Raw genomic sequence first — 72,089 nt, forward strand, 5'->3', positions numbered from 1 at the left:
TATAAACATAAGCAGTACCATTGACATAGCATACTGTTTCGCCCATGATACCCCTCATGCGTAGCTATTCCTGAGGATTCAGGTGTTATATTATATATATTACATGTACGTCGATTTGGTTGGATATTGCTAGCAATTGGGCTCTTAGTCTCCATTACTAACAATACCTTCTCCCTGATATATGGACCAGTCAGTCAACATACTCTTTTATATATATAAATATATACTTCCCAATTAGCGTATACACCAATAAAGCAAGTGCAACTTACACTGAAATTCAATCAACACGTTGTTTAGACGTTAGTCAACAATGATGGATTCCCTCGCTTGTAATTTACTGAATGCAGCAGCCGGCCTGAACATCGCTGTACTAATTATTTCGCTGCAAAATATAGCTTGAACAGCATTGAAATTGTAATAGAAAGTAAGGTGGCCTTACTTACTTTATGACCTTACAGTATAAGGTCTACTATATTATTATAAATGTAAGTGTTTGTTACTCTTTTATACAAAAACTACTAAACAGATTTGAGTGAAATTACCAAATTTGATCCGCGTGAATTCTATCTGTATATTACGGATAGGATTCTTTTTTCTTATGGATGAAAATGGCATGGTAGCCTCCGCCAGTGTATTCCGATAGCATCAGTGAGAGATGATAGGTGAGGATGAAGGCAGTCAGTTGGCCCATCGTGACGAATTCAACAGAAATTAACCAGGGGAAAAAGGGATTGTTAGTAATGGGCTCTAATTGACCCTCTGCTAGCAATCAGATCGACCTCCACGCGGTTTCCCCCTGAAAACCATCGTGGTTAATTCTAGTGGAATTCATTACGATGGGTTAACTGACCTGCCTTTTTATCCTCACCTATCATCCCTCACTGGTGCCCCGCCAGCGTATCCGCACAGCGTATAAGGCGGGCTTAACATACCATTAGCACCCAAAAAATAGGTTTTCAGGAGGTACTGCGTGGAGGTCGATATGACAGGGTATATTGTTAGCAATAGGGTTGTTAAAATCCATCATTAACAATCCCTTTCCCCCACGGATAGGATTCACAGGTGTGAAGCTGCAAGAAATAGCTGGTGTTAATTAAAAAAGAAGGCACAACACCTTAGTCCTTAAAGTATAAGGCTTGGGATATAAGGAGTACCGTGAATATCACAGAATATACTATGATGCCCACGGTAATCCGTATACCTCATACGGCATTATTAATATTTATAGCTGACAGTGACCTTTTTGATCATTTGATTAGGTCATTAAATAATCTGCCACCCTTAGCAGTATTAAAAATAAAATATATCTTTATTTATTTTCAGATCAAATTACGGTAAATTAATCTTAAATTAATTACTTACCTTCATACAAAGTTTACCTGGAACAGATCGCTTTTAATGATAAGCTCGCCCATTGTTTTCCATGGTCTTTTTCTTGTAATTTTTGTTTCTGCTAACTTTTCTATTGTAATCTTTTGGAGGGAATAATAATAATAAAAAAAAAATCTATAGTTAACTATTTTGTGGGTGATAATTAATGGTTACAATGTTATGGTAAAAAAACACAAAGTTACAAACACAAGACACAATGGGCCCCACACTAGGCGAGCCTGTATCGTGGGCACCCGACAAAGTTTAACAAATCACAATGTGTTATAATAAAAAGTACATAGTGGGCGGGTATTAATATAAAAAGGAATATGTAATTAAAATTGTGAAAAAAGTAATAAAATCAACAATATAAATACACAAGCAATTATAAAACACTAATAATAATATGCCCTTAAGAGAAGCGAAGTTGAATAAATGAATGTGGGTATGTTCGTGAGTATGTGTGAATGTGTGTAGTGTAATCCATGTGAAAGATGTGTACTGTATGTTATTACTTTCCAGATCATAGTTCCTCAGTTGCCTCGTAACACAGTGATAAAAGATAATTATTTAATTTGTGTTTCATAATATGTGTACCATGACCTATCAGTGGACACACTTTGTTAACTTTATAGTACATTGACGGAAATGCAAATGCACCAAAACGGCGGGCAAAGAAAGATTTGATGGTAGGAATGTTTCGCTTGAGCCTCCTGTAATGTAACAAGGAAGAGTGTGAAATATAAAATTTACGTTTTGTTCGGTTCCGAAATTTCGGAAAACAATTCATGGTAGGCCTTCAAGTTAGTTAATATGTCGCAATGTATTCACCTTGAATTACCTACGGTGTTTTCCAGAAGGGACCGCGTGGAAAATTGCTAGCAATTGGCCTATCAGACCCCATTATAAGCCATCCTCACACACTTAGTTATATAATATTTAGACTATCTGGTTGATACCGGCCGCACACCTGCAATGCCGTTGGTGTTGTAGGTGACCATGGGCGGCGGTAGTCACTTACCATCAGGTAACCGCATGCTCGTTTGCCCCCTGTGTTGTAAAAAAAAAAAACAAAAAAACTATCATCATATCAGCTGTTAGTTGTCCAGTGTTGAACACAGGCCTCTCCCATAATGGGAGGTTTGCCAGTAGTTGCCACTTTTAGCAGGCGAGTTAGTAACCGCAGTTAGGCTTTTGGTGATGTTTTAAGAGTGACTCTATTGACCATCCCTTATACAACTTAGAATGCCAAACAAATTGACGGCCCACCTGATGGAAAGTGGTAACCGTCGTCTATAGACATGAGCAGTACCATGGACATAACAGAGTGTATTGTTTCACCTATTATACCCCTCATGCGTTGCCATTCCTGAGGACTCGGGTGTTATTCCTCTGTACCCTGTAAATTCACTGCTATATCTCACCCTTCAAACCGAAACACAGCTATGCAAACACAACTGCTTTACGGTTGAAACACGAATGGGACAGAGGTACCCAAGCAAACGACCCTTTTGTGTCACCCTCTGGTTAATTAAGTTGACCCGTTTTTGAGGCTCAATGCTCTAACTTCATAATCTAAGCATCTAGCATTTTGGAAATTGCTGAAAAACATATGTATACACATATAACTTATAATTCGCGTAACTGAATGTTGGCCAATATAACACGTTGCGCCATCATACATCTTTTTGACATTCCATTTGGATGAATGTGTTTCAGCAAGTTAAATTGTGAAGCAGGTGTGTAATCCCCATTCCTGTAGCCCGGCGTGGAGCAGCCTAAACACGCAGTCGGGTCAAATTGTGAAATACGTTTTTGATATGTTACACACGAATCCGCGTTACAACGTGGCGACGAAGTTGCCTGCCAACCTGTTAATGGTATTTAAAGCCTTACTAATATTATAAATGTGGAAGCGTATTTGTTTATTACCTTTTGGTGTGATAATGGCTCAATTGATCATTGTGAAATTTGGAATACACAGTATTTTAAATGGAGAAAGATATAGGCTATCTTTTATGTCGTTCAAATTCAGACATATGTGCAAGTAAGTTTTGTTCTAAAGAAAATAAAAGAAAATAGCAACTTCAATAATCGTATATTTTATCACCAAAATACACTTGAATAAATTAATTAATGAATAACCTGATTTTTCATTAATATATTACATTTAAAATATTTGAAATTGGAATATGGTATTGTATGTCCACAAGTAGATTTTATTTTGTAATAAATGGTTTTTTTTGGTCCGTAAAAAAAGTAAAAAAAAAAACAGCTAGACTCATTAAAAAATTAATATGGGACTAAGACGGAAGTAAACTCTACACTTGTTAAAAAATCGCGCAACACAGCCAACAAAATATAGACGAATTGTAAATTTCCCTCTGTTTAAAATCTCTTATAATTAAATATAACAAAACCATAGAGAGAAGTGTGGACTGAAAGACGATGTAGTGGCAAAAATCGAAAAAGGAATGTTGCGTTGGTTTGGCCATTTGGAGAGGATGGATGAAAGAAGAATTACGAAAGAGATTTATCGAGCAAGACTGAATGGAGATGTCGGTAGGGGCCGCTCTAGAAGAACGCATATCGACCAAATAAGCGACGTGCTGAAGAAGGGTCAAATTAAAAGTACCCATAACCGGCGAGCGTGTTTAAAAAGATTAATGAATGTGGAAGAAGCGAAAGAGGTTTGTTTGAATCGAAGCATTTGGTGTTCCATTGTTTCTGCCTACCCTAATGGGAGACAGGCGTGACAGATATGTATGTATGATACAAAAAAAAAAAAACAATAAAAAACATACAAGTGATAACATAAGAATACTTAAAACATAGAATTATTAAAACAGTGCACACAGAATTAAAATTATTAGTTGTGGAAAAATTATAGTGAATAATATCAAGCTACGGTTATATTTTGCAGAACATAATCATATTAAGCACAGCCAGATGTGAGCCTTTCACCATTACTGAGCTTAGCTGCCATGACATACTTTAGTTCTCAGAAAAGGCTATATGGCTTTGCCGTGACGTAATAGGATTAAAGTATCCTATAATTTGATAATTTAGGATACGGTCTATCAAAGTATGAAATTTCATTAAAATTTGTTCAGTAGTTCATGTCTAAAGATTATTGTTCGTTGGAATATTGCAAGTTTTTATTGTAAAAGAAGAGGATTTTTTTATACAACTTAGACAAGCTGACGGCCCCCCTGATGAAAGTGGTTACCGTCGCCTATAGACATGAGCAGTACCATGGACATAACAGAGTATACTGTTTCGCCCATGATACTCCCCATGCGTTGCCATTCCTGAGGACTCAGGTGTTATTCCTCTGTACCCTGTAAATTCACGCCATATCAATTTTGCGTGATAAATAGTTATGAGTCATTTATCGTATTATTTTTGCACCATATATGTTATGTTTTATATATAAATCCTTTACATACTTTCTTCTTTCGGGTTCTCAAGGTTGATTGACAGAAATCCCTTTAATATTATAAGTCCGCCTGTTTACATTTCCGTTATAACCTGATGTCTATATTAAAAGCGAATGTACAAAAGAATTTAATTAAATAAATTTGTAAACGTTCTAAATTAATTTTAATTTTTTTTTATGTACATACTTATTTGTGGAGCAAAATCCTGCTTATTGCGGAGTAAAATGAAATTTTATATATATATATATATATTTATGACACGGTGTCATGTAGTGTCCAACTAATGTTATCCGTGCCCATGAATATATGGCGTAATGGCGTACATTCATTTAGGTTATATTTGAAATATTCTCGCGTGATTTGTGGTTTAAGTACGTTAGTTGCTATTAATTTATCGTAACGATAATGCAGCTTGGTGATCGGCGGTTTATAATTCTATTCTGTTTTTTTTTTAATATTTTTGTGAATATTTATTTGTATTTATCGCTATTTGTGTGTTGAAGTAATTAAAATAAATTATCTATCTATCATTTGCTACCAATTGTTTTGAAACGGATTGAAGGTAAATATTTGGTCAAAGTATACAATAAGTATAAAAGTATGGAAATAAAATCTATAAAAGTAATGCGTAACAATTAAAAAAAAACTGGTTAAAGTGTGAGGTGAATTCACTCGTTGAAGGATCAATACATAAAACGTAACTAAAAAATGTCATATCCCATCCTTTAAATCAAAACAACAACGCAAGAATAGTTGCTTTGTGGCAGAAATACGAGTGGAAGAGAGGTAGGTCGTTGGTCCAAATCCGGTTCGAAGGACCAAAATCTTCTGGTTAGTCCAAGAAGAAAATTATTTTATTTACCCGAGTATTTGTGTGGATAGTTTTAATTCCGGAATTTTATTAAATGAAATATTATCCGATTCTTTTTCGAACGGATTTTTTTCATCATTTTTTAATATTTTTTTTACAATACTTAGTATTATAAAGGAAAAACACACATTCCTACAGAACAGTATTAAAGTAAATTACTTTTGTAATAAGGTCTCGAATATACATACATACTGTCACGCCTGACTCCGATTAGGGTAGACAGAAACAATGAAATATAAATACGTCTCGAATATGAATTTACCAAAACGAACCACTTTTATAAAAAGTCTTCCTCTGGTTTTTGTACCAATTGTCTGATATATCCAGAGACACCTTAACCTTTCGCTTGTAATTTGATGAACTCTAGTAATGATATATATATATATATATATATATATATATATATATATATATATATATATATATATATATATATACAGATATGAATATAGTACATTAACACCTACGCAGACGTACCTTAATGATATTACCAATTTGCGACGCTCCCGGTAATTATGTACTGCTAACTAAATCAATATACGTAGAGGGCGCTTTCGAGTGTGAAATATGACGTCGTTGTGACGTCACTTATAAACTAGAAAGACGTTACTGATAATGACAATAATTGTAACAACCTATCAAGTCCCACTAATGGGTATAAATAAAGATGAGGGGAAAATGGGCTTATAGGAGTTGGATATGAGTATACGAGTATGGTGCTGTCCATGGTATCCCTCAACCATACCATGCTCAGTTAAAGCCAGTTGGCCCATAATAGCGAATTCACACAAATTAACTACAGTGGTTTCCAGAGGGCCCGCGTGGAGGTCGATCTGATAGGGTACATTAGTAAGAGGGACTAATATCTCCATTATTAACAGTCCCTTCCTGGAGGGGAAGGATTGCTAGTAATGCGGACTACCAGTCCTATAGCTAGCACTATATCCAGTACGATGTGTTCCCTCTGGAAAACATCGTGCTGAATTCCAGGTGCATTCATCACGATGGGCTAACTGACCTGCATTTTCATTTTTACTTATCATCCCGTATTAGTGCCCGGCCAGTGTATACCGTTAGCGCAGGCGGAGTTACCATTCCATTATCATCCATTAAAAGAAAAAAACAGTCTCTTCCCCCCAAGCGTTTAATTTCTTAAATTTGTCACCGCTAATTGAATGACTTTCGTTCCAAGATACATTAAGCTGATGTTTCAAACAACGAAAATTTATTTAGAAGTTACAAGTAAGCTGAACTCAATTTGTTTTTATCGCAACAAACGCATCGCATTGACCTAGTTACCGTGGTCTATCACAAAAACGTTCAAGGGGCAAACTTGCCAAGACTGTACACCATTTAATCAAGCACATCACCGTTAACCGACTTACTAGAGGCTCAAGAGACTGGCTACTTGTATTTACTCAACTTGGCCGCAACAAAAGGCTGTATATATAATATGGACCCTTATAAACCGGTGTTCTGATACCCGTGACGCGGCGTCGGTAGGGAATATCATTGCCAAGGATATAAATGTGTATGGATGGTGTTGGCAACGTTATATTTATCCTTTTATACATCTAACGTATGGCAACTCCGGTTTTGTCTTGTGGTATTTTCTATTGGTAACAACATCACACCGCCGCCGTTCAGCCAAAAAATATTTCGTTATAATTATTGTGAAAATTATGGAATGAGCTTTCTGCCGAAGTTTTCCCAAGAGACTACAACATGGGGTTCTTCAAAAGGGTGTCCCCGTCAGGGTCGGCAACGCGCGCGTAATACCGTAATAAAGTTTCACTGTTCCGCAAGTACTCATCTACTAAACACGCAGGGAAATACAAATCTAAGAAAAAACGTCCCGCATTGATGGAATAATTTATTTTTTATAGCACAAAGCTGGCATTAAAGACAAGCATACAGCTTGTCTCTAAATGGGCACTGTAGCCTACGGGTGCCTGCAACACTAGGGATGTCTCGTACGCGTTGTCGACCCTGAAGAAATCTTAATACACTCTGAAGAACTCTATACTGTAGTCTCTATAGAAAACCTCGGCAAACAGCTCATCCCACGGCCTGAGCGTTCGCGGGAGAAAATTTCTTTGAAACAGTACTGTATGTGATCATTTAGTTTCAAACATGTGAGGATGAAATCCCTGTCGATCTTAGAATGATTCGGAGTTTCAATTTAACTTTTTTTTTTGTACAACTTAGAATTGTAAACAAGTTGAAGGCCCACCTGATGGAAAGTGGTAACCGTCGCCTATAGACATGAGCAGTACCATGGACATAACAGAGTATACTGTTTCACCCATAATACTCCCCATGCGTTGCCATTCCTGGGGATTCAGGTGTTATTCCTCTCTACCCAGTAAATTCACGCCATATCCCACCCTTCAAACCGCAACACAGCCATGCAAACGCAACTGCTTCACGGTTGAAACACGAATGGGACAGAGGTACCCAAGCAATCGACTTTTGTACAAAGTCTCCCTCTGGTAACAAAATTAAAATGGGTGTAATAAGGGAGTACACTCTATCAATTGATTAAAGGATTATCTAAATAGCTTTAGGATTTTAAAGAGGTTCAGAAAAAAGAATTGTAAAAATGTTTAGATTTGTTGTGTTAACAGTTTCAAGAAAAAAAGAAAGAGACAAGATTGTTTCACAAAAAAAAAAAATTGACTCCAATTGTAGCAAAATATTTTGATTTAAAAACTAAATTACTAAACTATTATACTATAAATAAACTAACTGTATTTCTGATACAATTTCATGGGATCATACTGAAAGTATATCTTTCCAGATAAAAATAGAATTTTCGAAATCGGTTTATATCTAATTGAGTTATTAGGTAACAAACATTAAAAAAATAAATACAATCGAATCGAGAACTTTCTTCATTTTGAAATCGATTGAAAATTTAAAGAGATAAAGAACATTTTTTTGGGGGTCGTTTAAAAATAAATAATTTATTTATTCATTCCATGTTTTCCGTCTTATATCCGTGTTGGTTACTTATTTTTTATGTGAGCACCGAAGTGTTCGCTTGTGCATGACCAAGATCCTGTGGGCTAGTTTTACTAAGCCTTCTGAAATGTTATCGGGATGTGTTATCCGTTCGTATATTATATTAGATATTTACGAATTTTACTATTATAGAACAATATATACCGTTTTGGTACAAGTGAATTTATAACGTAATGACTACCCTCAATATTTAATCAATTAATAGAGTAAGTAATAATTATGTTAGCGTAGTGTAAAGACCGATTGGGAAGAAAGATACTTGAGTGGCGACCGCGTACGGGCAAACGCAGTATAGGACGTATAACAATAAATACAGTAATACGCATAACAAAAAAATCTACATTGTTACTAGTAACATAACTTTTTTAATGTATTCTCCTCTGTCGGAGCAAGTAAATAGTGACTCGCAAGAAGCTGTCGGATGGATCAATATTGATACAATTACCTGCCTAATACAACACACAGTTGACATAGTAATATCATTTAACCATAGTGTTGGGAATTCAAGCGAACGGGGATGATAATCGGATTAGACGTGTTGATTAATGTGAGGCTGTGAAAGGAGATCGTACGAGTGCGTACGTATTTAGTGAAGACATAGTGAAATGTCTAATTTAATATCAGCACGCCAGGTGGCGTGTCTGAAAGTTCCAACCCACTTTGAAATAGAAGGAGGTGTAAGATGAACGTACCTAGTTTAAATATGTATAAAAGGAACGCATCTTAATTGACAGATGACATTAGTTGACATGTATGTACTAGGGGATTTTCCGGTTGGTTTCCCACTGTTGTTCATTGTCTTTGAAGTAAATAAATATATGTTTGCAATTGAATAAGTTTTATTTAAATATAACAGGAGGTACCCAATTCGGTTATATTTTTTTATGTTATTTACTTCATAACTCCGTCAATTATGAATCTATTGGAAAGATTTTTTTTTAAATAGTTTAGTTTTTATAACATTTTTAAATACTTTAGTTTTTATTTCATTCAATTTTATTTATTTATTTTGTAATACATAAGTAACAGTATATAACAATAGAAGTTAAAACAAGATAAGTCCTCTATGAACAGTCTCATCTATCGAGGTATACAAATCGCAAATATATACATTAATAAAAAAAAAAAAAACCAAAACAAATCCAATGTTATTTAAAATATAAAAAGAATACTATTAGCATTATATTAAGGGAATTTATTGCGTTTATCTCTAAGGAAATCGTCCATTGAATAATATGTTTTGTTCACTAGGTATTCATATAGTTTAGTTTTGTAATTTTTTAATTCAAAATAACTGGTTTTTACTATGATTGACGTCGATTTTTTTATGAAACACGATCTTAAATTAGTTTATACATACAATCATTAAGGTTTATTTCAGTGTCGGCCCATTTTTAATACTGTGACGACTGAAGCGGACGTTTTTCTTTGCGGGGCAAAAATCTGCTGGTTGCGAAGCAAAATCTATTTACGATTTTCTTTTATGATACATAGAATGGCAAACAAGCAGACGGCCCGCCTGATGGAAAGTGATAGCCGTCATCTATAGATGTAAATAGCGCCATAGTCGATTGCTTGGGTATCTCTGTCTCATTCATGTTTCAACAGTGAAGCAGTTGTGTTTGCATGGCTGTGTTTCGGTTTGAAGGGTGAGATATGGCGTGAATTTACTGGGTACAGAGGAATAACATCTGAGTCCTCAGGAATGGCAACGCATGGGGGGTATCATGGGCGAAACAGTATACTCTGTTATGTCCATGGTACTGCTCATGTCTATAGCTGTCAGCTTGTTTGCCATTCTAAGTTGTATAAAAAAAATCAACGTTATGCGCTGCTCTTTCTGAAGACTATGTTGTTTTTTTAGTGGATGATAATGGAATGGTAACCCCGCCAAACGGTATATGTTGGTAGTTCGCATTATAAACAAAACGCCCTCCCCCTAACTATTGCGCTGTTTCTATATCTAGTAACTTTATTGCCAAATCCCATCCTTTAAACTGAAACACAGCTATGCAAGATTAGTTGCTTCACGGCAGAGATTTCAACTTTATGTGCGTATTGCTATTATTTTTGCAAATCTGAAGTTGTTATATTTTTTTATTTAGAGAAAAATGAACTTATTGTTTTTTTTTATATGAAATGAGAATGCAAATATTCAGCAAAGAATAGCTGCTGCGTTTCGAATGTGCAGGAAGTAATTGGAGTGACTTGTGAGTTGCGACCGGAGGATGCCATGACGGCGTCGCTCGGACGTTAAAGGATCTCGTTAAAATATATTAAAAGACTGGTTTTTCTAAGGATATAATTATATTTTTCCCGCATCAGCCAACCGACAGTACACTCGCCTTCATTACAGTGCAGGTTTTTAATTCAAATGCATTATTTTCATTCTTTTTTTTTTTATCTCTATACATCATTTATATACGAATATATACTGGGGAGTGCTCTGAGGAATTGTTCGGATTGATACTTGATGCTGATTTTCACCATCGTCCAATTTGCCACAAACTAAAGTTTCATCCCAACCATCTGGATGAGTGGCGGTCCTCCACCGTGCGTTTTTCAATGCACTTGCATTTATGTACAGCCACGCTTTGGAATCAACTTCTAGCAGCAGTATTTCCGAATCGATACAACATCGTAACCTTCAAGAAAAAAGCATATTATTCCTTTTTAAATGGCGGACAGCACACTTGCAATACCTCTGGTGTAGTGGGTGGCGGTAGTTACTTACCATCAGAACGCCAGGTTCCTTGCTAGATAGGTAGGAACCGAGTGACAAAAACCTCTGTCTTTACAACAGTTTTTGCTTCCTACATTTTCATAATTCGTATAATGCAAAACTGATGTTCATCAGTTTTGCCACGTATTTTTTATACCATAAAAGTGGCAAATAAGCATACAGCCCATTTTATTGTAAACGGTCTCTGTAGCCAATGGACGCCTGCTATATTATGCAAGTGCATTTATCGTCTTTGATAAATTCGAACCAAGTTTTAAGATTTTGTTTGCTTTCTGTACTTTATATTATGTATTATTTAATAAATTACATATATTATTTTATTTAAGAACTTTATTGATGGACACTGAACTTGGGTTTATGTAGGGTTTATTTATTGCATTGTTTTTTTTTTAAACAAAATATTAAATAACTTACATTGAATTATTTCATTGTATAGTCTCGGCATAGAATGAACGTACTATGTTTTTTTTTTTCTTTTATATTACTAATTTATATATTTAGTAATTTAAGAATAAAACATTCTTTAAAATTATTACAATAATTACTTTAATTTTACCATGTATGTTAGTAGGTGATTGCCGTTATTTTGTTTATATGTAAAGTAGTTTTTTTAATGAATGATAATGGATGGGTAACGCCGCTTGCGCTAACGGTATACGCTGGCGGTACCGAAACCGAAATCGAAACTTACTGAAACATATTTCAAATTTCTCTTCTATACTGAAATCTTGTGTATATTTTACACAATTATTTACACAAACACACGGATAGTTATAGGAGTAATAAAAACACTAATGAAAGTATGTAACAAATATGTCATATATATTTATATGTAAAAACATGTTTAAATTATGACTTACTCTTGGAAGTAAATTAAAAAAAAACAACTTTCAGTTAGACACACACACAACACAACACACACACACACACACACACACACACAAAGTTTCGACGCGGCCGAAAGTTTCGGCAAATTTTTGGCTGAAACCGAAACTAAGGCCGAAAGTAGAATTTCTGGTCGAAACTAGCCGAAACCGAAACCGAAAGTTCAGTCGGACACTACAGTTTATTGAACATTAACCTAGTAACGTACTGTCTGTAGGTACGTTTAAGAGCACCGGCATTGACTAACGACATCCGTCCACCATCCGCGACAGCTATTATCGTAAATCGAAATCACCATTACCATTCACTGCAAGTTATAGGAGATAGCGTTTAAGAAATTATAATTGTAACACCTTTGACCTTGCTCTTATTATGTATCATATTTACATTTAGTATTAAAGGTAGTTATTGTGTGGTCCCGGCATAGAATGGACAACACCTGCCTTTTCTAGCTACAAGTGTTCGTAAACAGATGTTTACGAAATACACTGAGGTTTTGCTAGCTACGAACTATCTTTAATGAGAGACTGTGGGAGTCAGCAGACCAAAAATCAATGACCAACAGATACTTTGATGGAGATGGAGTTAGACTGGAGACGTGATATCGATACCAGACATATAACCTAACAGAGTCTTTTTTTTATACAACTTAGAATGGCAAACAAGCTGACGGCCCACCTGATGAAAAGTGGTAACCGTCGCCTATAGATATGAGCAGTACCATGGATATAACAGAGTATACTGTTTCGCCCATGATACCCCCCATGCGTTGCCATTCCTGAGGACTCAGATGTTATTCCTCTGTACCCTGTAAATTCACGCCATATCCCACCCTTTAAACTGAAACACAGCCATGCAAACACAACTGCTTCACGGTAGAAACACGAATGGGACAGAGGTACGCAAGCAATCGACTTTTGTACAAAGTCTCCCTCTGGTAAGTAGCAGGCAGGTGGTAAAAGAAGACATGACCGTCTTAGAATGTCATGGAAGCGGTTGAAAAAGAGGCAACATCAACCAGTCGGTGCTGGGAAGAACTGGAACTTGCTGTTTTATACCGTCAGAAATGAAAAACCTTACTATGAGGCCTGTGTCTCTGATGTCTTCCTTTCATCCTGATAAAAGGCAGATGTCATCACCATCATCTAAGTTGTGATATAAATAATTTATGTATATAAATTATTTTAAAAGTAATTTATCGCTTGTCGCTTATCACTTGATTATCGGTACTTTGCTTACGACTTCTAGTATTGCTAGTGGTATTGTAATATGGTTATTGTATTCCGCTTTACTTCCTATAATAATATGTTATTACATACGATACATATGTTATTGTTATTAATATATACACTTTAACATCGTGGTTCATCAGACTTTAACAGTCCACTGTTGACCATAAGCCTCCCCCTTGGGGGATATTGTAGTTGGCAAGTTTGTGTTCTAAAAAAAAAACTTTTTTTTTATACAACTTAGAATGGTAAACAAGCTGACGGCCCACTTGATGGAAAATGGTAACCGTCGCCTATAGACATGAGCAGAACCATGGACATAACAGAGAATACTGTTTCGCCCATGATACCCCCCTATGCGTTGTCATTCCTGAGGACTCAGATGTTATTCCTCTGTACCCAGTAAATTCACGCCATATCCCACCCTTCAAACCGTCAACTTATATCAACCGTCAACTGTCGGGGGGAAGGGATTGTTAGTGATGAGGAGATTAGTCCCCGTTGCTATCAATGTACCCTATCAGGTCGACCTCCACGCGGTTCCCTCTGGAAACTGTCGTGACTAATTTATCGTTGAATTCGTCATGATAGGCTAACTGACCTGCCTTTTCATCCTCACCTATCATCTGTAACTGGTACTCCGCCAGTGTATACCGATCGCGGAAGCGGGGTTACCATGCCATTTTCAACCATTAAAAAAAAAAACCGTCAACTGTCCACTGCCGAAGATAGGGTCATAGGCTGTCACAAGGAATCGTCTCGAGTCATTTGCATCCACCGGCTCCCTGTATTGCATATGAGGTAGATTGTTTTAAATTTTATGAGAAAAATCTGTAAGTATATTCTTTCAGATAAAAACTATTTTCAGATATAACTTACAGATTAAATAGACATTAAATAAAAAGTAACATAAGTCTTAAAAATAATAATAAAATAAAAAAAAAATATATCTGATAGAATTATAAGGTAATAATCATACAATAAGTACGATCTTCTTTTTTAAAGTCGGTTGAAAATAGAATGGTTACACCGCACGCTTTGTTGGTCCTACACTAATAGGGTTACCATTAAATTCTCATTCAAAATTTTTTTGATAGATGATAATGGAATGGTAACCCCGCTTGCACTACTTTTACACTGGCGGGGCACCAGTGAGAGATGATAGGCGAGGATGAAAAGGCAGATCAGTTAGTCCATCGCGACGAATTCAACCATAAATCAGTCACGATGGTTTCCAGAAGGAACCGTTTGGAGGTCGACCTGATAAGGTATATTAATAGCGATGGGAACTAACCTCCCCGTTACTAACAATCCCTTCCCCCCTAATTTTTATTCAATTAAAACGGACATGTCGATCATGGTAAAACCGTGTGAATGATACCCATATATAGCTACCGTTACATGGTTGCGATTACGTAGCTCTAATAATTTATACATGAGTTTTTGTTTTCCACGCGATCCATTGTTCATTTCGGCTAACCGGCCAACAGTATCGGGCGAGCAATCGCGAACAAATAGCGCTATTTGTCTTGTTTTTTTTTTGTGTTTCAATGCGAAGGGACCCACTGCTGTATCGTTCGGTGAGCATTGAGCATTATTTAAATGACAAAATGCATGGATTTGAATATTGTATTAATGTGAATTGTATTGTATATGTAATAATTCTATTTTTTTTAATTAATACTATTTTATATAGTAGTTATTATAATTATACAGTGACGTATCTTAAGACTCTGTAATAGGTGTACTCGTATATGAATAAAGACATGATATAAAGACTGCTATAGACATGAGCAGTACCATGGGCATAACAGTACACACACATACTGTTTCGCCCGTGATACCCCCCATGTGTTGCCATTCCTGAGGACTCAGGTGTTATTCCTCTGTACCCTGTAAATTCACGCCATATCCCACCATTCAAATCGAAACACAGCCATGCAAACACTACTGCTTCACGGTTGAAACACGAATGTATAATATTATTGCAAATATTTGTATTTTCCCTACTATTTTTTATTAAAATATGCCGGCAGATGAAGTATCAAAACTAGTCGCATATATAAATAATAAAATATTTAAATAAAAATAGTCCACTGCTTTTATTAAAATATTTATATTAATTTATTAGATTATATTATAAAATAGAACTATTTTAATTAATATTGTATAGACGACGTAAATAACGCAGTGTAGGACGACCCCCCTACTTGACCTGAAATACATGCAGGGAGTCAGTAGATGTAGGTGGCTCAGGACTGTTCTTCATGGGGATTCTATATAGTTTATGGGGTGGCTATGTGCAGCAGTGGACGGATAATGGCTGAAATGATGATGATGATCATAAAGACGACGTCATAACACAAACGAGGAATTACAAAAAAAAATATGTTCATCATTTTATGTGGCCGTATGTCACAAACACCGAACCGAGAAACAAAGGGAAAAAGCCTTTGATTGTCCCCGGAGCATGAATATGCATCGATGGGAAGGGTGTCGGAGCGATGGTACTGAACTTCTAAATAAGAGTTTTTCACGGTGATGTTAGATTCGAATTGGAAAATTTGTATGAATGAATTCGTATGGCTACGCCGCTTAATAAATAGTGGCATTAATTTTATTTAATAATTATTTCGCTGGTCTTTTACATACATACAAACCAAACAGGATTCATCTATTTATGATTTCTCGAATAAGTATTTACGTACGTGTCATTGACGCATCTGTTACGTTCGTGAGTACGATTATCTACTCTACTACTTAATTGCAACAACGGTTGGGCCTCAAATTTTGGACTTTTCTTAGTAGACTGTGAACTGCATAACTTTGGTTCGAGGTCCAGGAGTTAGTTCTGGGTGTACAAGCCCAAGTTATTGCCAGCAACAAGCCTTGATTAGCGAAATAACCAAATCTACACCAGTGACCGCAATTCTTCGCATGGTGGTAGTAAGTTATACTTAGGTATGCATCTTTTCTGTTGCCTATCACTTGCCCTCCCTTAGTTGTCTTTTATGACATCATGTATTACTTTAGATACTACAGAATATTCTGTGATATTTACGGTACTTGTCATGCGTTGGTATTCCTGAGGTCTATGGTTTTTTAACGGATGAAAATGAAATGATAACACCGCCTATGCTATCGGTATACGCTTTTGGGGCATCAGTGAAATGATAGGTAAAGATGAAACATGTCAGTTAGTCCGTCCACACAAAATTCTATAACAATTAATCATGACAGTTTCCAGGGAAAACCGTGTGGAAGTTGACCTGAGTGTATATTGTTAGCAATGGGGTAATTAAACTCTATTGGTAACAATCCCTTTCCCCCTTGACGACTATGATGTTATACCTGTAAATTTTGACCTTCAACAAAAAGAAGAAAGTTCGCAAATTTGGTAATTTTTTTTTATTTTTATTTTTGAGAAGAGTTTCTATTATTTATAAACCAATTTGAAAGGGCCTTTTTTATCTGAAAGGACATACTTTCAGACTAGTCCAACAGAAATTTTAATAAAATCGATTCAGTATTTTAGTTTTTAAATCAAAATTTGCTCTACAAAAAAGCACAGATAACGTAATAAATATATACAGAGTACAGTTGCTTCACAGGATCTAATAATACTCAACTTCAACAGTCGGCAAATATCTCTGACTATCCTATCAAGGGTAGTCGTGAGTTTATTTTTTTTTTATATGTTTACTTTTATATATCTATAACTTTATCTTTTTTTATCGTTTTCTTCCACCACTATTCAGTGAATCACAATAGGGGAGGCAAGGGTCTCATCACGGCCATACATCAAGTGGTGTGACAAGCGAACTAAATTCCTTCTCGCTTAATACTTTGCAGCTCTTATTTATCGCTTGTCAAAACATGTTTACTTTGAGTAAACTAATGGTTTCTACACAAGCAAGTTCGTATTACGTTGACAGTAATATGTTTACGAGATTATGTTTAATTTTTAAATAATAATAATAATAATGCAATAAAATCCCTGTAGACCTACGCGGAGCACCCAATAAGCATATTTTTTAAAAGAAGACTTTTCAATTACACGTTGAACTAACAAAACCGGCTCTAGTTACAGGTTACTCAATAGTTACTATATCTCTTAATGTTTACTTTAATTTTTATGTATGTATGTCTATATATATATATTTCATATATATTAGTATAACTATATATATTATAAGTAGTATTTATGTATTATATGTGTATTTCTTATGTATTATAATGTATAATTATTTCAGTATGTTTCTATAATTATGTTACATATTTTTCACCACATCTGCCCTTCATACGCTTTCTGTTTTTACCTAATGGTTAGCTGGTAGAGAATGCCATATGGCATTAAGCTCGCCAATTGTACAAAGTTTTATTGTGCAATAAAGAATATATTCAACAAATATATATATATATATATATATATATATATACGTATATTCAACAAAAATATATAGATACAATTATAAGATATACATACATATTGATTCACAGTAAGTGTCCCTGGCCTCCATGCTAGGACAATCCTGTGTTATGAAGGACAGGCTACCGTACTTTATATAATTACATTTCTTCTATAAATTTAAGGAATTACAGAAAATATACACATTAAGGTTAAATTACAAATGATAAATATAATTAAAAAAATATAGATAACAATAATAATAGATATGAATAACACCAATAATAGTTTGAAATAATAAATTTAATAAATTCACTGCCCTTTGTATATTTGAACTAAGCCATGTATCTATGAGCACATGAGCTATTTGCATTTAGAATACAAAAAAAAAGTAAAAAGAAAAGTAGGATATATGTGTGTGTGGCGTGTAAAGTGATATTCGTGAGTTGTATGTATATAAACGTGCGCTGTCGTTGGGTTTTGATATTTTTTCCCCAGTTGTTTTCTGAGCCTATAACGTATTAGAAAAAAAAATCAATGCAGATCAATCGTGTTAATGAATTTTTTTCTTTATTCAAGTTACCTTAATTATAAGTATTTTATAATAGTATTTTTTTATGAATATATCGTCTCGTTCGAAATGCATCTTTAGTTAAGAAGAAACTCAGCTGGTGTTTTTTTTTTTCAAATAAAAGTTGAGTTTACAAAAAGAATGTGATTGGATTAAATTATTAACAAAAAACATTACAGTCAATTACAGTATTCTTGAATAGACCAGAACCTACTAGAAGCTACTAGAAGCACTCGTTCACGAGTATGACGGATGGGCTAGTCATCGTTGTGTTCAACTATATTATAGGACCTTTCCCACCGCTACCAGTTTGGACATTATAGTAAGCAGGACTTGTTTTAAGATATGCCTGTGGCAGGCGGTTACCAACCCGCCTGCCATGCGTGGCAGGGATGGGGGAGGCTATGTTCATCACTGGCCTGTTAACGGCACATACAATACAAAACCACCATTGAAATATTCCCCGTCGAAAATCCCCAAGTTATTTCGGCATTTATAAGTGTCATGTCGACGTCAGAGTAGATCTTTTGTGTTGACACAGAGCGAAAAATTGGACGCAAATTACGTAAAGTTGCGGGATGCGATATCTATTTAATATCATGTCTGTGGAGTAGATATATAAAATTAGATTTAATTACCCGTCATTTAGAGATGATGAGCCTTTGACCCATCAAGCGTTTAGGGTGTAACGAATCGCCACATTTTTCACCATCACAGATAGGTATGAACTGTAATAAAGAAATGATTTTACAAATCGCTGGGGCATTCCTTACTAAAATGAATTAGGAAACTTTTGTTCCTACATTGTGAACATCTATCAAAAGTATGATTCAACTCGAATTTTACAGAATTTCCGACATTCTCGTGGCGAGCAACTTATAAAGTGGCTGGATGTGACATATTCAGATAATATATGTATGTGTGTTGTTGAGTATGTGTATGTTATGTATATATTTGATTGTGTATATATTATATATGTATGTGTATGTATGTATGTATGTATATGGTAATATTTATATAATAGTGCGCCACCTACCCTTTGTATTTTTCTCAATGTCTTCTGCCCAAAGATTCTCTGTAAGATATTGCATAGCGATAAGGCCGCCTTTTGTATCACTTCTCATTAGTATTTACCGTATTTGTTATATCTTTTTTTACTTCGTGCAATAAAGTGTAAATAAATAAATATATGTTGATTGCGCAATTATTTTTTACAACGAACTTCTTTTTTAAAACGTTTTTCTGTAATGTGGCAACGTGGAAATTAACAGCAAATAAAAACTTTAATAATTATACAAGAAGATGTGTCATTGAATGTACAGAGTACAGAGGAATAATAGCTGAGTCCTTAGGAATGGCTTAGGGAAGGCAATGCACTGGGGGGTATTATGGGCGAAACAGTATACTCTGTTATGTTCATGGTACTGATCAAGTCTGTAGACGACAGTTACCACTTTCCATCAGGTGGGCCGTCAGCTTGTTTGCCATTCTAAGTTGTATAAAAAATCGACATTGTATGAAACGGGTTATGACTTTCATAGATATCGGATTGGTATCCATATTACAAATGGCTACCATACACTGTCCAGATGTCACTATGGTGCCTGTGATACTCCTCATACGTTGCCATTCTTGAGTATTACTACACTATGATGCCCATAATACCTCCCATGTATTCCTGTTCCTGAGAACTACTTACTATGAATAAATTCTTGACTATCTTTTAACACAGTCAAGTAGGCAATCCATCCACATCAAGTAGCGCCCTATCTCTGCGGCTTGGCTCGCGGTTCCTTCACAGACTAATTAAAAGGCGGGAGTTACGCAAATTGCCAACATTATGGTTTCATCAGGCTATTATTACTTCCGCCTTAATAGCTTCCCTCCGTGAAAACGGCACAATTATATTTTATGTCGGTCTGCTGTGTACGCGCGATTGTTAAGCATCGCTTTAACAAATGCTACGATATCATATTAAAGCGTAATAGATGCATTTATAAAGCTCTTATTTATTCGACAGCAAGAGGAATATTTTTGTATGAATTTATACGGCGTAGTTGTATTTATATTGATATTTATAACGACAGTCACTCTGTGTTTATGGCTAAATTAAAGTTTTGATGTACCTCGCCATTGCATTATATTTATTTATAATTTAAAATAATTACATTACAATTTACATTATTTATATTATGTAATTATTCATATTGTTAATATTTTTACTTATTTAATGACATTTAATAATTTAATTCTATTTTAATGTTTATCAAACAAAAGGCATGCTGTGGTTGCCTATAAATGTAAGAACAGTTAGATTTAATCTACCAGTGAATTGTACTAAAATGTTTAGCTGTATCTTATGTTGGTAATCCTATAAATAAATAAATAAATAATGTAATTATTAGGTAATGGAATAATTTTAAGTGTGTGTTTTTTTTATGGATGATAATGGAATGGTAAACCCGCCTGCGCTAACAGTATACACTGGCGGGGCACCAGTGAGAGATGATACGTGAGAATGAAAAAAACAGGTCAGTTAGCCCATCGTGATGAATTTACCTGGAATTCAGTACGATGGTTTCCAGGGAGGACCACGTGGAGGTCGACCTGGTTGGATATAGCTAACAATGGGACTGGTAGTCCGCATTATTAACAATCCTCCCTCCCCAATTTTAAGTGTGTTAGGATATCTGGGCATTTTTGTATTTAGCCACATTATCATGTCATGTCAGTTTTTTTTTCAAAGGGTGAAAATGGTATGGTAACCCCACCTGCGCTAACAGGATATGCTGGCGGAGCACCAGTGAAGGGTGATAGATGAGAATGAAAACAGGCCAGTTAGCCCATCATGATGAATTCATCAGGAATTAACCATGATAGTTTCCAGGGAGAACCGCGAGGAGGTCGACCTGATTGGGTATATTGCTAGCAATGGAATTCTCAGTCTGTCATGTCAGTTGTTACCTGTCCACTGCTGAATATAGACCTCTTCTATAAAGGAGGTTTTGCCAGTGATAAATAGATAGATAGATAATTTATTTGCATTACTTTCAGCATGCAAATAATAAGAAATATATAACTATATAAATACATATTATACATAATATAGTGCCACGTTTGACAGGCGGGTTAGACTTTGAAGATGTTTTAAGAGGTACCCTACTGCCCATACCTCGGCCATAAGCTCTCTTAGTCTTCTCTTACGACACCTACAGGAATGGAAGCGGTGGCCTATTCTATGCCGGGACTAAACGGCATTTGGTTGTATATAGCAGTAAAATTATAGGATATGGAGGTATAATAGAAAATAGACAGAGCATAGACAATAGACATTACATTTCGTTATGTTCATGATGCTATCTATGTATTATTTAGGCTATGGTTACCGTTTACCTTCAGTTTTCTATCAACTCGGTTGCCACTCCAGTTGGTTTGAAAAAAATAAACATAAATAAAAAAAAAGAAAAAGAAAATTTGCATGGAAGTTACTGTTGAGAAAGTTCATCGGGCACACGGTTAATAAGCAAATTATTACCTTAACACCTTTGCAGAAAGAAACTTTTTCGCATCAGAATAGCATCAATCAAACGTCGCGAGCAGTTCAACGGCGAACTCTTTGGCGTACTAACTCCAGTCATTGCTCAAAATGACAGACTCGCTGCTTATAAATCTATGTCACATGCATACACTGTGTAACCCGGTGATTTATTTCACCTGAGGCTTTCCTCCAAAACGTAAAAGCAGTCGTGATATGAATACTTTTTATTTATGGATCCAACACCGATCAATTGAGTGTCAATATGTACTGAACAGGGTACTAAAGGTGAAGTCGGAATAACACATTGATTTATTATTTATTATTTTGCGTTTTAAGCGAATGCAAAGTGTTTTAGAATTCGTCTGTATTCTTTATATGTGATATCTTTAAAAGCTCGTGTTGTTTTTTTGATATGTTTTATTTATTTTTTAAATAACACTTGGAATTATTTCGTCAAGTTTGAAGTTGCGATTTTTGTGTGGAGTGAAATTTTCTTTTTTATCCTATATTATGTATTTAAATATGTCTTTAGCTAATTTTTATCAAAACTGGTTTAAAATTACTGATGTAATCACATATATTATTAATGTAATAAAATTGTAACAGAATGATGTCTGTACAGAAGAGATATTGAAAAAACATTTATAAAAGGTCTCTTCCTTAATAAGAGTAATAGAGGCTAAAATAATAGCTTTTAGAAATTTTGTCTGTCTGTATGTATGTTCCGGCAAGACGCAAAAAGTACTGCACCAAATTAGACGAGGTTTTTATACTTGTGTTCTAGAAGTTCTAATTTAAAATCTGATATATATTTTATTTTGATACACTATTTATAAGTGGTCTAATTTTTTGAGTTTTGTACTTTTGAAGTTCACGCATACGAACTAGTTGCAGACGCCACCATTCCACCATTTTGAGGACTTCCTAATTGTGGAAATCAAATAATACTTTTTTACAGTATACTGGCGGGTCACTTGTAAGGAATGATAGGTGAGAATGTAAAGACTGGTCAGCGTGATGGATACACCTTTAATTCAGCACGATGGTTTCCAAGGGAAACCATATGAAGGTCGATCTGGCAGGGTATATTTATTTATTTATTTTTAAAAGACAGACCAACAATATGCTCACAAAAATAAAGCAGACAATGTACAATGATATAAGAAAGTAAAAAGTGAAAAACTGCTATTAAAAATGCTTAAATCTAAGTTTACTTGAACAAAAACATCTCACTCCTCACTACCAAGCTTAAGGCCATATAAACACATCAATTAAAGGTGTATACAGCTCTCACAGATAAGCGTCAATGTATACTAAGTAACAATTATATTACTAGCAATAGGGTTATTAAATACCTTTATTAACACTCTCTTTCCTCTAATCGCATAATACTATCCTCTTTTATCTGGCAGTCGACACGAGAGCACACTGTAGCACGAGACTGAGTATATAGCTATTATTTCAGCTTGAAAGAGATAGACACAGGAATCTAATCACGTCACGTAACCACTATGTTACGAATAACAAGCTAAAATACTATAGAAATGTAGGTAACAAGCAAAAAAAGGTCACACGTGTTTTCATTTAGGACCCAAATTTTATGTTTGGCATATCTTTTTTTTATGCCATTTTGAATGGCAAACAAGCTGACGGCCCACTTGATGGAAAGCGGTAACCATCGCCTATAGACATGAGCAGTACCATGGACATAACAGAGTATACTGTTTCGCCCATGATACCCCCCATGCGTTGCCATTCCTGAGGACTCAGATTGATGAATTTCAGTTTTGCACTACTACTGCCCACTCACTACTTCCTGTGCCACTGTGTTAGGTTGACTGGAAGAAATCTCTTTTAGAGACAAGTTCGCCTTTGCTAACATTGTTATTAACTTATTGTTGTTACTGTATGTTTTAGTGCAATAAGAACATACATTATATTATTATAACAGGAGGGATGACTGTCATTTCCATTTAAATAAACAAATACACACAATACTTGACTTTTATACGATTTATAACGAAATATAAATTATGTCTGAAATGTTCAGTATCTCCGAAACTCTCATAATCTTAATATTCGTTCTAATAACTCCCTTTCACTTTTCACACCACTTCACAAATCTGGCTTTATGTCAAACTCTTTCGCCATCCAAGCTCCACGACTCTGGAATAGACTGTCTGAAAGTATCTGAGAACTTCCAAATAAATTCATGTTTAAAAGAAGAGACCATGCTCACCTTAAGAACTCATTACAACAATAGTAGCTAGCCATTATGTTTTATATTTTATCTATTAATATATTATTTATATTTTATATATCTATTTAGTTTTATATAAATATATGCATATTCCTTTATTTATTTATTTATTATTTTACCAGAGGAAGACTTTGTATAAAAGTCGATTGCTTGGGTACCTCTATCCCATTGGTGTTTCAACCGTGATGCAGTTGTGTTTGCATGGCTGTGTTTCGGTTTGAAGGGTGGGATATGGCGTGAATTTACTGGGTACAGAGAAATAACATCTGAGTCCTCAGGAATGGCAACGCATGGGGGGGTATCATGGGCGAAACAGTATACTCTGTTATTTCCATGGTACTGCTCATGTTCCTGCTACAGGCGACGGCTACCACTTTCCATCAGGTGGGCCGTCAGCTTGTTTGCCATTCTAAGTTGTATAAATAAAAAAATATTTTGTTATTTAAAATATGATAATTAAAATCTTGGATTACGCAGTGCTGAAAACTTCTTTTCACAGCTATGTTTTACCCGTGACATAATGCAGATCATTATGTGAATTGTTGAAAGAAGGTACAGTGATCTTTGCGTGTCCTTCACAGTCAACAATAACTGCACGAGGTACAGCTACTCACCGACAACACCACAGGTCTCCGGTCACCACTATTTCTGCCTCCACCCCCGCCCGCACCGACATCATCACGGGCTATGCGAGACGCTGTGACGTAAAGCGCCAAACGCCCCCTGCAGAAGAAGAAAAGCAGGACGAGGCACGCAGTTCGACTCGTGCTCGCTTCACAGTCATTCATGATTAAGGATCACGAATTGATCACGAAACTAGTCGAGCTTTTTCGATCTAATTACACATAAGTTCAAACAGGTAATTATTATATTAAAATATAATGTGTGCTTACGAAAGTTTTAACAATAAAGTTTTTAATATTAATCCCGTTTGTCAGCCCAACATAATATCAACAGCCAAGCTTAGCTGTTGAATATTTTAACAGTAATATTTGGATATCACAGAAACGAAGGTACTAAAATATTGTTCGTGTCGTGGTTTGTATATGAATGCGGAGTTTCCAAGTAATATCAAATATCATTAGTACTTTTTGTTTTATTTCGTTTGTTTGTTTTTTATTTTCATTATAACTTCAAGAGGCGAAGTGAAGGACCTGAGAAACTAAGGCCATGAAGAAAATTTAGCAGGCTGATTTTCGACGTAATTGATTTGGGAGCAAATCGAAATTACATCGAGTATATTTCGAAGTTACATTATTTTATTTTTGTTGATGCAACTTAGAATGGCAAACAATCTGACGGTCAACCTGATGGAAAGTGGTAATCGTCGCCTATAGACATGAGCAGCACCATGGACATAACTGAGTATACTGTTTCATTCCTGAGGACTCAGGTGTTATTCCTCTGTACCCTGTAAATTCACTGCTGTATCCCACCCTTCAAACCGAAACACAGCCATGCAAACAACTGGTTCACGATAGAAACACGAATGGGACAAAGATGGGTATCTTTGTCCCAAGCAAACAACTTTTGTACAAAGTCCCTCTCTGGTTTTATATTTACAATATATAATAAATAAAATTTAAAGACAGCTTGTTGTTTAATTTAAATATAATTAGATTCTGTGAACAAGCATATTGCATACCGCGTTCCAGTTCAAATAATGGAATTCATCATCAGATGATTTCAGCCATTATCTGTCCACCGCTGAACATAGGGGAGTGATATTGTCAGTAGCTGCCACGTTTCTTAGGTGGTTTGATAATTGCAGTTAGGGTTTGGTTATGTTTTAAGAGGGATGCTGCTGCTCATCTCTTAACGATTAAATTCCTTTAGTCGCCTCTTACGGCACTCACGGGAAAGGAAGGGACGGCCTATTCTATGCCGGGACCACACATTATGATCTACACGAGTGAAATATTCAAATCCGCTCAACTGATGAAGCGTGACTGACAAATATCCAAAAACATCATTACAATTATAATATAAGTGGCATTTTGGATTATTCACATTTATCAATTCGATGTTTACAGTACAAAATTGAATTTCCGCCAAAGGGAGGGCAGTCGTATTTGGTTATATGGGTTATATCAAATTTCGCATTTACGACATAGTTTATAGCGACACACTCGTATATTTTACATTTTACTGTTACCTGCGACAATAAAAATATAACACGTCCCACGAACAAAAGAAAAGCGCTGATGTTTGACCTTTATGTTTTTATTTTTTATTTTTTTTTATTCAATTTATTATATTATTATTACTATATCAGTTGTTAATCATCCACAGTTGAACTTAGGTCTATGTTCAACAATTTCTTTTTATGGGTAAAAATGGTATGGTAACCCCGCCTGCGCTAACGGGATACGCTGGCGGGGCACCAGTGAAGGGTGATAGATGAGAATGAAAACAGGTCAGTTAGCCCATCATGATGAATTCATCAGGAATTAACCATGATAGTTAGATTGCTAGCAATGGGATTCTCAGTCTCCATTACTATGTTCAACAATTAGCTTATATAGATAGATAGAGTATCGAGTCTCAAAAACGGGTCAATTTTTTCTCAGCTAATTGTCAAATGAGCTGACTTTTTTGTCAGTGCTCTATACACTTACGCACATAATGTGTCTTTATGTATCTATATTTAATTATTTAATAAATAAAATGTGTTTTTACGCATTAAAAAGATGCAAAAATAGTAAAACAAAATAAATATAGAAGTTATAAAGGAAACACTCGTAACTATTTATCACGAAAAATTGTATGATAAAGTTGACCCACTTTTCTCGATGCGTTTGTATGGAGACACTCTATCTGTATAGTGTAAGGTTTAGCAATATTGTTAGTAGTCTTTTTTAATTAATTTCAATTATATCAATAAAATAAAATGGAATAAATAAAAAAAAAAGGTTATAAAATCCTTTTGTTTTTAAAGTAATATATTTATTGCAATTATTTTACAGTATATGATTGCCATATTAAATATTACGTTCATAACAATGTTTATTTTAATACTTTGTGTGCAAGTCTAACTTTTACTTTACTAGGTTTATTCCAATATTATTAAAATATATTTTTTAATAATGTTTATTGCAGTTGTATTCTGATTTTAAATATTTATTTCTTTCTATTTGTTATAAGAAAATTTGTTTCTAAATTTGTTTTAATGGACCGGAACATTTTATGTACTGCTATGTCTATAAAACTTCCTCTCTTCATTACAGAAGGAACTTAGTCAAAGTCAAGGATTCTGAATGTACTGAAAGTCAAAGTTTAGTTAAAATAAGTGAGTTTTAAGTTGGCAAGCGAGGCGCATTCGTTGTACAGTTATAAAACATAAGCGGCAGCGATAAAATAATAATAACAGTAAATCTTTATTGAACATTCAAAACAATAAAATGAAAGCCTTTTAAAAATATTGTTCTTTAAAAAATGCGGCCTTATTGCTAATCATTTTTACAGACATTCTATTTTTTATTAAGCGAATAATGAAATGGTCATAGAAGGTTAATAAATGGTTTTTTATTAAACAAAAATGCTATGGTAACATCGATATGGTTTGTTTATTGGTGTTAGTGACAGACGATAAATGAAAGTGAAGTCAGTTGTCCTTGGTGAGAAATTCACTGCGATTAGTCCGAGTAAACAAATATCGAGAATATACAAAACTATTTCAGAACACTCAAACTTGATGCGATCCGATGAAACAATCCTCTATACTCTACTGATCCATTGATTTTGATTTTTTTTAATAATTTTAGCATAATATTAAAGTTGCATTTTATTACTTGTTATTAGATAGGCGTCACGGATGGTACAGCCGATTTATCTATATACGAGAATTTTAAGAAGATAATTTACAATACAACTAGTCTCTAACCGCGACATCGTTTATTTGTCCAGGCTATGTTCACTGACTGGAACTGGGCCTATATCCTTCTCCAACCCCTATAGTACATCTGTATCAAATTTCATAGTATTTCGTCAAGGCGTTAAAAAGGAACCGACAAACAAACATTCAGATTTATAAGGATAAAATTCATGTAGCGATTATTTGTTAAGCTGCTTGATCGCTAAACAAAATTGTACACGAAACACTAGATGGCGCTAGAATCGAGACTTGTGGTTTTTGTTAATTATTTAGTAATTAATGTAGATAAGTAGATATGGCGAAATTATAGCATTCTATTTTAACCGTTTGACTACGGTGTCTAAAATAGAACCAACGTCCGCTTTCGCTACCGCTTACGCTCATCACTTAACACACAGTGAACTCCGTCGACAGTGGAATCTGTTTTCTTAGTGAACACTAACTTAAATTAGAAAGGTTTACCTAGACGAATCTTGCATCGAGCCGAGATCTGCCGCTTTAATGTGTTTCACGCAAACCTCGACGACATTTCGTATATCTTTTACAATTCCATTCAAATGGCGCTAAACTATTTATAACAGTGAGAATTTACAAGATTCCGTTGGTAGACTACATGAATTGTATCATAGAGTTTGATACGCGATTATAAATTGGAACATTCATGGGCAGCGGTAGTCCCTTATCATCAGATGGCACGCTCGTTTGCCCGTGTTGTAAAAAAAAATTGTGTTCTAAATACAAAACAATGAATTCTCTTTGATTACGATAATAAACTTTTTAAACTATTACCCATTAGGTCAATATTTTTATTTCAAAGACAAACCACTAAGTAATGTTTTTAAAAAAAATAATTAAAATGTACTTATTAACTAACGTATGGCTTTTACTCTGTAATACAGTGGCGTAATAATAGGGTGGCAGGGCTGGCAAAATGCCACAGGCTCCCAACCCAAAAGGGCCCCGGTTCAAGAGGCCGCGAGCTCAGAAATATTTTTTTTTTACATTGTACCTGAGTATTTTATTTTACTTGAAAAGTATTTTTTTTTACTGATAGGGCCCCATCAAAAGCATTTGTCCCCATCAGGCCCCAAATGGTAAAGTTACACCACTGCTGTAATATGTGGATATTGTAAATGTTATGTCGTATAAAAATTTTTTGTAATTTGACATTGGCCATCGTTGGGGGCCTTGAGTAAGTCATGCTTACTAAAACGTCCAGACAGGTGTAGCCGTGGTGACCCGGGTTATTGAGTTCCCTACAATATGGTTGAGCCCAATAATGGCTGATTTATTTCATTAATATATTATAATTATATACTCTATATTTTAAATTTGATTATCTAATACTGCTTAGTAGTTTGTATTTACACAAATTTATTATTTTCATAAACTTTAAAAAAAAAGCAACAGCTGAGTTTCGTGTCTGTTCATTTCGGCTGAAATTGCGTTCCGAGTAGGTGGGTAGGTGACAAAATAATGAAAAAATAACTATTCAAAAATTACTAAATGTTATTTTACTTGAATAAAAATATTTCTTTCTTAATTAGATCGGTCTTCATTTCATAAAAAAAAAAAATATTTTAATAAATATTTGTAATTAAAAAGTATATAAGTATGTACCTTGTTATATGACAACGATAAAATTTTAGTCTATGCCCGCCATTGCCGTCGCCCAATCAAGGTTCAGGACAAAGCAATGGCGCAATTTGAATTCTAAATTCGAATCGAACGCGTTCCGTTTGCACAGATACAATTGAAATGCATCGTCAAGTGAACGGCTACATGAGTTCATTGTTTTTCCTTATTTTCTTCGAATGAATGTTTGAGATGTATTTCGAAATGGAATGTCGAAGTGACATTTAAAAAGTTACTTTAATTTTTTTTAATGAACATATCAGTATTTATCAGTAGTTATAAATATACTATATATTGTTTATACTCGTATTGTGGAATTTTACCATAAAATAGACACTATTTTTATTTTCATTTAATTTAGTTTATTTGGGATAACAGCAAAGTGTGCGTGTTCTACCGCCTGTACAATAGATTGTGCTCAGAGGAATTGTTTAATATGATGCCCACAGCCACTTTCTACCGTCGTACGGCTTGCCATCGACAAGGAGTTCATCCTCATGTCCTACAGCTTCAATGGTCGCGTACTGCGCGGTTACAGAGATGTTTCCTCCCACGAACACTCAGGTTGTGGAATAAGCTCCCTGCCGAGGTTTTCCCAAGAGACTACAGCATGGGGTTCTTTAATAGTGAATTAGTGAGTATAGTAAAGAGGTTTCTTCAGAGTCGGCAACACACGCGTAATACCTCTGGTATTGCAGGTTATGAACACCTACTACGCTACGGTAACTATTTACCATCAGGTGGGCCGTATGCTTGTTTGCCACCTCAGTGGTATAAAAAAAAAGTTTTACATAAATATATATTACATATTTACTAAATGCCAGCCAATTACAATTATCCACATAGACACCTATTGAGCAAACTAAACCATAGTTTATAATGCTACAGTAATAAAAATGATGTGGTCTTAAAATATATAGATAGGGTATCGACATACAAATGCTTCGAGAAAAACGGCTCAACTGTTTCATACAATTGTGCGTGATAAATAATTATGAGTGATTCCTTTATAACTTCTATATTATATTTGTCTTATAATTTCTGCATCTTTTTAATGCGTAAACACTCATTTTATTTATTAAATAATATGTCAAGATACATTTTATGCGTAAATATACAGAACACTGATAAAAAAACGAGTCAGCTAATTTGACAAATAACTGACAAGAAGTGGACCTGTTTTTAATACTCGATGCTCTATTTGTAAAATCTAAGGATGTGATACGTAATAGATTTGCTATAATATATGCCCTGTAGGTGGCACTGCGCAAGCATTACAGCAGATGATCCTACAAACTTTCTCATCGCACCTGTGCTAACTTCGTGCGGTGGCGACATTAGGAAGTGTGATTTTAAGAACAAGGAATTACATAGAAGGAACCATCAGTCGCTATTTTTTTTCAATTCATAGCAAGCTAGTGTATAGAAAATGTTATACGGCCGTATAACCCTACTAAATTCAGATACAACTTTCTACATAACCTGTGTCGAATACATAAATGTACAAAAGTCGTTTGCTTGCCTCTGTCCCATTCGTGTTTCAACCGTAAAGCAGTTGTGTTTGCATGGTTGTGTTTCGGTTTAAAGGGTGGGACATGGCAGTGAATTTACAGAGTACAGAGGAATAACACCTGAGTCCTCAGGAATGGCAACGTATGGGGGGTATCATGGGCAAAACAGTATACTCTGTTATGTCCATTGTACTGGCCAAGTCTATAGGTGACGGTTACCACTTTCCATCGTATGGACCGTCAGCTCGTTTGCCATATCCCACCCTTCAAATCGAAACACAATTGCTTCATGGTAGAAACACGAAGGAACAGAGGTGTCAAAGCAAACGACTTTTGTACAAAGTCTCCCTCTGGTAAAATATATTCTGTGATGAATGTCTATTTGATAAAAGTCTATTATTTACTGTTATATCGGTGAGATATGACGTTATGCAGCGATACTGCACGCTCTGTCCTGTAGTTACATATGATAATTTCAATAGACGACACGAAGACAGATCGTGTCTGTACGATAATCGGACGAATGTCTCGAGGAGCACGTATTGTTGTTGATTTGCTTAGTACAGTTGATTCGACACATCACTTATATTTGCTAATAGTATTAACTAGTGTTTACCCGCAACCTCGCCCGCGTGATCGGGATTTAATTACATCGTTTCATTTAACTTTTTTTTTATACCATAAAGGTGACGAACAAGCATACATGCCTATGATGATGGAGGGGAAAGGATTATTAGTAATGGGATCTTACTAACACATTGCTAGCAATACACCCTATCAGGTCGAACTTCACGACTTCACGACTTCCCCCTGGAAGCCATCGTGGTTAATTCTAGTGGAATTCGTCATGATGGGCTAACTGACCTGTTTTCATTGTCACCTATCCCATATATTAAATTACATATGTCACCAGCGTATACCGATAGCGCAGGCGGGGTTACCATTCCATTATCATCCATTAAAAAAAACTAGCCTTTACCCATGACTTCACTCGCGTGACCGGGATATGTTCATTGGCCAGGAAAAAAGCCTAAGTCCTTCTGTATTTTATGTAGTGTCTATATACCAAATTTTATAATGATTGGTGAAACATAATGGCGCTAAGATATAATAAAAAAAACAAACAAACACTCTTTCACATTTATATTATAAAGTATAATGACATTAGTAAGATTTAAAGTTACGACGAAATTAAACTTTAAAACGACTTCAAAAATTGTTCAAGTAACTTCCAAACGGAGGAGATTTTCAGTTCGCGTGTTTTTATGTTACGCGATCTCTACCAATTCTGATGATTCTTTTTAAAATAACCAGCAGATGAACAAACAGCTTCTGATACCTCAAATTATGATAAGTATGTTTGTATATTACTCTTTGGCAGCACACCTGCAATGCCGTAGGTGTTGCGGGTGATCATAGGCGGTGGTAGTCACTTACCATCAGGTGAGCTGCGTGCTCGTTGAACTCGTGTGTTATAAAAAAAATATTGGCATTATACATTTGATTTTTTTTTTATTAAAAAAAAGACATTTGACAATGTAATGTTATTCAATTTATGGTTTAGCTTTTCGGTTAATAATGAAAAACATGAAATTTAAATTTTTCAGTTAATTTTTAAAACAATGTTTTTCTAAATTGCACTCTGTTGTTAGTTGTTGTTTTAATTGTTTCATTGCAGTTACTTTTCCCCTGGGTTCGCTTATATAAAAAGAGACTTCTAAAGTTCGAATATGACTTTTATTACTCTAAAATTGTATAATTATTTTTTACAATGGCAATACTCTCGAATAAATGAATAAACTTTATTTTTTTATTAGCAGAAATATACAATTAAATTTAATTTTTCGTTGATCGTTGCATTTAATTAAATATATTATTTTAGTAATTTACATATATTATTATAAAAACAAAAACATTTTAATTTACTATTTTTAATAATCTAATAGATTTTTAATTAATAATAAAGGTATGGTGGCCCCGCCTGCGCTAACGGTATACGCTGGCGTGGTACCAGTGAGGGATGATAGGTGAAATAAAAAGGCACGTCAATTAGGCTATTGTGATGAATATATCTGGAATTCAGTACGATGGTTTCCAGGGGGGACCACGTGGAGGTCGATCTGACAGGGTATCTAATAATAATAATAATAATAATAATAATCTTTATTTGCTTAAACACGGTAAAGTTAAAGATGTTACATTAGTCAAAGAACATTCGTGCTTAGCTAACAAGGTGATAGCATGCAAAAATACATTTAAGGTTAACGATTAACATTTTGTTTTTTGTTTAAGAAGTCTTTTATATCATAAAAAATATTTATATTCAGCCAAGTATACAATCTCTTTTTAAATAAATTCACATTTAACAATTTTAATTCAGTCGGTATTTTATTATATACTTTTACACACATAGCTAAACAACTTTTTTCATATTTAGCTAGACGAGGAATGTCATCCAGCACGAGTCTATTTGGATTACGTCGATTCCGTGGATATATATCAGTAGCTTTTTTAAACAAATATTTATTGCTGTGTACAAACATACAAATTTCATAAATATATAGAGACGGTAGTGGTAACAAACCAAGCTTCCTAAATACCGGCTTACACGATTCGCGAGGTGAAAGACCATACAATGCTCTAATACATTTTTTTTGGGCAAGAAATGCTCTATCTTTTTCCGTACTATTGCCCCACATTATGAGTCCATATCGTAGTATTGATTGTATATATGCATTATACGTTGTGATTGCTGTTTTAATATTTGTTACGTTTTTAAGTCGTTTAAGAGCATATACGAAAGTATTAATCCTTTTAGAAATGTATGCGATATGAGACTTCCAATCTAAATTTTGGTCTATGTTGATTCCTAAAAATTTTGTTTGCAGCACTTCTTCGATGTTCGCAACTTTTAATTTCAAACTCGTATTATTAATAGATTTATTGAATTGCATATATTTAGATTTATTAAAATTAATTTGTAAATTATTAAGACTTGTCCATTTTATTATTTTGTCAATTGTATTGTTAATTTGATTCTCATGATTCATAATAGTATTATTTTTTCTATCAGTAATCACAATGATAGAAATATCGTCTGCAAATAAGATACATTTATGGTCAAATATATTTGTAATGTCATTTATATAAAATAAAAATAATATTGGGCCTAACACACTTCCTTGCGGTACTCCATATTTATTAAATCTATATTCAGATGAGTACGATGTCATATTATTATTTTTGTCTATTTTATTACATACAACACGTTGTTGCCTGTGCGATAAGTAAGATTTTATCCACTGAAGAGCTGGCCCCCTAACTCCATTATTTTCTAATTTTTTTAATAAAAGGTCATGTGAAACAGAATCAAATGCCTTTGATACGTCAAAAAATAATCCTGTGGTCCAATTGTTATTATTGACATTAGTCATTATTATTTTTATAAGGGAATAAATGGCTAATGTTGTTGATTTCCGTTTTTGGAAGCCATATTGGTCTTTGCTAATAATATCATATTTATTACTGAACTCTATTAGCCTCTTATACATACATTTTTCAAATATTTTGGATAAAATCGGAATTAACGTAATCGGACGATAATTGTTAATATCATTCCTTTTACCGCTTTTAAATATTGGCTTTACAATTGAAAATTTTAAAGAATCTGGAAAAGTTCCACTTGAAAACGATAAGTTAATTAGGTGTGTTAAGATCCCAACCAATTCATCTGTGCATGCTTTTATTATTTTTGTATTAATTTCATCATAACCTTCGGAGTTAGTATTTTTTAATGTCAGAATTTCCACTCTAACCTCATTTTCTGTCATTGGTTTAAGAAACATAGAGTTATTTCTTGAATTTTTAGGGTAACTACTATTTATGTTATTGCTTTTTGTGCTGCTTATGTGATCAATATACTGGTCATTAAATGCAGTTGCTATTTTTATAGGATTTGTTATTACTGTATCACCAATTTTAATAGTTTCTATACCTTTTTTTATATTTGTATTTGTGATTTCATTTTTTATAACAGTCCATGTCGCTTTGCATTTATTATCATTTTTCTTAATGTATTTTATATTTGCAATTTTCTTTGAGCTAAAGATACATTTTTTTAAAATATTAGCATATGTAGTATACTTATTTTTATTATAATTGTTTTTACATCTATAGAATTTGTACCGTAATGTCCGTTTATATTTGCAACTTTTTTTTAAACCTCGACTTATCCAATTATGTTTGTTTTTATTAACATTATTCACCTTTATTTTATTTTTAGGAAAACAGAGATAATATATCAAACAAAAAAGATCATGAAACATACTGAATGCTTTATTAAGATCTGTTTCACCATAAAGATCTGACCAGGAGAGACTATGTAAGCATTCTTTAAATTTTCTAATATTGTCTGAGTTATAATCTCTCTTGTAGATAAAAAATGTTGCATTATTTAACGGTTTGCAGTCTACCGGAAAACATAACAATTGTGCAGTGTCATGATCAGAGAGATAAAGTGGCAACACTGAAGCAGTAGCATCTGGTACGTTGCTCAGAATATGGTCTATACAAGACGATTTACGTGTCGGGATGTCAATATGAATTTTTAGGTTATAATTATACGTTAAATCATATAAGTCATTTGTAAGCTTTCCCTTTTTCAAAGTATTTGAGTTTTGAGTTGTCATGTAATTTATTCAAATCATGCAGTAGATTATCTAATTTATCAATAAAGAGGCTTGGGTCAGATTGAGGTGTTCTATATACACAAATTATTATTAACTTGAGTAAAGGAAGTTCCAATCCACAGACTTCAAATACATTTTCTGCAGCATGGTTTTTTACGTTTATTAATTCCTTAAAAACTAATCCTTTTTTAACCAAAATGCATGTTCCACCTCTTTGTTTATCCCTACAAAAACTGCTTCCTATTTCATAATTTTTTATTTTTAAATAATTTTCATATCCTTTTTTTAAGAACGTTTCTGATAGACATATTACATCTGGAATTTTATTTATTTCTTTTAACTCTAATAATGTCAATTCCAACAACTCTTGTTTTGATAGAGCACTAGCAATATTTTGGTGTATAATTCGAAAACTATTATTTGGTAATTTTACATTTACATTTTTATTTACGAAAACATTTTTCTTTTATTAAGGGGAAATAATACGGAATTGTACCTATTTTTGTAATTGCTGTTTTTATAGTACAGTTTTCACAACTTTTGTCTCTGTTTACCTCTACAATGTCATTTTTCTTTTGAAAATAATATGGAATTGTTCCCCGTCTGTGACAAATGTAAGCAGTTTTCTTTAAATTATTTGATTTGTTACTCATAATATTTTTTTTAAGTTTGGTTAGATTTAAATATTTGTTGTCATAGTCACTACAGTCAATGATATAATTAATTGATTTACAAATGTCAGATAATTTAGAATAATTACAGTTTACAAAATTGCAGTTTTTGTATTGATTACATAACATACTGATATTATCATTAATTTTCTTTAAGTCTAATTTATTATTATTTATCACACTTAATATAATAATCTGATTATTATTAAACTTATTCAATAAGAAACGTAATTGCATTAAAACGGCCTGCATATTATAGTCATTTTCGCCCACACATAGTATAAGTTTGTCATTATTATTCAATTTCATACTTCTACAGTTCTTCACTACCTCCCGACTGAGTGCATTTGGTTTCGTTTCCGCGGTAACTTCATATTTTTCATAAGTGGTCGTCTCTCTCGAACGTATGATAGTAGAAGCTAATCCAGTACATTGCTGAGTTCCATATATAAATATATTTCTCTTGGATTCAGGTTTTGGTACATCCGACGTGATGGAACGGGTGTTCATGTTTGATTTCGATGCATGTAATTTATTCGTGAGATTATCTATTTGTTTTGTAAGCTTTGTAATCTCCTTTAATGCGTCCTGTAGTTGCTGTTGCAAGTCTGTAATTTTATGCTGCATATTTGTCAAATTACGGTCTGCTTTTGTCGCAATGATTGGGGACGACGGTGTAGAGAACGTAGAGTGAAACAGCTCCGAATATCTTTTCTCTTTCGTTGCACTACAGCTATTTTGCAATTCGGCTGAGGATGGATGACATAGTGATTTAAGTACTTTATTTTCAGTAGTTAGTTTTTTAATTTGTCTATGGAGATCGTTATTTTCGATTATGATGTTATCTAACTCGTTTTGCGTGCTTTCTAGCTGGGATGATAATTGCATTATCGTTTCTTTCATTTCATCTTGAAGTGCACCTGTCTCTGTTATGGTACCATCCAAGCTTTTTGAGAGTTTATTTGGAGAGAAAATCGATCCGTCAAAAGTATCATTCTCGGTAAGTATATGAGAGTCTAGGATACCACTGGCACATATTTTTTCAGGTGATTCTTCTGTACACAATTTTTTGTTAGCATTGTTTGTAAGGCTCGAGATTTTGTCTACTAATAATTGCTTTTTCCTTGTTGTGACATGAGGTTGTTCAGTATGTGTAGTCTTTTGGTCTTTTCCACATGATTTGCAAATCCAGTTTTTCCTGGATTCGTTATCCAATATGCGGTATAATTTTTCTGAGTAGCCAGCACAATCAAAATCGTATCTCTTATTACATAATGCACACAATAATAAGTTCTTTATATTAACAGAACTTTTGCATTTATAGCAATTTATTTATTGTTGTTGTATTATTATACTAACTAGATAGATTGGTAGTCCGCATTACTACTCGTAACAATCGCGTTCCCCAAGTCGTATATTTGGGGGGAAGTGATTGTTGTCCCATTAGTGTTTTTGCCATGTAGCAGCTGTGCTCGGAAGGCTGTGTTTCCGTTTGAAAGGTAGGATATGGTAGTGACTTTATATGAGTATAGAGGTATAAAAACTTAGTTCGGGGGGAAAGGTTAGTGATAGAGTTTAACAGCTACATTGATACCTTATCAGGTCGAGCTTCACCCGCTTCCTCATAGAGACCTTTGTGATTATGTCTTGTTGAACTCATCACAATGATCTTTCTGACCTGCTTTCATTCTCACCTATCATCCCTCGCTGGTGCCCCACTATCATATACTGACAGCGCAGGCGGGGTTACCATTCCATTCTCACCCATTAAAAACATCTTAATCCTCAGAAATCTCAACTTATGATGGGTACCGTGGTTGTCGCAGTATATACTGCGATGTCCATGGTACTTTCATGTCTATAGGGAACGATATTCACTAACCATCACACTATGTTTGCCATTTCAAAAATGTTCAAATTCAAAATATTTTTAAATAAAATAAATCGTCTCGAAAAGAAATAATATTAAAAGTCTTAGAAACCTCGCTCACACACACACATACACACATCTAATACCGTAATAGTGTATGTGAGCAGTATTTCTGAGAACTGTAGTTGTTCTTAGTAAATATAATTTCTGATAATCTTCAAACAGAGTAGATAGGAAAATCTTTATGTTACACCGTAGTGTAATATACGTATCATTATCAGCATATTAGCCTTTAATTGTCCACTGATGAACATAAACCTTCCTCGGGGGGAGGGGGAGGGGGCTTGCCAATAGTAGCCACGCGTGGCAGGCGAATTGGCAACCGCAGTTAGGCTTTAGAGATGTTTTAAGAAGAACGCTGCTGTTCATCCCTCGCCCTTTCTTAGTCGCCTCTTTCGATACCCATGGGAAAGGAAGGGATGGTCTATTTATTATATATGGAATACTTTATAAATTAAGAATTTATTTTTAAGAAATATTTTTATTTAAGTAAGCTTAGATTTAAGCATTTTTGAATAGTCATTTTTTTTCATTACCGTTCATAATGGCAGGTAGTACCATATAGTATATTTGATGAAAGAAAAAGAATTATTTGATTTTTTTTCATACCATTCTTGTATCTCTTAATTTAATAACTTCAGTTTTAATATATATATATAAAAAAAAAAAAACATTAATGGAACTATATAAGTGGTATCATTTTGGAGTACGTCGTCAAAGCATAAATCTAAATTTATTTGAATAAGAAATTATTTTATTTATGATAACATAGATTTAAGGATGTAAGTTATATTTGTTTAACGTGTTACGCATCGGTGTAAGTGTGTGCCGCAGAGGGCTGCCAGTCGATTGAACCGCACAAGTTTTAATTAGTTTACATTAAATATTAGTTATCGGCGCTGTGTAAACTTTTGTATTGAGCGAAATCTCGTGGCGCCATCCTAAGTATTCAACTGTATCACTAAAACTACAGTTACGAGTACATGTAATAAAATGGTATTTTTTATTATTATTATTATACCTTTTTTTTTGATGGGTGAAAATGGTATGGTAACCCCGCCTGCGCTAACGGGACACGCTGGCGGAGCACCAGTGAAGGGTGATAGATGAGAATGAAAACAGGCCAGTTAGCCTATCATGATGAATTCATCAGGAATTAACCATGATAGTTTTTAAGGGGGAACCGCGCGGAGGTCGACCTGGTTGGGTATATTGCTAGTAATGGGATTCTCAGTCTGCATTACTAACAATCTCTTTAGCCCCATTATTATACCTTTAAATGTCCACTGAACAGAAAGAGAGATTTGCCAGTAGTTGCCACGCTTGGCAGGCGTGTTGGTAACAGAGTTATAGGCTTTGGTTTTTTTTTACAACACAGGGGGCAAACGAGCCTGCGGCTCACGTGGTGGTAAGTGACTACCACTGCCCATGATCACCCACAACACTAACAGCATTGCAGGTGTGCTGCCGGCCTTTTAAAAAGGAATATACTCTTTTCTTGAAGGTTATGTTGTCGTATCGGTTCGGAAGTACTGTTGCTGGAAGTTGACTTCAAAGAGTGGTTGTGCGTGGAATAAAGTGCCTTGAAAAACGCACGGTGGAGGACCGCCACTCGTCCAGATGGTTGGGATGAAATTTTAGTTTATGGCGGGACGCTGCTATATAAATTCTTTGACTATTAAATTCCATTAGTATTCTCTTACGATACGCACGGGGGGGGGGGGAGGGATTGTTAGTAATGGGATCTAACTGACTTATTGCCAGCAATATACCCTATCAGTTCAGTTCCCCCTGTAAACTTTTGTAGTTAATTTTATTGGAATTCATCACGTTCGGCTAATCGTTCATATTCACCTATCATTTCCCACTAATACCGATTGCGCAGACGCAGAGGTTACCATTCCATTACACATACACACATACATTGTACACATATATGTACTAATAAATAAATAAATACGAATGTATACAATAAAATATACAACCTAATGAAAATCTTTTTGAAAAAATCTCTATTTTCAACCGACTTTAAAAAGGAAGGTGTCCTAAATTCGGTTGTTTTTTTTTCTGTTTGTTACCTCATAACTCTATCCGTTTTAAACCGATTTGAAAATTATTTTTTTTTTATTTGAAATGGCAATACTTACAAATTTTATCAAAATCAGTTCAGTAGTTCAATTTATAGATCAAAATAACTGATTTGTCATATTTGAAGTCTGCATTTTTTATGGGACCCCATATTTAATTATATACGGTAATATTAGACGAAAACTATGGTTATTTTATAAATCTAAAACAGTTTTCTAGGTTTCTCGCTGAAACTTAGCTAATGACCGTTAAGCTGGTGCCTACCGGGTGACATTTTAGGCACTGTCCCAATTGAAAGGCGTGAGCGATTTGTTACCCATTGTCATTAAGGACGATAGGATTCAGGAAAATGTTTCTTAATAACCTCTCTGTTTTTATTGTATTATATATTTTTTTTTACTGGGTATTATTTAGTTTATCTTTAATTGTACGGTTATTACCCTTACACATTCTACAGTTTAAATACAGTTAAAAAACATGAAATACTGCTATCAACCCTTGTCTGGTAATTATACTGTAAGATTTCGAGTATAAAGAAGGTGGCCTACAACAACAACAACAGGGTCTTCTCTTTGCCCGCCAGATGATGTGTGGGCGGGCGAGGTAGGGGCCTCGGGGCGTACCCCATTACCCCGGCTTCTACTCTAGAGGCGACAACCTCCGGGTCGCTGGATTTGCAGCCAGCATACACTGTTGATCTGTGTATATCGGCGTGGCGGTAAAAATTCTTAATTCTATTTAAATCTTAATAACAGAAGAGGGCGCCACTAGTAGTAGTAGGTGGACCACAGAATCGCAACTCTCTTGTTACTTACAACACTTAATGCTTCACTAAGTTTAGAAGTTTCACGCGTCATTAGCCGAGACTATGATAGAAAATAATTAATGATCCCGTTAGGGAACTGCCTAATAAGTTTGCAAGAAACATATTTTTACCTAGAGCGAATCTACAAGACGCACAGACGTACGAGTACATTTATATATGTATAGGGTGAAATTAAATCATTAGCATTTATTTTAATGGAGTGCTCTATCAGTGAAAAAGAGATACTTTATAAACTAATATGAGTATATATAACAACAAAAAATTTGAGAATCTGATAGCAGACACAATTTTTTTTTAAAAGTGAAATTTATTTTTAAACAAATAATGATAAGCTATCAGAACACTGATTTAAAAATTTTCACTTCCAATGCTAAATTTTACTTTTTTATTTTGTTATTTAAAACAGCTTTGAACTGTTTACAAATCAAAATTAGTATGGCGGTCTATTAATATTGTAGGTTTTTTTTATTATTTTAATAATGAAATCTTATAAAGTTTTTTTTAAACTGCTACTTTAAATAGTAAAATAAGCTGAAGGCTCACCTGATAGAAAGCGATAACTGTCGTCTATAGACATGAATGGGCCATGGACATAACACTGTGTCGCCCATAATAACTTTCATGCATTGCCATTCCTGAAGACTATGGTGTTATGCCTGTGCCCTGTAATTTTATTACCATATCCCTTCCTTCGAACCGAAACATAGTCATGCAAACACAACTGCCATTAGAAACATAATATGTGATTAAAAATTTATATTACAAATGTTTGAATGAATGAATTGTATTGCGGTGAATAATGTCATAATATAATGAATCATTCATTCGAAGGAATGAAAAAAAAAACATTACTTTTCTATACAGAGTCATCGGAAGCACAGCTGACATCGTTCATCATTCATCCAAACCCTCCAAACTCCGGCTGCGTGCCGAGTTGGTTATTTATATTCGAATGTACGACAGAACCTTTCTCTATTCAGTGCGCGCGTCGCGTACGTCATGTAGAATGAAAAACAATACTAAATATTCCAAATATGTGCTGTTTATCAAAAAATAACCCTCGCACGCTGAGTTTATCGAATAAGAAGGGACAAAAAGACCGTTAAACTAATCTAGCTTTGGATCGGCTCCGCATAAATCAAGATACTGCGCTAAGACAGTTTTTGAAGACGATTCACGATTGTCTATGGTTTACACTGTCTAAGGTACGAATGCCTAAGACAAAGGAACGAGTACTTTATCATTCTTAATCTGCGACGTAAAAAGTGAAATAATGTCTTAGTGTACTTTTTTGGTTTGACCGTATTAAAAAATAAAATTTGTCTCTGACATCGGTGATGAACTCATTTGCAATTGTAATAAGGTTTTAAATCGTCTTCCAGAAGGAGGTTTTCTGTTTGTCTGAATACTTTTTGTGGCTATATTACACGATTATGTAGCTAATTTTGATCCGATTTTCACAATTTGTTTTTTCATTGATAGTGTTAACACAGTATAATTAATTACAATGTGGTGTTAAGCTAGAGTTCCATTGTAAATCTGGTCTCCATGTGCTCTCCTTCTGCTTCCGGTATGGTTAAAAGAAATAGTTTAATATTGACCGGAACATACGGATATACATACGGATTGTAGTGTGAATACACATATTACTTTTTACGTTAATGTTATGTTACGGCAACGTTCACGTGAAGTCAATAGGCTACAGTGACCGTTTACCATCAGACGTATATGTTTGTTTGCTATCTACGTGATATAAAAAAATATATAAAATAAGATTGTTTGAAAGTGATTGTATAGCGATAATGTAGCCTTTTGTATCATTTCTCATTATAATTTACTGTATTTATTATTTTATTATTATTATAAATGGTGCATTGTAAATATAATAAATAGATAATATTTGGATAGGGTCCTTGTCTTAATGGTAGTTTGTGACGACTGAAAAATATAAATTCTGTGCTCGTTGCAAATTCTATATTTAAACACGCGATTCCACGTTCTAAATTCAAATATTTACAATGTAGTGTTACTACAAAATATCTCGTATGTAGGATATCTACAAAATATCTCGCCGATTATTGGTGTGTTTTGGATTTAAGTCGAGTAATCTATTGGGATTTAGGACCTATATTAGTTGGAATTGAGGTGCGTATTAGTCAGACTCGTGCTTAGTTATGTTTGATGGAAATTAGACTAAACACATCAGATAAAATCGAAGTCTTTTTGAATGAAAGAGCGTATCGTCTGCGGTACAAGTTAACTTGCCAGAAGTTATCGTTCGCTGATAGGATTTATCAGCGACTAATTTATTAGAATTAACTACGACAATTTTCGAGGTCGCTTAAATTCAAATTTAAATCATCTCTATTAAAATCAAATTGTCTTGTTTACAAGCATTTTTAAATCGTTGTTTATTTGCGAATGCAGTAGTGGTTCGGAAAATTGTTATCTGTCGAGAAGAGCCCGCTAGAAACTCAACAGTTACTCTTTTAAATCTCTTGTTAACATTATGCGTATTTATTTAAATGTACTATATCTAAAATTACATGGTCGTTAAAAGCTCGTGCATTATTAACTTACAACGTGCACATTTGTCATTCAAGTAATCGTTTAGGCTTTGTTCAATTAGTATTTTTAATAATAGTTTTAAACTTAATAAAAGAAAAATCCAAAATATACTTCGGTATCTTATTGTAACATTTAATGCCCATTCACATAAAAGACTTGTTAACTTTTTCAAAAATACCTTCGTTCTATTGCCGATAAGCGAACTACGAAAATAATATATTTTGCACTACTGGAATATATTTTAACATACTGCATTAAAATTTGGGGTGGTTCGCCCAAATATATTCTGCTGGAGTTAGAAAGAGAGTAAAGAATGCTTTTAAAAGTATATCTGTTCAAAACTTAAAAAGAATATCAGTGTTTTGCTCTTTTTAGGGAAAAGCAAAAAGCTGAGTTGTGGCCATTTTGTATTACTGTGGCACTCGTATGAAGAAAAAAAAAATTGTTACTAATTCTGCATTCTGATTTTCTTTTTGGTTTAATTTTTTTATTTTTTGTATATGTATCGTTTTTTTTATCTTTTTTCACATTGCATTTGTGTCTTTTGCTGTTTGTGTGCTGTAAGTGATGCAAATAAATTACTTATCTATCTATCTATAATATATATATATATATATTCTTTTTTAAGCAAAATATCTTTACAAAAGTCCTCATAAAAAGTAACTGGAGACTATATTTCGCTGTTCGCATAAGCAATTTGCTTCCAGAAACCGTTTCACTATTTCAGAAGCACGCTACACAGAGACTGCGGCATATTTACATATCCCCACGCGGACCAGTTGACAGTTTTAGGCATTAAAGTAGAGACCCGAAGACTTAAGGTATTCACCTTAAGTCTTCGGTTTACTTATGCGAGTAAACGATTTATGTATGTTCAGGATCAACGACACAATACCTCTATAATTTCTAAATCATCATGATGCATAGATCATTCATGACTTTGTCCGTTAAATTTATAGTATTTATAATTAATTCACCAGAGGGAGACTTTGTACAAAAGTCGATTGCCTGAGTTGCCATGCTACCCCTTCCTTTGCGGTGAATGTCGACTAAGAGAGGGCGAGGGGTGGGTTGCAGCATTTCCCTTAAAACATCTCCAAAGTCTAATTGTTGGCAATCTTCCTGCCAAACGTGGCAACTATTGGTAACCCCCCCCCCCCCCCCCCCATGGAAGGGCTTATATTCAGCAGTGGACAGTTAAAGCCCGATATAATGATGAATACATATAATTAATATAATATAATAGCCTAACAATTTTTAACATCAGATGGCGCCACCGTCATTGAGAATTAGTGTTAGCAAATTAACTTAGTTATAATTAATTAAGTTGTACGGAAGCTGAAACGTCAATAGTATTGGACTGCATTCTAGATGTTACTCGAAATGCAATTTGCTTGATTTGGTTGTTAGTGACTCCGAGTTAGTCACTTCTGGGTTTATTTATACTTGTATTGTCGTGTTAGCTGTTTAAGTTTAGTTTAGTTGCAATCCTGTAATACAGTGCACACGTGTCCTGAGTTTCTTTGTGTATATAACTGTAAATAGATTAATCAGGAGAATAATGAGACTGGTCAGAAGTTACTCTCGTTTACTATGTATCTCATATATATATATATATATATATATATATATATATATATATATATATACATATGTTTATATATACAACCCTCCCAACATAGGTTGGGAGAGTTGTCATAAATTCATTTCACTATTTGTTAAATGCAACAAATAATTTCGCATTTTACAATTTTTATGATATGTACATAGAAGTACAAAAAAAAAATTAATGGCCTATGTAAAAGGAAATTTTAGCTTATTTGTTAAACAAGTTGCGAGTAAAACTACTTAATACATAACTAGTGACTTGCTCTGGAATTGTACCATATTCTTGAAAATAAACTACAGCCCAGTAAAAATATAGCTTTGTATAGATGAAAGAATTTTAATAATCGGTTAAGTTGTTTTGAATTACAAATTACATGACATTACAAAAAATTAATCATTTTAATATTTATTTATTCATTAGTACACGTACATGGCGGACTTAATGCTAAACGCATTCTCTTCCAGTCAACAATAAGGAAGTGTCAAAATACTCTAATGCGGTACTAGTAATTATTGATATACATACATACTAAAATTACATACATAAACGCATAAATATATATAAATAACAAATGTACTTACACATATATCAAACATACTATATTAACAACTTCATGATATGAAAAGGTCTAAAGTTTTATGCACTATATCACATTTTATTCCGCCTTTATTTCAGCCCTTCAGCTCTTCCTGATATCTTTGAAGTATACGCTAAGAAAAAAGCACGTTGTTTACTCCCCCCCCCTCCGGCTTGAAGATCGTCCATCATTTGTATACTGGCATGATTAATTACGTTACATTATTGACAGCAGCTATTCAAAACTCCATTAGAGTTCGGGAGCGCTGGTGAAAAGAAATTGCATGGTGCCCTCTTTGTTGTCTTGCTTTTAAATCTAGGAAAAAAATGTTGTTGTATAATTATTTTATTAATAAGACTTTCAGATTCTTTATCGCGAATCCACTTTTGTTGGGGTTTATTAATTGCGTTGATCAATTTCCTTGTATGTAGTGTGCGCGCCAAGTCTTTTAAGCGATTGATTAGCCTTAAAATAATAATAAAAATTATAAAGTGTTACAGAACCATATCAATCTTTATATAATTTAATTTCTTTATATAATTTTATAATTTAACATCGTTTATCGACTGCTTTAACCATGCTGTGTGTACACCTGTCTGGGTCTTAATCTAATTCAAACTATTATCTTTATATAATGCTTATAATGTTGTTGATTGGAACCTATTGTGTATACCCTTAATAAATAAAAAAAAAATACCCTGGTTTTACAACTACAATGTCCTGTGTAATGAGAAACCAGGCAACAAATATCTGTGTGCACATATAGAATACCTAGAATCGAAAGATTGTGTATTTCGAATTCAATATACGAGCACAGAGAAAAAATATTTATGAATATGTACAATACACCCTCTTATCATTCAAAAGAACTTCAATTTGTTCGGTAGATCTTGAATATATAACAAGTCATAGAGTATCGCTGTGCCGTTTATGTTGCAGAACTTTTTTGTACATATAATAAGAATATTGATTCATAAATATTATTCTCCTACTTTGTAGTTGACTGTTTATAATTTAAACGAGTCGGTATTAGTACTTACCTAAATGAAAGAATGATCTCTTCGCATATTAACAATTTTCTTCGTTTTATTTTATATTTATCACACTTGGTGACTAACAGACTAATGTGGTACTTAACAGTATGGGCTGAGGTAAGTTATAGAGCTTAACAGCTTTATTGCTAGCAATATACCCTATCAGGTCGACCTCTATATGATTGCCCTTAGAAATTATTTATTTATTTTTTTACACTTTATTGCATCAATTAAAAATAATAAATACAGTATATTTTAATGCGAAATAGAGGATTTTAATAACAATCTTGTTTAATTCTTGTTGTCTTTACCACTATGGGCCAACTGACCTGCTTTCATCCTCATTTATCATCCTTCATTGATGCCTTGCCAGCGTATACTGATAGCGCAGGCGGTGTTATTAATCCATTCATTCATTAAAAAAAAAGACGGTAAAGGCTAATAACTTCTATATAAAATATTATTATTATAATATTTTATTTTATTACTATTATACTTGGTAGTTGGTTTTATAATTTGATAATTATGTGCAAAATTTGTATATTTTAAATATATGATTTAGCATATCCAAATTCATGTTCGGGTTATTAAACAATGATATCACATATTTCGAGTTTTAGAGGGCACTAAAGCTGTTGCATCGTAAATCGGCCTAGAAGCTCTAGTTATATAAACGATGCGATATGTTACAATGATCTCACTTCAATTATAATTAAAGGACTTGACTCATTTTTACACGGTTATGTTTTAACAGGTTTTTCTTTGCTCCAAATAATGTGCATGATATTGCTCTAGAAAATTGATAATCATTTTATTGCGATGTAAATGAATAAAAGAACGAATAGAATATACCATTATGAAATACAATAGGTTGAAAACAGAAAGATTGAAAAATTAAAATGGCTCCCTCGTAAATAGGATATTACGAATAGAAATATGTTCGTATTTTAATTAGAGGAAAATCCCTACGAATCACCAAGCGGGTTTGACACTTGGGCAAACTTAAGCCTCTTTCGTTTATTTTTTACAAGCTTTTTAAAAAGTCGGGTGAAAAAGCTTTTAGGCGGATTGAATTGGCAAAGACTAGCTCACAATTCCGTTTGTTCGGTGCCGCCGTTTCATTGGCGATGCCGGTACGAAACGAAGCGTCGATTGGCGTAAACCTCACTTCACATGGACCTCCGCAATGTTGATTTCTAAAATTGAACGCTTTGGTAAAATAGGTTTTTAATGGCGTTTTATATTTATCACTTATATATCATATCAGCCGTTAACTGACCACTGCTGATTATAGGCTTCACTCTTGGAGGATTTTGCTAGTATTTATTTTTTTTGATGGGTGAAAATGGTATGGTAACCCCACCTGCGCTAACGGGATACGCTGGCGAAGCACTAGTGAAGGGTGATAGATGAGAATGAAAACAGGCCAATTAGCCCATCACGATGAATTCATCAGGAATTAACCATGATAGTTTCCAGGGGGAACCGCGAGGAGGTCGAGCTGGACCATATTGCTAGCAATGGGATTCTCAGTCTCCATTACTAACTTTCCCCCTTTGCTAGTAATTGTCACGCTTATGCTTATGTCTATAGGCGACGGTTACCACGTTCCATCAGGTGGGCCGTCAGCTTGTTTGCCATTCTAAGTTGCATAAAAAAAAAGTAACAGTTACTAGTTGCTATCAGGAGGGCTGACTGTTCATCAGTCCAAGTTGTATAGAGAAAGTCAGGCACACTGGCTGACAACATTTGCACTCGTAAATGAATAGACTATACGGACCTATCGTGAAGTTTTAAAAGGTTGAATGCAGTTTCCAGAAGGTTCTACAAGGTATCGGAAATTTTCTACGAAGTTCCTGTTTATTTTATGAAGCCTTTAGAACTTTGACTGAATGTTTTATGTTGAACAGTGTTTTTCAACGTGTGGGTCGCGACCCCCTGGGGCGGCGAGAAGCCTCTATTGGGGGGTCGCGAAAACTACCTCAGTAAAAAAAAAATATTCGTTGTAAAAATATGTTTTTAATTCTGTATTTATCCAAATGCATAAAACTGTGGTAGAGCCACGCTGTAATCCTATATGGTATTGCAGCATGAATGGGCCGGCTCGACCGGGGAAGTACCACACCCTCACAGAATACCGACGCTAAGTGGTTGCATTTTTAGTGCGATCACATTCCGTATGGTGAGTGAGGGAGTCCGGAGGCCCATCCCAAACCCATCCCATACCCATCCCTTTCCTATTCCTAAAATCCTTTCCCCAACCCCGTCCCCCTATCTTACAACACGCAACCATGGCAGTGGAATTAAAAAAAAATAACATACCCCAGGGAGGTACCAGTAACCATGTTGCTGGAGAATCCTCCCTCGAGCAACCACGCTCGGGCTGCCCTGCGTATTCGGGGGGGGGCAAAATTCCGCTCTTTGGAACCAAGGGCAAACGGAGCAATATTTCTACGGCATCCCCTTCGCTCAATGTGAGCTTCTGCAACATCAGGGGATTACATTCTAACCTAAACGCTGTCCACCACCACCTAGAAACGGCGCGGCCGGCATTGCTCTTTCTAACGGAGACACAGATATCCTCTCCAAACGAAACTTCATACCTGACGTACCCGGGTTATAAACTTGAACATTGTTTTGTTTCGCGTGCCGGTGTATGCGCGTATGTCAGAGAGGATATCTGTTGTCGCCGCCTTGGAAATCTTGAAGGAACGGACCTGTCTGTTTTATGGCTGCGTGTAGACTGCAATGACCATCCTCGCGTCTATGCATGCCTATACAGGTCCCACAGCGGTAACATCGAAACCGACCAACTCATTGAGCACGTCCAAATGGCTACAGATTCCCTGCTCGAACAGATTCCTTCCGCTGAAGTCGTGATTCTTGGCGATTTTAATGCCCACCATACCGAATGGCTTGGTTCACGTACAACCGACTATGCGGGAAGATCTGTTCATGACTTTGCTTTGGCTTATGGTCTGACGCAGCTTGTTTCCTCGCCCACGCGAATACCTGATGTGTTGGACCATTCACCTTCACTGCTGTACCTTCTGCTGACCACCCACCCAGACAACTATGTGATTTCCGTCGAAGCTCCGCTTGGATCGTCGGATCACTGTCTGGTGCGGAGCGAGGTGCCTCTCATGAGTCCGATTCCACCACGTTCTACGGGTAGACGTCGTGTTTGGCACTACAGGTCGGCAGACTGGGATGAGATGCGGATTTTTTTCGCATCTTACCCATGGAGGCAGGTTTGCTTCGCACTGGGGGATCCCAACGCCATCGCCGATTCCATCGCCGATGTGGTGCTCCAGGGAATGGAATTATTTATTCCTAACTCTGTGGTACCTGTCGGTGGGAAATCCCAGCCCTGGTATGGAGCCTCTTGTAGAATAGCATCTCGCCTGAAACAGGAGTGCTTCCTAGCCTGGGCCAAAGGTGTGGCATCGCGAGATTCTAACATCAGTGCCCTTAAAAAGAAGTATAACTTTGCCTCTAGGTCCTTCAAAAGAGTTTTGGCCACAGCGAAGTCAGAGCATATTGGTAGAATTGGCAAGAGATTGGCTAGTTTACCTTCGGGATCTCGAGCTTTCTGGTCTCTTGCCAAAGCTGCACAAGGGAATTTCTGTCAGTCATCTTTTCCACCATTGCGCAGGGAGGATAACTCGTTGGCTCTGAACGCCAAAGAGAAGGCCGATCTCCTTGGATCTCTCTTTGCATCAAACTCGACGTTGGATGACGGGGAGAAACTACCGCCGACCATCCCGCGTTGTAGGAGCTCTATGCCGGATGTTAAATTCACGCTAAGATCAGTGCGTAGAGCACTTCTCTCCCTTGAAATCCATAAGTCGAGCGGGCCCGATGGCATTCCTCCAATTGTGCTTAGGACGTGCGCACCAGAGTTGGCTCCGGTTCTTACGCGTCTTTTTCGGCTCTGTTACTCATCAGGTATAGTCCCAAAGTTTTGGAAGACTGCTCTGGTGCATCCGATCCCTAAAAAAGGAGACCGCTCAGATCCAGCTAACTATAGGCCCATAGCTATCACTTCCTTATTCTCGAAAGTCATGGAATCAGTTATTAACCATCAACTGCTCCGGTACCTAGAGGATCGCCAGCTGATCTCAGACCGCCAGTACGGCTTTCGACGGGGACGCTCGGCTGGTGATCTTTTAGTTTATTTAACACACCGATGGGCAGTGGCAATCGAGAATAAGGGAGAGGCCTTAGCTGTTAGTCTGGATATTGCGAAAGCCTTTGATCGGGTGTGGCATAGGGCACTAATCTCAAAACTACCTTCGTTTGGGTTGCCTGCGAGATTGTGCAGTTGGGTCGCCAGCTTTCTTAAGGAACGTAGCATTAAGGTCGTAGTCGACGGAGCATGCTCTGACTTAAAACCTGTGAATGCTGGTGTCCCGCAAGGCTGTGTACTATCTCCGACACTGTTTCTTCTGCATATCAATGATATGTTACAGATCAGTGATATTCATTGTTATGCGGACGACAGTACAGGAGATGCATTATACACCGGTCATGCAAAGATCTCGCGGGCACATACCGATGAGCTCCGGAACAGACTTGTGTCTGAAATCGAAACTTCACTCGATAAAGTTTCGATCTGGGGTGAACGCAATCTTGTTCACTTTAACCCTAAGAAGACACAAGTCTGCGCGTTCACCGCAAAAAAGACACCGTTTGTCGTATCACCTCACTTTCAGGGCACTTCCCTTGATAATAAGTCGAGTCTGGGGATTCTTGGCGTCGATATATCTAGCGACGTCCAGTTTTGCGGTCATCTGGAGGAAAAAGCTAAGATAGCTTCCAAAAAGTTGGGGGTGCTCAATAGGGTGAGACGGTATTTCACGCCAGAAAACCGCCTGAAACTGTATAAAGCTCAAATGAGGCCACACATGGAATACTGTTCTCACCTGTGGGCAGGAGCGCCACAGTACCAACTCCTTCCGTTAGACCGCATTCAAAGTCGGGCAGCTCGAATTGTTGACGATCGGCGTCTTACTGTCCGGCTCGACCCACTGAAACTGCGTAGAGATGTTGCATCTCTGTGCATCTTCTACCGAATTTATCATGGGGAGTGCTCTGAAGAATTGTTCGGATTGATACCTGCTGCAGATTTTCACCATCGTACAACCCGCCATAAACTAAAATTTCATCCCAACCATCTGGACGAGTGGCGGTCCTCCACCGTGCGTTTTTCAAGGCACTTTCTTCCACGCACAACCACTCTTTGGAATCAACTTCCAGCAGCAGTATTTCCGAACCGATACGTCAACATAACCTTCAAGAAAAGAGCATATTCCTTTTTAAAAGGCCGGCAGCACACCTGCAATGCCGTAGGTGTTGTGGGTGACCATGGGCGGCGGTAGTCACTTACCATCAGGTGAGCCGCATGCCCGTTTGCCCCCTGTGTTGTAAAAAAAAAAAAAAAAAAAAACATAAACAAATACATAATAATGTAAGTATGTATTGAAGTATTCAGTTCATATAACATTTGTTACACTATAAAATACCTATATGAAAAAAAGCGAAAGTTTGGGGGTCGCGAAATATTTTTCCCTACTAGAGGGGGGATCGTGTCATGAAAAAGTTTGAAAAACACCGATGTACAAGATTCCGTTTATTTTTAAAAGCTTTTAAGTAGTTAAAATTCCGAGAAGGTTATGTGAGGCATCTGAAAGTTTCTATAAGGTATCTGCATAGTTTTTTGAAGATCATACTTTTTCCTAACTTTATGATGCTTAGGGTACACCTGTGATACCCAACGTATCCCTCATGTGTTGCTCTTCCTAAGGACTTTATTATACCTTCGTACCTGGTAGTTTCATCATTATATTTAAACTGAAGTAGTTATGCGAACATAGCTACTTCATGGTAGGAAAATGGATAGGACAAAGACAGCCATGCAGACCATTTTAGCAGAAAGTCTTCATTTGGTTGGAAAATTAATAGAATTAACCAATCTAGTTACCAACTTATTAAACAGTTTGTTGAATGTTATTAATTTATTAAAAGCTTCTGTAGAATTTCCTATATATATTTAGTATATATATTTATAGCCGTGTGGTCCTGGCATGGAATAGGCCACCCCTTCCTTTCCCATGCCTGTCGTAAAAAATGACTAAGGGAGGGCGTATTTTTTTAACGAGTGAAGATGGAACGGTAATCCCATCTGTACTATCGATATACACTGGCGAGGTACCAGTGAAGGGTGACAGGTGAGGATGAAGGCAGGTAGGTCAGTTGGCCCATAGTGACCAATTGGTCGACCTGGTAGGGTATATTGCTAGCAATGGGGCTGATAAATCTCATTACTAACAATCCCCTTCCCCCAAGGGAGGGCATATGGGCAGCTGCGTCCCTCTTCAAACATCCCTAAAGCCTAACAGCGGTTGCCAATCCTCCTGCCAAGTGTGGCAACTACTGGTAAAATTTCTCAAGGGGGAGGCTTATGTTCAGCAGTGGACAGTTAAAGGCTGATATGATGATAATGATATATGTATATTTATATCTAAAATTTATCAAAAAAATATAATATAATTTTTAAACTCGATTATCTATAAAAAAACAATGTTATTCCAATTTCAATTAAGAGCACCATAAGAGCCTTTGGTAGACTTGACAGAAGAAGGAAACGTCGAAGTAAATACCAATAAAGCACTCAAAGTAACGTGGAACTAGTTCGTTAATCGCTTGTCTTAGACCGAGCGTGGTAAGCAGTGTTATACATTACATCCGCTTCCTTCGCTTTAAAGATTCCTCTACGATGTCTCAATAATTTCTCTTAAAGGTTTATATCACGGGAATCGATTTCCGTAGACGAGAGATAACTTTAGAAAAACTCCATTAAAGACTTAGATTAATTATTCTCATCAAACCAAAGATTAATATTGTGTTTTGTTATAAGTATGTTCGTTTTATTACTCTTAGTGGAAATAAATACATACTCTTTATTATTTCCTACAAAAGTTTACAGTAGTAAAGTTAGTAAAAAAAAAAAAAAACTAAAAAATTTTGAAAAGAAAAAGAAATATAAAAAAAAATCTGGGTTGAAAATTCGAAGCGCGATTGTTTAGTGGAGGAATACTAAATTTAAAAAAAAAGTGTAAAATAGACAAAATTGTGTATAGGATAGAGTTTATTTTAGAATATTACTTAGTATACAACGTATGTTTTTCATAATACATTTTTTTTTGATGGGTGAAAATGTTATGGTAATCCCGCCTGCACTAACGAGATACGCTGGCGGAGCACCAGTGAAGGGTGATAGATGAGAATGAAAACAGGCCAGTTAGCCAATCATGATGAATTCATCAGGAATTAACCATGATAGTTTCAAGGGAGAACCGCGAAGAGGTCGACCTGGTTAGGTATATTGCTAGCAATGGGATTCTCAGTCTCCATTACTAACAATCCCTTTCCCCCCAATACGTATATTATATACATATGTAGGTAGGTATTGTATTTATGTAATATAAATATTACATTTAACTGTTTATTTATAGCTTATGTATTAATAGTTATTCGTAGTAGAACCTAACAGAGGGCTTGAAGTTAGCGAGGGATTGAGTGCACCAAAGAGAGTCAGATGGTGAGTTCCACGGGCGATAGTTATTTGGATTTTGAAACTAAACTACTAAACAAATTTTGATTAAATTTCTATGGAACTGATTTGTAAGTATATTTTTTCAGATAAAGAAAGATATTTCCAAATAGATGTAGGCCTGCCGGAGTTATGATGTAATGCACAAAAAAATATCGGTTCAATTGTGAACCCCTTCTTTTTTTGAAGTCAGCTTAAAAATACTGCGTTTTTACTTTCACTTATTTACCTTCACTTCTCCGTAATATTGATTTACGCTTACAGAGTACCCACCAATAACGTATGTTGAGATATCATTCCTTTTTCAAAAAATACTGTTTTTTTTTTTTAATAAAGCATTCTTTAGACATTCATGTCTTGATAGATATTAGTTGTGGCCAGCTTGAATTATTATAGCTGGCCAAATTTCTCAAAACGTATATGTGAAGTGGCCATCAAAAGCTCAAAGGCGTACAGGTGAATGCTGTATGATAAATCGCTTCCTTTTCCCTCGGTTGGAGCGCCTTTTACGATCCCAAGAAATTTAGATAAGCCCATATAATTTAGACGTCGGGAAAAAAGTATGATTATTACATTGGATTAAATATTTGCGAACAGTTAGAAGCTTCTGTGAGCGAAGTTTCATTGTAATTAGTATTTTTGTTAATACAGCAATAGTATCAACATCATCATTATTTTAAGAATGGTGATTATCGGAATTGAAATGAAATGAAATGAAATGAAATATTTATTTGCTTTAAAACAGACATTTGACATTATAAGGGCCATGTGACAAAACTTTTTGGCATCTGTTTCATTGCCTTAAAATTGTAGGCATGCAAATCTAATTTATTCCTTAAATAAGGATACAAATTTAATTTATACTAATACATTATTATGATCATAGTAATAATAATAATAAATTAAAAAAAAAAATAAAAAAAACAATGCTCAAACGATTATCAAGTCAAATCAATAAATGTAAGTACATATTCAATATCGTCAAATAAAATTAACAATTACATTATTAATTTGTGGAACTTTATATAAATAGAAAGATAGATACTCTTTATTGTTTCCCCCAAAAGATTACAGTAGTATTGTGCGATTGTTGCACTGAGGTAGCTAGAGGTCACCAGTTTGAATCGATATGTGGACTGTATGTATATATGGATTGAATGAGTGTAGATCCTCGTCCAAATTTGTGAGTAATATAAGCTCCACCAACCATAAGGCTCAAGTTCACCACGGATGTACGAAGCACTACTGGTAAACACGCACGGCGATTCACTAGTAGTTTGGAGCAGCAGCCTCTCAATGATGGACAGGAGAACACTCTTATTTAGCACCGAACACGGCAAGCACGGTTTCTGGAAGGCTATCAGTTTCACTTGAATATCAACTTCACTTGAATTAGTGGAGGAGGCACTCACGGGCGCTCTGCCAGGCGTTCACCGAACAAGAATCAACGCAATATCCACTGATGATAGATAACCACAGAATTGATGGAACAAAATGTGTGATTACCCACCAATATTGAATAAGGATCGAACAAGTATACCTATTATAGATACAAACTATTACAAGAAATAATCACAATGAAAAAACAATGGACGACAAGTTAACGTTCGATATGATGCTGATGATTTTCATATCAAGACACAAAAACTAAGGAAAAGTTAAAATGACTCCACTAATAATGATTGTATTCAAATATTATTTTCCTGTTACACAAAAGGAATCGTAATAATACCATTTTATGCGGTACCCTACAAATCTTAATAAAAATATAATGAAAATCAAAACAAATTAAGTCGATATAAATACCACTTTGAAGATACGCCCCTGATCTCAGAGACACAAATTTCCATTTACATTTGAAAAATTTTTATACGGAATATGATTCCCTTCATAAGTGCTCGTACATATCTCTGAGTCAAGTGCGCGTATTATGTTGAGAACGTTCTTACGAAGATTTATTCAAAAGGATGATAGAATTTTATTTCATATTATTCGTATATTTTTCATTAAAAAGTAACTTAATGGATGCCTTGTTTACTTATCACCAGCATTTTATCAGACCTTAATTGTTCACTGCTTAACATAGGCTTTCTCCTATTGGGAAATTTCGCTAGTACGTGCCACGCTTGCCATGCAGATTGGCAACCGTAGTCAGGCTTCAGAATGTTTTAAGGTGGATGCTGCTGCCCTGCCTTAGTCGACTCTTACGACATCCACAGATTAGAAAGGGGTGGCCTATTCTATGCCGGGACCACACGTACAACATACGTAAAGCTATACAATTATACGAAGTTATAATTTTTCTGATATATTTATTAAGAAGGTTACATATGCTGTGGTCGAGTGTTGCTAATGAGACAGAGAGAAAGAGAAAGACAGAGAGAGAGAGAGAAATATAAGATATAGGTTTACTTCAAACGCATGCGCTATTGGGATAGCGCGTGTTACGTAAGCACCGCGCATGCGTTTTGACAGATTAGTGCATGCGTCAAATATAAGTTGAAAATGACGATGTTGAAAGCCCACTTCTAAAAAATATTAATTTTAAATATTATTACGAAACGTTATGTAGAAATATGTATATATATATATATATATATATATATATATATATATATATATATATATAATTTTATTTTTGTACCATTTTATATTTCTTTTTTACAGTAGACCATATTTCCTTGTTATAGGTAGCAAGTTGTTTAGTTTGTCACTAAAGCTGATTATATTGTAGATAGCAGCGCACCCTTTAGTGTTTCCATTATGATATTATCTTGTTTTAGTCATCCCAAGCCGAATGGTATGCCCTGTTTTCGACTAGCACTTTTTGCATACTCTAAATATAAGCAATCGAGTATAAATCTTATTATATAAGAGCTAAAGATCATTGTTGTTTCTGTGACAGCGTTTAGTGAACCTGACTAATCTAATATAAGGCTTATTTTCATGGCATGAAGATTGATTACGGCTTGTTTTAGGCACGATATGTGGCAAGACGTGACATGATGGTGATAAATTGGAAGCACGCGAGAAAGACAAATTTTGTATCGTGTTCTCGCATCATTAGCCAAGATTTTGTTTCTCTACATTTTTCTTTTGTGAAAAAAAAAATTGCGCGTCAAATTCCGCTTTGTTTTCCAGGGAAGAGAAATGTCTATTTTTTTTTACCACAATTGTTCCGCTATCTTATTGAAATCTGTTTGTCCTTCGCTAGAAACTTAACCTTGGCTCGGGATTGGCTGTCCTTGGTATGCTCCCAAATGTGTGTTGCTTGGTTCAACGTAGCGTAGAGTACTCGGGGGAGAAGGGGTTGTTAATAATGGAAATTAGCAATTTCATTGCTAGCAATATGATTATCATGATTATCAGGTCGACCTCCACGCGGTTCCCCCTGAAAAATCATCATCATTAATTCTCGTTAAATTCATCACGATGGGCTAAATGACCAGCTTTGATGTTCACCTGTCATCTCTCACTGGTGCCCCGTCAGTGTATACCGATAGCGCAGGCAGGGTTACCATTCCATTATCACCTATTAAAAAAAACATAGAGTACCCTATCTTTGGTGTAGTTGGCTTTTATATTACAATAATTTGTAGGCGATTTAAATGGCGGTCGTTTAAAATATTGTAATTTTTTTTTATTTTTTCCAGTTACTTTTGTGTGTCTATATATTTTTAAGAGATACATACTAATTAATCTTTAAAGAGAACATTTAATTGTTTTTTAGTTTTAAATATAATAGTAATTTAACAATAAGTGAATGTGACAAAGACAAAAGTAAAGAATCAAATAAGGCACATTTAGTTTCACCTTTACCTTAGTGCTAATAAGTTAAGAAATAATAAATATATAATAATAAGTAGGTATTAGTACTATAATGTTTCTACTTTTTATTGTACGCACACTGCCCGCTGGTAATTAATGCTCCTTTCCACTCAAGGTTTGCTGGAAGAGAACTCTTACAGAGTTAAGCTCGCCTCTTGTACATTTTAATTTAATATAGATTTTAACTATAAAATGTTTGTTTACAATAAAGTATAAATAAATAAATAAGTTTTCGACAGTGTATAGCTGTTATATCTAATTTGTTTTATACTACACTTTTTTTTATACAACTTAGAATGGCAAACAAGCTGAGGGTCCACCTGATGGAAAGTGGTAACCGTCGCCTATAGACATGAGCAGTATCATGGCCATAACAGAGTATACTGTTTCGCCCATGATACCCCCCATGCGTTGCCATTCCTAAAGAGTTTAAGTAGTTTACAGAACTTATCTATAGTTAAGAACAGAGGCGTACCATGCCCACATCTTAATTGCCTGATGCCATCTACAGAATGTAATATAGGCAAGGACAGATCTGAAAGAGGTCTTAAGGAGTCAGATCAGGAAGTAATTTTAAATTCACCAATGTTTAAGATGAATTTGTATATCTGATATCACACTTATTAAATCTGTCAAGCTGGATTTTATTGGATGTAAATGAAACGGTAATCCAGTTTTATTGGTTTCCACTCTCAGGGTTTTTTTAATGGGTGAAAATGGCATGGTAACCCCGCTTGCGTATACCGATAGCGTAGATAGCGGTACCAGTGGGAGGTGATAGGTAAGGATGAAAAGGCAGGTCAGTTGGCTAACTGACCTGCCATTTTATCCTCACCTGACGAATTTGATGATGAATTAGTCACGATAGTTTCCAGGGGAACCGCGTAAAGGTCGACCTGATAGGGTATATTAATAGCAATGGGGTCTAGCCGCTCCATTTTTAAAAATTCTTCCCCCCCCCCCACTAACAGGGTTATTATTAAGTACTTAATAGGCGAGTATTCCAATAGTGAAACAGAATATGATTTTTTCCAAAGAAAAATCGATAAAAAAAATTGTGCTTTCCATACTAAAATAATGTGGTGAGCTGAATGCGTGAACATGCTATGTTGGTATATTGATATGAAGGCTCAATTATTTTCTTCTTTTTTGACTCATTTTTTTTTTTCGAGAAAAACGGCCAGTTGCTTAGTTGATTTTATTTAAGGCAAACAGACAGCTATAGCAATATGTAATTACACACTTAAATAATAATTTGATAGCCCCCTAAAGTTTGCACAAATGTACAATACAAGTGAAGGAAACACAAAATTAAACAATACTATTGAAAACTACAGCAACATTGTCAATAATAGTGCTCAGATGTTAATAAAGCCATCTATTTTTTGAGAACAACACATTATTTGAAATAATATAAATTTCTATTAAAAAAAAAGTAAAATAGGAAAATTAATTTATTTTATTCTCAATTTCGTGTATAATATAGTATATGTCATATATGTGTAAGTATATTTGTTATTTATTCGTTTAAATATGTAATTTTAGTATGTATGTGTATCAATAATCAGTAGTACCGCATTCGAGTATTCTGACACTTCCCTATGGTTGCCTGGGAGACAATGTTTTCAGCATTAAGTCCGCCATGTACACATATATGTACTAATGAATAAATAAATAAAAAAAAATCAACAATTTCCTTAAAACAAGGCTAATAATATCATTTGCACCCTAAATATTATGTTGAATTAAGTCGTTTTTAGCGATTAAATTTGTTTAAATTAATTAAGTTTAAATTTAATTTAGATAATTACATCAAATTTCACAAAAATAAATTACCTTATTTCAACAAGTCAATACTTAAGAAATATTAATTTTTCTCCATTTCCTTACTTTTTATTATTAGCCACTGAATTTTTATAGGGGCTTAAGTTTTTACTTTATATTTTAGACAAGGTAAAAGTCGTACATTATTATTTTTATAAATTTCAATCACTATAAGGAAATCCCAGGGCTTTGGTCGTATAATCCGTTTTCCGTGAAAACCTTTTTAGAGGAAATTAAATATGATTCCTATGAAACTTCCATCACATTACTCGCCGTCTGCAGGGAATTCATTTTCAAATACCTAGGACCAATATGATCGCGCACTGTAAGCTATCAGAGTTGGGATCAGGGTGCTTGGAAAATCCACTCTGTCACAATCATAATAAAATTCACTTCGTATAAACTGGCGATGACATACTACTAGTGTATTAACATTACATATGAGATGTCTATTAATAGGCATGGAAGTCATTGCTATATTTAATTATCATTTGACAATAATATCACCGGTGATTTATGATAAACGTGATTTTTGCTTGCAATGATTTGATGTGGCACTCGCTGTTTGCTATTGTAAGTGAAATATGAAAGATGTTTGATTATTTTTGACCTTAAAATAAGGAATTGTTGTTATGCAAGAAATTGGTTTTGAAGATTTTGTTTTGCAAAGAAAAACGGTAAATTTAATTAGTTTAAAATTAATGTAGTACCAAAACGGTGAATAGTAAAAACCCTATCGAATGAAAAAAGAAAAAAAAATCACAAAAGACAAAAATACCAGAGGGATTACCAGAGGGAGACTTTGTACAAAAGTCGATTGCTTGGGTACCTCTGTCCTATTCGTGTTTCAACCGTGAAGCAGTTGTGTTTGCATGGCTGTGTTTCGATTTGAAGGGTGGGATATGGCGTGAATTTACTGGGTACAGAGGAATAACACCTGAGTCCTCAGGAATAGCAACGCATGGTATCATGGGCGAAATAGTATACTCTGTTATGTCCATGGTACTGCTCATGTCTATAGGCGACGGTTACCACTATTCATCAGGTGGGCCGCCAGCTTGTTTGCCATTCTAAGTTGAATAAAAAAAATGTAGACGAATCGAGAAACTGTTTCTCTATGAAATGGCTTAAAAATTAATAGTACCCAGTCATTTTTAGAGCTGCTAAGTGAATATTATATTATGATATAAACGGATTTGTATTGACTGGACAAGTTTGAATTATTGGTACTTAGTTAATAGTGGATAGTGCGGTTGATCCTCTTACAGACTAGACAATTACAAGCGGCTTATAACTAACAATAAATTCTAATAATTACTTCTTGTTATTTCTTGGTTCTTGTAGTTGATTACTGTTAATTTATTGATTAATCAGTAATTATTTGAAAGCCCTGATTAAGAGGGTTTCAGAAAATTATTCTAAGAAATTAATTATTTTGTGTAAAAATAATATGTGTATATTAAAAAGGACTATTACTGGACCCTGCGAGGGAGAGTTTGTACAAAAGTCGATTGCTTGGGTACCTCTGTCCTACTGTCTCCCTCTGGTAAATATTTACTTTAAGTTCAATGCACAATTATATAATTAAATGTATATATAGATACTTACTCACCACTAATCGACAGTATATTTACAAATTAACTTAGAATATCTAAAATATAACGAAGAATCGTTTTGAAAAAGTTATTATGTCTTTTATAGTAATGAGCATTAAATGTTATATTAAGATACTGGATGATATTTTTTTATTTGCCTTTTAATAGGTTTAAAACTGTTATTAAAAACACTTATTGAACAATGCCTATTATATATTAAATAATTACTTGAATGATAAATGTGTTTAGTGTTAGTTGGTCATGCACGGGCTTTTAATGACCATCAAATTTTATACATAGTACATTTAAATAAATATACATAATGTTAATAGAGACTTAAAAGAGTAATTATAGAGTTTCTTGTGGGGGTAACTCAACAGATAAAAACTTTTCGAACCCTGCATGCGTAAATAAATGACGATTTAAAAGTACTTGTAAACAAGGCTATTCGAATAAACATGATTTGAAATTGATTTTGAATACATAAATATACGTATATATATGTATGTATGTATGTATATATATATATATATATATATATATATATATATATATATATATATATATATGTAATTGTAATATAATATTATACAACTATATTTTCAATGATGCTGAATCAGACTATATACGACTTAGAATAGCAGACAAGCTATCCATTTAAATACATAATGTCAGTCATAAAAATCCATGTCACAGACATGGGTTTAAAAATTTTTAACACCTCGTCTTTTTATAACGAAGTTTAATACATCTACATTTGATGGTTTCCCGCCATAAAATCTTCATTCATTATTAAAGTCAAACTTTTAATGAAATAAAGATTAATTTTACTTGTTACGCACCAGCGGCAACCCTGTTAAAAATATTTGGCTCTCAGGGCCCGCGGGATAAAAGTTGGGTAAGGCTCATTTGCACAATTCATTAACTCGACAACTGGATAAGGAATATAAATGAAACAGTATTATTTTTATACACTTTTTTTTATATAACGTGGAGCACAAACATACGCTTACAACATTAGGGTTGTCACATTCCTTTAGGTTTGGTACAGACCTAACGGTTATGTTACATTTTTTTTATACAACTTAGAATGGCAAACAAGCTGACGGTCCACCTGATGGAAAGTGGGAGCCGTCGTCTATAGACATGAGCAGTACTATGGACATAACAGAGTATACTGTTTCGAACCGATAACCGATGGGGAAGAAATGTTCTTGAATTTCGGTCCCGTAAAAGTGGTGTATGACCCCCACTAGATGGAGTGACGACCTTAAATGCATTGCAGGGAGTCAGTGGATGCAGGTGGCTCAGGACCGTTCCTAGTGGCAATCTATGGGGGAGACCCATATCCAGCAGTGGACAGATAGCGACTGAGTAAATGATGCTATTGTAAATTCACTTTCAAGGTACCTAGGTGTACACAGGTGGACAGGTGTGGGTTATTTCTTAAAGAGAGATCTTCCAGTCAACCTTTAGAACCCAAAAGGGGATCGTATCTACAGGGTTTGTACATAAAGCATAACATTTTATTAAGTAACATTGGAACAGGCTGTATCTTATATGTATATCCATTCTTCTTCTTCTTTGAGTTCCACTCTTATCGGATGTTGTACAATATAAAGGCAATTCTAATTTTTGTAACTGCTTTGAACTGAAAATGAGGTGGCACTACATCTAAACTACTCCCGTAGATTCTTCAGCCAGGAGTGATGCCTCTTTCTAGGACTACTTTTACCAGCAATCTTGCTTTGGATGATACTTTTCATTCTTTATGACCTGCTCGAAGTAGAACATTTTCCGACGCTTAACAGTGTTCATAAGTTCTAACTTTTTCCTAAGCCTGTCGAATATTTCAATATTTGAAACTCGGTCACATGTATTAAAACATTGTAATTATTTATGTCGGCTTTCCTCACGTTTTAATTTCGGGGATGCTCGACTAGTTTTGAACTCAATATGAGTAGCATTTAAGGTACAAAAATATTTCAAGCTTGATCTGTTTCGGAAATGAAATTACACGTCTTCTTAATACGTTGCTTTTTTTTAATGGATGATAATGGAATGGTGACTCCGCCTGCGCAAACGGTATACGCTGGCGGGGCACCAGTGACGGATGAGAAGATAGGTGAGGATGAAAAATCAGCAATAATGAAAATGTTAAAAGTGTGTTACACAAAAAATAATATTGGATAATAGACTTTTAATATATTCGAAAATAGATATCCGACCGATATGGGTGATATCGTAATGGGTGATGACCTTCTTTTCGCCATCCATGTTCCGAGGAACCCAATATATAGATATCGGATCGGTATCAATATTACCCATACCTACACTATACCTTTATTTATACGAAGTGTTACCAAGTCCCCACAGTTCCCATATCATTCACAGCACTACGGCCAGCGGTCCCTAATATATCTCGGAGGCCGGGATGTGTCAATGGGTTCCGTACAGATATGAACACATAATGGCATCGCCTGCGGACCCTATTTTTTACCTTGTTTACATAGTTTTGGGCTTGAATGTTTTTTATAGATAAGTAACTGTAACTCGCGACTTTGCTCGCGTAAATCTAGGATAATCGTTCGTTCGTGTTTTTTTTTTAAAGATGATAATGGAACAGTTTGGCATTTTGGCCATGTTATGGTCTTCATTTTTGATATACGAGTATGTTGGCAAGGTATCAGTGATAGATGATTTTTTTAATGGGTGATAATGGTATGGTTACCTCGCCTGCGCTATCAGTACACACTAGCGAGGCACCAGTGAGAGATGACAGATGCGGATGAAAGCAGATCTTTAGCTCATCATGATGGATTCAACTAGAAATAACTACAATGGTTTCCAGGAGGAACACGAGATCGCACTGTCAGGGTATATTGTTAGTAATGGGGCTATTAGACCCCATTACTAACAATTCCTTTCTCCCAGTGGGAGATGATAGGTGAGCATGAAAGTAGGTCAGTTAGGCCACCGTAACGGATCAAAAAGAATTAACCACGAAGATTTCCAGGTGGAACCGTATTGATGTCAACAATATGTGATATCTATGATTGCTAACAGTGGGACTGTCAAACTCCATTATTAATAATCCCTTTCTCCCTGGTTTGTCCGTGTTAGGTATTCGGATATAGAGTTATATTCGTTCAGCTATGTAACTGTAATTTACATAGTAACAAACATACAAATATTTTTGTATAGAGTTCTTTATTTGTAATTTTAAGTATGTTAAAAAGAATTTACATGCTAAGATTAATTAACAAAAGATATTAGAAAGCGGCTTATCAAAACCGATATCTGGAGTATAGCTTTATATGGATGTGAGATGTGGACATTTACTCAGAAGGAAATAGATAAATTCAGAGCCTTTGAAATGTGATGCTGGAGAAGGATGGAGAAAATTAGCTGGAGAGACTGAATTAGCAATGAGGAGGTCCTACTTAGGGTTAAGGAAAAAAGACAAATTTTAGGACACTTGATACGACACGACGAACTTATGAACATTATAATAGAAGGTAAGATAGAAGGAAGGAGGGGAAGAGGGAGACCGAGCCATAGTTACATCAGGCAGATCAAGGAAGGAGTTGGTGTCGTGTTGTATCAAGAGGTGAAGAGACTCGCTGAAAATCGTAGTGAGTGGCAAGAGTTACACGGACAAGAGCGCAGCTCTTAAATTGAATAGATAGATAGAAAAAGAATTAAGAGTGAAAGAAAGAAAGACTTTATTTTTATCTGACACCAGAAGAAGGTTCCCAATTGGGTTGTATTTATTTTTTTTATTTTTGTAAACCGATTTGAAAATTTTTATTTTTTATCTAAAAGGATCATCCTTTAACTGTCCACTGCTGAACATAAGCCTCCCCCTTGAGGGGTTTTGCCAGTAGTTGTTACGTTGTGCAGGCGGGTTGGCAACCGTAGTTAGGCTTTAGAGATGTTTGAAGAGAGACGCTGCTGCCCATCCCTCGCCCTCCTTTAAGCGCCTCTTACTACTCTTACCCACGGTAAAGGAAGGGGTGGCCTATTCTATGCCGGGATTACACGGTATATAAGAAATATATAAATTATATATATATATATAAATTAAAAAATGTAATAAAATAAATGTATGCTTCCACGTAGAAAGTAAATTCTTTTAATAAAATAAAACAATATAATAAATATATGTTCACATTTTATCATAGTCCTCAAGAATGACAATGAAAGAAGGCACTGTTCATGTCTATAGGCTACAGTTACTGTCTTCTATTAGATGGGTCGTCAGCTTGTTTACGTTTCTAAGTTACATAAAAAAAAATTGACCAATTTTACGTATAATATAAAATTATCAATTCTTTTATCTTAATATCTCAGATTTTTCCTTAATATTTAAACAATTTGTGATCTCTATAACCATCAAAGACATTGTAATGCCTCCTCGAATGGCAGAATCGTTTCCCGCCTGATATAACGATATCAATTCCTAACCCCACTTTATTTCAGAACTTGAATGCCCACTCATTTATAACCCTACTCGATAGTGTTGCGTTATAACCGTTATCGATTATTCGATACTATTCGTCGAGAATAAAAATATCGATTAGCATATTGGATTATTTCTAAGAACAGGAAATTACGTAGAAGGAATGATAAAATTCTATGTAATTCCTTGTTCTTAGGTTTATTTATATTTATTGATTAATGATTATAAATTAATAATAGATTATAAAGAACGATAGATAGATAATGGGGTCAATTTTGGAGCGTCATTACTCTAAAACTATTTCTTAAATTAAAATTTGGTATCATAATCTTTAAGAATTAATATGAATTAAATTTCTATTGGATTTAGAAATCTAAATAATAGCATGTATTAAGCTTCCTTCCTTTTAAGATAGTTACCTACAATATAGGCGTGAAGGTATGGGATGAATGATTATCTATTTTTTTAGATTATTTATGGATCCAATGGAATCGTCGATAAATATAATCGATAATTAGACAACACTACAGTACTACACGACGGAGTGAAGGCCAGCAAATAAAAGTCGTCGACATGCAAAACGCTCCAATTGAAAATGTCGATAGGGGTCGGAGAAACGTTAATACGCCCTTGGACCCTTAACGTCATGTTCAAACAGACCCGACGATCGCCGGGTCGGAAAATCTCGTCTCCATAACAAGCACCTTTAGCTGACTACTCGATAAATCTGTTTCGTCCCATCTTTAGTTATATTTTTAGTTTTATTATATCATTCTGTGAATATTTTGGATGGATACTTAAAGGTGTTTACGAATTTTTGTGCTTAGCTGACAATTTTTTTATTTAATTATACTAGAAAGATGGAAGTTATTGCTGCATCTTTTTGGGGCTTAGTTGCCCACTAAGCTTGCTTACTAATTGGAGCTGTGATAAAAATATTTAAGGCTTTTATATAAGCTCACTACACCCCGTTCTGGAGTTATGTTATTAAGACGAGAAGTTAAATATTAAACATCATAAAAGCTTAAATTTGGCTTTTTTTTATTTTTTTTTAATGAACGATAATGGAATGGTAACCCCGCCTGCGCTATCGGTATACACCGGGCACCAGTGAGGATGATAAGTGAAAATGAAAGAGCAGCAGGTTAGTTAGCCCATCGTGATTAATACACCTGGATGGTTTCCAGGGGTGACCACGTGGAGGTCGACCTGACGGTATATATTGGTAATGGCAAGTCAATGGCAGTCCGCAATACTAACAATCTCCGTCCCCCTGCCCAACTGTGGTTGTCAACTCCTCCAATAAGAGGAGGCCTATCATCAGCGGACAGTTAAAGGCTGATATGGTTAGATATCTGTTAATTGTTCGAAAAATGCATTAAAAGTATAAAGTCTTCTTTCACCCTTTTATACGGAACTTGAACGAGCAACATGAAGTCAGGTAGCTTTCCCAAGCTTTGTCCTTTGTCCTTTTATCATTTGAAAAGGCGCTTGTCTTGACTGACCTTTTGTACTGAGTTCCAAAGAAAATGTTTGAGGACTGTGTAATTTAATCATTTCACAATTGAACTCGGTGTTATGTGTTAACTTATTTTTAACCGACTTATAAAAAGGATGTTCCTAATTGATATATTTTGTGTTTTTTTTTATGTAATCTGTTTTATTTGTGTATATGTTAACACGTTGTAAATTGATTTTTTTAATAAAATTAATAAAGACTTGCGCAAATCCTTTTTATCTAACGGGAACAAAGAGAACGTTCTAAATTCTGATCAATTTTTTTAGAATTAGCATTCATTTCGTTATGTCAAAATAAGTGGTCAATTTTGTCACGATGGAAGGCGGTTTTTTATGGGACAAAATCTACTTGTATTGTATACCTCAGGAATGGCGACGCATGGGGGTGTATCATGGGCGAAACAGTATACTCTGTTATGTCCATGGTACTGCTCATGTCTATAGGCGACGGCTATCACTTTCCATCAAGTGGGCCGTCAGCTTGTTTGCCATTCTAAGTTGCAAAAAAAAAAACACTTCGAGGATCGAAGTTTTCAAAATAATATATTGTCTATATTACTTGCTAAGTTAAATTAAACTTTATATAAGTGAAAAAAAATTTGAAATCGGTTGTTTAGTTTTAGAGTTTATCAAATATAAATACAAAATCAAATCTTTTCTCTTTAATAAATATTATTACTAAAATTATAAATGTGAAAGTGAATTTGTTTGTTTGGTACCTCATAGCGCCTTAACGACTTAACCAGTAACTATGAAATTTAGTATACCTGTACTATATAGGATAGAGAAAAGTTTTACTATAAAAATAATAACTTATTTATTCCGTTCAGTAAACATAACCTAGTTCCGCGGAAGAACTCGCGGGTAAGTATTAGTATTAGAACAGATAATAAAATATTAGGAAAGATAAAATGAAATTGCAGGCGTCAAGTAATTGAGACCTCATGTTTCGAATTTAAATTAAATTAATATTTGATATTAAATAAAAAAAAAAAAGAAAATCATTCGCATAACACGACCAAAGAATTTGTCAACATTATTGATTGAAAACGCAATTGTTAAAATCAATATACGATTAACCGAGACATCGAAAAATATATTCGAATCAAACTTAATCGATTCTTTTATTTTTCTTTCCCTCTTTTTTTTATTAGGTAGAAAAGAAACTACACCTGTTGGTAATAATGTAAACAATTTAACAACAAACTTCTGAGTGTCCACTTTTAATTTATAGAACATTCCACGCCTTCCGGTGTGGAACAATTTGCTTACGCCCTAACTTTTTGACTTTCGGAACAACTATTTCCAAAATATCGCCCCAGTTGCATACGGTTACGTTTAAAAGCATTAAAAACTTTCGCCACTGTTAAGTGCAGTGAGTGAATTTAGTAAAAATAGGTCAGTAATAAGCTTCTAGCTTTTAAATAGTTCAAGTGACGTTCATGCACGGCATACAATTTTATTTTGCATCGGCAACTTTCACGTGACAGTTTAAAAGCTAGAGTGGAGTACAAAGACCTACAAAGAATAGATAGGACCTTCAATTTAACGCAATCGAATTAGGATCGAATTGAAATAACAATAAATAGAGACCAGAGGGAGACTTTGTACAAAAGTCGATTGCTTGGATACCTCTGTCCCATTCGTGTTTCAACCGTGAAGCAGTTGTGTTTGCGTGGCTGTGTTTCGTTTCCTCCCTATTTCTTAAAAGACACACATATATCTAGCAATGGGGTCGCTAGTCTTCATGACTATTTTCTTTTTTTTTATAAAACTTAGAATGGCAAACAAGCTGACAGCTCACCTGATGGAAAGTGGTAACCGTCGCTTATAGACATGAGCAGTACCATGGACATAACAGAGTATACTATTTCGCTCATGATATCCCCTATGCGTTGCCATTCCTGAGGACTCAGGTGTTATTCCTCTGTACCCTGTAAATTCACTCCATATCCCACCTTTCAAACCGAAACATAGCCATGGAAATACAACTGCTTTACTAACAATCCAAGGTTTGGGTATTTTCGGGGTGTGTGTTTGTATGTGTGCCCTTAGATATATTTTAATTAATGTATCAAACATGTATTAACATAGAGTATAGATAGGATAGATATTGTTTACCAGTGGGAGACTTGGTACAAAAGTCGATTGCTTGGGTACCTCTGTCCCATTCGTGTTTCAACCGTGAAGCAGTACTTCTATTGTTATGCAGGTCACAAACATAATGGTGATTATGGTATTGGCTTCATTACATTGGTCTCGACGTTACTGTTACGGTAAAAAAAAATATTACAATAGAACACATCTAGTCTTCTTTAATCTATGTCTACTCTGTACAAAGTAATAAATAGTGTTAACCCTTTACACACTCAAGCCATTTAACACTTTGAAGTGGAGACTATCAAGGGTGCGTTATGAAGAAGTTGCCAACTTTAGGGGCTCTTAATCAATGGAAGGCAATGAATTGGTGTGTAACTTATCATGCTTGTTACTATTAATTGTAGATGTGCTATCGTCAATTTGATCCCTTCGGTTTCGTAGAACATTGATAGGGTTAATTAAATATTTTGTTTAAGCAATGTCAGGTAATTTTGAATCGCAATTTGGGTGCTGAATGGTTAACATTAGGCTCCGAGCAGCGATCAACTAATTTGCCTGAAGATGCCTAATTTAGAGATAAAAAAACGTGTTATAAAACGTGCATGGACTGAATGGCGGTCGGAGATTGATGGATAATATATTAGATTAAAGTATATTGTATATTCCCGTGTGGTCATGGCATAGAATAGGCCACCTATTCCTTTTCTATGGGTGTTATAAGAGGCAACTAAGAAAGGCCGAGGGATGAGCAGCAGCGTCCCTCCTAAAACATCTCCAAAGCCTAACTGTGGTTGTCAATCCGCCTGCAAAACGTGGCAACTTCTGGCAATATCCCCTCGAAAGGGCAAGGCTTATGTTCAGCAGTGGACAGTTAAGGCTGGTATGATAGTATATTGATGGTTATAGAAATTCTGGTAATAACAATAGTCAATCTTTAAATGTTGACAGCGGCAAAAATACTAATGGAAGCGGGATTAAATAAAATAATTCTAATCAACTGACACGTAGTATGAACTTTCGCAAAATAAAACTTAATACAGTAATAAAGTCAAAAGTCTTCTCCATTGGTACCTCTGTCTTTAAGCAATGCTAAGGAACAGTGCTTCACGGCTATGACGTGGCATTGAAACTACGGAGCATGGAAGCATAGTATTTTAGTACTTCTAAATCGATTACCGGTTATTCGATATAACTGGTCCATTACCAGTTCAGCTTGCTGATATCTTGGGCTTTGATTCTTCTGCGAAGATCTTCCTTTCGGATTCTCTTAATGTAAAAAAACTCTGAGTCCAGTTGTCTCTATAGGCCACTGAGCAACTTGGAGTTTCTTTATAAAGATACTTACTATTAATGTGTATCAAAATCCCACCTGCTTATAGGGATTATTTTTTAAACAAAACAACTGGATACCGAATTGTAGAACCATAAATATTATGTAGGCGTATTGTTTTCATATAATTAATCGATCCCCGAGGCATATATATTTCGGAGTTTATGAAAAACAGTAAGGTTCATTAAAACCCAATGGATTCACCGAAAAATCAACATCAATGAAGTAAACGATTCGGACTCAACAACCGATCCCGATTCGAGTTATTATGGAGCGATTTTTTTAACTCCTCACCTCTTAAAATCGCAAACCGACCGCAAAACGTAAGAGGAAGCTGATAAATTCCCCGTTGAGAATAAATCATGACCTTCCTTTGGACGATTTTATTCTACTCCTCCCAAGGAAAACTGCTTGTTTTAAGTGAATTGCCGACCCTTTGGGAATAATTGAGCAATGTTTTTGTTCT

This window comes from Galleria mellonella, unplaced genomic scaffold (genome assembly GCF_026898425.1).
Source record: "Galleria mellonella isolate WM207_F2 unplaced genomic scaffold, CSIRO_AGI_GalMel_v1 utg184, whole genome shotgun sequence".
Classification (NCBI taxonomy): Eukaryota; Metazoa; Arthropoda; class Insecta; order Lepidoptera; family Pyralidae; genus Galleria; species Galleria mellonella.